This window comes from Serinus canaria, chromosome 1 (genome assembly GCF_022539315.1).
Source record: "Serinus canaria isolate serCan28SL12 chromosome 1, serCan2020, whole genome shotgun sequence".
Lineage (NCBI taxonomy): Eukaryota > Metazoa > Chordata > Aves > Passeriformes > Fringillidae > Serinus > Serinus canaria.
This window is the reverse complement of record NC_066313.1, coordinates 109,597,912-109,654,384: the sequence shown is the minus strand read 5'-3', so window position 1 is coordinate 109,654,384 and position 56,473 is coordinate 109,597,912. Positions and strand designations below refer to the sequence as shown.

At 43.6% G+C, this 56,473-nt stretch overlaps 2 protein-coding genes across 2 annotated transcripts; one reads left to right on the top strand and one right to left on the bottom strand.

Moving 5' to 3' along the window:
- Window positions 1-12,788: 12,788 nt before the first annotated feature.
- On the bottom strand, window positions 12,789-32,976 carry WDR4 (WD repeat domain 4). The gene is made up of 11 exons (XM_050971270.1): window positions 32,840-32,976; window positions 31,215-31,277; window positions 30,332-30,478; window positions 27,987-28,143; window positions 27,335-27,447; window positions 25,004-25,064; window positions 23,845-23,943; window positions 18,777-18,841; window positions 17,906-18,089; window positions 16,932-17,001; window positions 12,789-13,941 (listed from the first exon to the last, which is right to left on the bottom strand). Exons 1-11 carry the CDS (start codon window positions 32,959-32,961, stop codon window positions 13,760-13,762), a joined length of 1,263 nt encoding a protein of 420 aa, XP_050827227.1. The 5' UTR covers window positions 32,962-32,976; the 3' UTR covers window positions 12,789-13,759.
- On the top strand, window positions 32,977-41,378 carry NDUFV3 (NADH:ubiquinone oxidoreductase subunit V3). The gene is made up of 4 exons (XM_018913432.3): window positions 32,977-33,114; window positions 33,213-33,285; window positions 36,519-37,466; window positions 41,091-41,378. The coding sequence occupies exons 1-4, from the start codon at window positions 33,064-33,066 to the stop codon at window positions 41,246-41,248; spliced, it is 1,230 nt and encodes a 409-aa protein (XP_018768977.2). The 5' UTR covers window positions 32,977-33,063; the 3' UTR covers window positions 41,249-41,378.
- The last annotated feature ends 15,095 nt before the right edge of the window (window positions 41,379-56,473 follow it).

Sequence of the window (56,473 nt, the reverse complement as noted above, 5' to 3'; positions counted from 1 at the left end):
CATTTTTCTCGCCCTCACCCAAGACTTTGATCCTCCTGCTCCTCCTGCCTGCTGTGTGTGTTGCAGGGCAGATCTCCAGGGCAGTGGCTCTTCCCAGCTCCTTTGCCTGCCGAGGACACATCACCCATTTGAGGGCTGTTGAGCCAAGGCTGTGTCATCCAGAGCCAGGGAAATCCTGGCTTGTAATGGACAAAAAGTACAGGAATGTCCCCTTTATTTACAGTCTCTCATTTTATCCTCCCAGCTGTGTCATGTCTCTACCCTGCAGGGTGATTCACTCCTTGACCTGTGATTCTGGTTGCCTTTCCCACCCATGCAGGAAGCATCAGGTGCTGCCTGATGGCTGCACCTTCATAAAACACTGAGATAGGACAGGTCATTCAGCTTCATCCACTGGCAACTGCTTGCAAAAGGCAGAAAAAAATGGCATTTCTAAGCCTACATTTTTATTTATGCATTTATCTAACTGTTTCTACTGAGGAGAAAATTGTGAGCACTCAGCAGCTCCCACGGCTTTGAACTGCACTGAATTATAGACATTCACATGGCTTCACGTAGGTGTTCTACAAATCCAGGCATCCTTTGCATGAAAATACCTAAAATTAAACTGAAAAGGTTGCAAGCTGATTAATATTAAAAGCTTGCAGCAATTAGTATGGTACAGCTCTTTCTTTCAAACATGAACTATGCAGGCTAACTCAGAGTGTTCACTACTTTCCATGCTGAGATGAAGTCCATTATTTCCAGTGCAACAACCTTGTGACACCTCTGAATTTATCTCCAGGACAAAGGTCTTTTCTCATCCCAGTCGTTAACATTTAACCAGGGAGACAATCATCACTCTGCAAGACACATTGTACATGGACAGGGGTTCCATGGCGTGACTTGCAGGAGGAACTCAGAGTTTGCAGAGTGAGAATGGTGTTTGCAGACTGTAAAAGTGAATAACAACCTTTATTCACATTGACATTCTTTCAAAAAAAGAACTGACTCCTGTGCTTTGCTTCATGGATGGATTTATTACTCCATAGCGTGGGGTCAAAATCAAAGCCTGTTTGCCAGATGGGGTTTGCCTGAGGTTTTTAAATTTTATTTTCCAGCCCTGTCTTTTTCAGAGCTCAGCAAAAAGTTCATTTCACCACCCAGAGTCATATCAAAATGTGCTCTCTGAATGTGCATTTACCCAGGGCAGTCTTCCTGAAGCTCCAAGAAGTGCCTGGAAAACGAGCTTGTCTGTGGCCACAGCAGGGCAGATGGAAGTGCCTGGATCAGCTCTGGGTGTGGCACATGCTGCCCTGGCTGCTGGGACACAGCCATGGATGCTCTGTGCTCTGGGGCTCCCTCTGCCTTCCTCCCTTGCCCAGAGGAGGAGGAGGAATCACTGCAGGCATTGAGGGAGATCTGCAGCCAAATCCTTTTGCCATTTCTCTTGGTGCACAGCAGGAGGATTTTGATCTGCAGGACAGGGAGCTCATGCTGCAATCTGCACTCCAGCAAGGACAGGCCCTTAAAGAGTGACAGGACAAGGGGAAGTGGCTTCAAACCAGAAGAGAGTAGGGTTAGATTAGAAATTAGGAATAAATTCTTCCCTGGCAGAGTGGGCAGGCCCTGGCACAGGGTGCCCAGAGCAGTTGTGGCTGCCCCTGGATCCCTGGCAGTGCCCAAGGCCAGGTTGGACACTGGGGCTGGGAGCAGCCTGGGACAGGGGGAGGTGTCCCTGCCATGCAGGGGAGTGGAACAAGATGACCTTGAAGGTCCCCTCCAACCCAGACCATCCTGGGATCCTGTTCCAGGCTGGGGAAGGGCACTGGGGTCCCTCCTGCTGCAGGGGCTCCATGCAAGGTGCAGCCCCCAGGGCAGGAGCCAGAGGACACAGGACACTGACCCCCTCAGCTGCACCTGTGTGTAAAGAATCAAACTGAGGGCTGGGCTGGCTTTAGCCAGGAGCAAAGTGCCAGGCACTGCTGCCAAGCACCAGGATGAGGTCACCTGGACACCAGCTAAATGTCCCCATGCTGCTGGGGTGTCTCTCAAGTTGCAGCACAACCTTTAACAAAGTAGGTTTGGCACTTCCATTTGCACTCTAATTTGCAGACCAGGCTCTTTAGACAAAATCCCAGTTAGAGATTCGTGGGTGCAAGAGCCTAACAGGTGGATCCCTGCCATGTGATGGCTGCAGGCAGGACATCAGGCATGATTTTACCTCCTCCTGCCCAAGTTCAGGTTCATCAGCTGGCATCAGCCCCAGCCATGTCCCACACTGCCCAAAGCTGAAACCTTTTATCCTCTCCACTGTCTCATTTTTTCAGCATTACAGTATTAGCTACTCCAGTCCATTAAAAGCCTCTTTTTAGCCCATCTAAATGTACTCTCATGTAAGGAAAAGCAGCATAATAACAAGGACATGTATAAGAGCCTGGCATTTCTTTTCATGCTGGTACATACTGTTCACAAAGTCCCAGAAGAATATTAATGTCTGTCTTCACCCAGGTGAAGGGGACTAATCATCTGAAAGGACTCCCCATCTTTGAGGGCTGTTTCATTACATTATCCCTTCACAAAACACATTGAAATCCTTCACATCACACCCACATCAGTCTCCCCACTCCCAGCTGCACAACCACAGCTCTAAAGAATTGCCAAGGGAGGATCAAAGAAGAAAATTACACAAAATTTTTAGATTATTTTTATCCTCAAGGAGTTAGCGGGGTGGAGAGGATAATAACCACTTTTCTCAGTGATTACATGGTGCTGGCAGTAAATTTTGCAACTATCAAGAGCTACTGATCACTTCCAACACCTCTGCCAGGAATATGAATCCATAAGAAATGTACATCAGCCACCCAGCCCCGAGTGGTTCCACAGGCAGAGCCACCAGAAAGACAAAAAATCCCCTAAAACCACAACAGCTGAACTGGAGCCACAGCTTACCCTCTCAACACTGAGTCCACCATGAAGTTCTTCCAGTACTTTCCTCCTCCACATCAAGCAGAGATTTACCAGCTGGCAATTTCACAATAATCACAGATGTGATCATTATTGATAGTGAGGGTCTCTGATGTGACTCATCCCAAATGGGTTTGGCTCAAGCTGCAACTTTGACCTCAAATCTGAGACTCAATCTCTCAAATCTAAACACTGCTTCTCCAGTCTGGCTCCAACAGCACTTCCACAGTGCTCATCCCCACGGCTCCATAAAACTGTCACGTTGCTCTGGGAGCCTCTCTGTTTAAAATGCATCCATCTTTCTCCAGGGACAGCCACATCCCAGCAGGGGTGTGCCAGGACAAGATGGGAATGGCTGTCTCCTTTTCCTAGGAGAAGTTGGAGCAGAGGACATTCATTTTCTTTCCACTTCCAATCCTGCAGGGTACTTTCTCTGCACAGTTCCTGCCTCAAGGAGCTGAGCACATAACCCAAAAAGGGACATTCCTGAATTCCAGGGGTGCACTGCATGCCTCAGGGCAGGGCAGCAGATGATGGTGGTGCTGGAGTTCTGCAGGGACACAAACTCCTCCTCCCACCTCAGTCCTTGTGCAGGTCCTGCTCTGAACCTCTGTGTGAGCACAGTGCTGATCATCTGAGAGTCAGCAGTCACCAGCAGGCAGAACCCAAGCAGTAAAACACTAATTACATTCCTCCAGAAAGAAGTTGCCAGTGCAAAGCCATTTGCACTTTATTTTTGTGGGGTTTTTTTGGTTTTTGTTGGTTTTTTTTTTTTTTGTTTGTTTGTTTGTTTGGATTTTTTAGGTTTTTTTTGTTGTTGGTTTTGTTGTTGTTGTTGTTGTTGTTTGGTTTTGGTTTGGTTTGGTTTGGTTTTGGGGGGGCTTTTTTGGTTTTTTTTTTTTTTTGGTGTTGGTTGGTTGGTTTGGTTTTTTTTTTGGCTGAAGTTTCTTGCCTGGCTTGTGGCAGGGGCAGTGATGGCCACAGCTTGTTTCTCCTGCTGTTCCTCAGGAATGATTTGCTGATTGCACAACTCCTCCCCATGGCAGGGTGTGCAGGGACTGATGCAGCTCCTCTACAGACAGACAGACAGACAGACAGACAGACAGACAGACAGAATCCTGCTTGGAATCTCTGCAGAGGGCTCTGCCCGCTTCCCAGAGGCTGAAACCTCAGCTCCAGGAAGAGTTTCCCTTCCTGCCCTAGATCCCTGTGTTCCCCTGAGCACTCAGCTCCTCTGATGAATTTAAACCATGAATCAGTCATTTTGTTGTAAGTGGATGAGCTGAGCTGGGAACACCGTGCTCAGCCCAGCTGAGAGCCAAGAGCCCATTGAACTCACAAAGCAAAGAACACTGGGGGGAGACCAGGCAGCCTCTGCCATCCCAGGAAAGGCTTTTCCTCTATGTGGGGTGTACTTTACTCACCACACGTGATTCCTCTGGAAATCAGTGCCCAGTGCTGCCTGGGGAGCAGGGCAGAATGTCAGCACAGGTCACTCTCACTCCCAGGTGAGCAAGGGCTGGGTAATTCAGGGCTGACCACAGGGCTGGTGCAGCCCTGACTGCTCCAAGAGCAGCTGGCTTTCCTCTGTCTAGGCTGAAAACGAGCACTCGGGGCTCCCAAGGCTGGATTCCCTTTGTTTGGAGGTTTAGAAGGGCTGGCTCAGGCAGGGCAGAGCGGGCTGGGTGTGTGGGATGTGCTGCAGGTGGACAGGAGCTCTCTCTGGGCAGGGGCTGGCAGCTGAGTGCTGCAAACTGGGAGTTCCCCCAGCTCTGGAGCAAAGCCTGAGGGCAGCTTGGCTTCCCTGGCATCTGCTTCTGCAAATGTCCTCCATGGCTTAGAGCTGGCCAGGGTGGGATCAGCTCCCAGTGACACCCCCTGTCCCCCTGCCATCTGCCCAGGGGCAGGGAAACACCACGGAATCACAGAAAAGTTTGAGAGGAACAGTGGATTTTTCGTTTTTCCAAACAAGCTGGGGGTCTGCTGGTAGATAAAACCAGCACTGGGAGATAAAAGAAACAATGGGAAGGATTTCACTGATTGAGGAATGGAAAAAGAGATTTGCTTTTACAAATAAACCTGAGGTTTGTTGATAAATGAAATGAGACATTGAAAGATTAAAGAAACAGTGGGGAAGAAAAACCCCTAAATTCCATAAGAATTAAAAAAGAAAAGGGAGGGTTATACCTTAGAGGGGAATCTCTGGTATCAGGCATTCTGGGCAGTCTGTACCTCTCAAGTACCTCAGCAAATGGGGAAAGAGAGAAGGGAAATGCAGCTGGGAAATTGAGATAAAAAGGAGGCTGCATCCTCCAAAAATTGGAGAGATCCCAGGGAATGCCCCATGGCCTCTCCCTTTATTCCAATAAAGTCACAGGACTCCTCTGTCTCCTTTTTGGACATAAACCTCTGGTGTTTGTGGATTAATTTTCCTAACAAATTTGAGCTGGAAAGGATCTTAAAACTCATTTTAAGAATCTCTGCCAAGAACAGGGACACTTTCCACTCCCCCATGTTGCTCAGAGCCCCATCCAACCTGGCTTTGAACACTTCCAGGATGGGGCAACCACAGCTTCTCTTGGCAACCTGTGCCAGGGCCTCACCACCTCACAGGAAAGAATTTCTTTTAAAACCTAATCTAACCCCTCCTTCTTTCACTTTTAAACCCATTATCCATTGCCCTGTCACTATATTCCCTTTTAAAAAGTCCTGTAAAAATATGGCTACAGTGAGCAGGGACCCAGCCACAGTTCCCCCAGCGTGTGTCCTCAGGCACAGGCAGCTCCCAGCCTGCCAGCTCTCCTGTCTCCCTGGCCTTGTCCTAGCCAGGCTCCCTCCTGGCTGTTTCTCCTACTCCTGCTGCTTCCAAGAGAAGCTGATCAGTGGGCACTGGGGAGGGAGCTCTGTCACTGCTCCCAGGGCAGCAGAAAGGACTGGGTGTCCAAGAGGTGAAACACCTGCTCATCCCTGAGATCCCCCAGGCAGGAATAAAGGCAGCCACTCTGCCAGGGCTCTTTGCTTACCAGGCAGTGCCATTTCCTGACCCTTTCTTCATCTCTTGCCACTTTGATGTGATCTGTGTTAAAAAAAGAATCTCAGTTGGTTTGGTTGGAAGGGACCTTTAATGTCAGCTCTTCCCAACCCCCTGCCACAAGCAGGGACACCTTCCACTATCCCAGGTAGCTCCAAGCCCTATCCAGACTGGCTTTAAACACTTCCAGGGTTGAGGCATCCATAACTTTTCTGGGAAACTTGTTCCAGTGCCTCAGCACCTCACAGGGAGGAATTTCCTCCCTCCTCTATCTCCCCATGCACAGGGCACATGGACCTGCCCATGCTTGCAGAACAAGGAGGTGGCATCTCTCAGGGAGTGATGAGGGATGAGTGTGGGAAAGAGGAGGCAGCTGGAGAGCCCTGTCAGGAGAGCAGCTTCTCTGTTCCCCATCGCTGGAGCATTTGGTGCAGCCATGCCAGTGACACCTGAAAGAGGGGACAGCCTCCACTTGTCACTTGTGTCAGTGTGACACGAGGTGTCACAAGCCAGGCTGAGGCACGTGTCAGAGCACAGGTGGTGTGGAAGCCCAGGGCACTGGGAATATTTCTCTGTCTGCTCTGGAGTGCCCTGGCCCCCAGGGCAGCACTGACTTTGACCCTCATCCATGGAGAAAGTTTCCCAGACTTCAAGATAGACTGGAATCCACAGAAGTGTGAAATAGATTATAGAGAGCAGTGAAGGTGTGTCACTGGGTGAGAAATTGAGGTTTTGGGGGTTTTAGTGTTTTGTGGATGGAAGCAAGATGGAGGGCACAGGGTGTGGTCCTGGATTTCTTCCTCATGCTTCTTCTTCCTCCTTCTCCATGGGTTTGGGTGGCATTTTGTAATTGGGCAGGAAAGTCCCCATGGCAGCTCTTTGGTTCAGTTATTGGAGTAAAAGGGAAAATAATCCAGGTGTCAGTTCCTAATTGGATAGTTTAGTCTTAAAACACCTTGGAACAAGAGACTGTTGGCCATTTTTGCTGTGCTTTTCCAGCGCTGAGCCTGGTGTGGGCAGCGTGCAAAACTTTAGATAACAATAAACAAGAACCTGAAGACTGAAAAGATCCAGTGTGTCTCTCTTTCCTGACACAAGACCACTCCAGGAGGTGTGGAGGAGCCCCATGAGAGGGCCCAGCCTGAGACCCAGAAGTTGAGGAATCAGTGACAGGATGGCAAGGTGGGATGCAGTGAGGGGAGCAGAGAGGACACATCAGAGCAGAGATAAGAGCTGGGTGAAAGTTCTGATGGCTCACACATCCCTCAGCAGGCTCTGCAGCCTCCTCTCCACACCCAGCCAGTGCAGGGAGCAGCTCTTGCCATGCCTTGTCTCCCCAAAAAGGGGAGCAGCACAAACCCCAGGTATGGAGAGCATCCCTCAACCTCTGTGGGACAATCCAGATGTCAGGGCAGGGTGGCACAGGGCAGGCAAGGAGTGAGACAGGGCATTGCCTCTGTGGTGCCAGAAAAGCCACAGGGCAAGAAGTGTCCTGGGAGCCTCCTAAGAACCCCAGCAGCTGTGTGTAGCCACATTTCTCTTCACAGAGAAAAGCAAGGCACAATTCTTCCTGAGATTCACATTCTCTGAACCTCAGAGAAAGGAAAAACAATGCTTATCTCATTTGCTGTGTTTGTACCAAACTAGAATGCAATATGGAGATTGTTTCCCAGAGTGATGGTGGTTTGTTCCCTTGGCCTGTCAGGGCCAGGTGTGTGTTTGTGTGTTGGGACTGTTGGGTGACAGACAGGATTCTGGGCAGTGGAGTGCAGTTGAGTGCTTGGCAGATTCAGTTTAGATGTAATGTAATATAGTGTAATATAATATAGAATAATATAGTATGATAAAGTAATTAATTAGCCTTCTGATAAGATGGAGTCAGATGAATCATTCCTCCTTCATCAGGGATGAAAATATCCACTGTAGCTGTGATTAAATCACAAATGGATTTATTTCCCTTCTGCTACTTCCACAACGCTGCTGGATTTCCCAGCAAGCACAACAAAATCTGAAAGTGAAAAAAACCTCTTCCTTTTTGATTTAATCAACTTGTTTCCAGTGCCTTCTTGAATATACCCACTGCTTATTTTCAGGAAATGAAAATGCAGCAGCAGCTTTTCTGTGCTGGTGCCTGACACATCCCAACAGAGCTGCTACACCTGAGTGCTCTGAGTGGTCAGGGGTCTCTGCAGATGCTAAGGTGAAACAGGAGGATTTCCCTCTTTTTATTTTTTTCTTTTTATTGTAGATTGTACCTGTGCTGAAACTTCCTCCTGGCTGCACCATGGAGAGGAGAGAAGGGACAGAGCTTGATATGATGTGACTACTTTTGACCAAAAATTTGGAATCTTATTTAGGTGGCTTTACCCTGAGCAAAGGGATCAGAGGGATCACTGGGGTCTTTTGTTCTAATTTTCCATGGGTTGTTTTTGTTTGTCACTTTAGGGTTTTGGACATCTTTTTTGGCTTTTAATGAAGGTGGTGCCAAGAGAGGGAAAAGGCTTAAATCCAATTTTAAGGCTTAAATTCAATTTTATGATGTAATGACCAAAGTCTCCATGCCTCTCTATTAAAACAAATAAAAGCTGCTCTTCTCCCTAAAGAAACTCTCACAGATTCCAGGAAAGCTGAGAAGTACCAGCTGATTCATATTGCTCTTACTAGAAGTTGCATGACACAGAACAATTCTGCCTTGTTTACAAAACAGAATTTCCCAGTAAGGCATTCCAGAAATGCAGTACATGCAAATCTTAGAGACAGTGACTAAATACTACAATCATTATTTCCTTGAAGATAAGAAGCTTTCACTTTCAAATTGCTGAATTATTTCCTGAATACTGTTGGCTTTAGAGGCAATGATGAGTTATTACTTCAGGTAAAATAAAATGCAGGTAGATAATAATATGAATTCTTCCACAGGCCAGTGAGCAGGGGAAAAAAATCAGAGTAATATTGCTTTTAATTTGATATAGCTGGTGTGTCACATTCTGCCCTTCTTGAGCTTTGAAATATTAGAAAGCAAAGGAAGCACTGCTATGTGAAATATTGCAGTGATAAAGGGGAAATGTCAACGGGGACAACCAAAACATCCAGCACTGCAAAAAGCTAACCAGAATAATATATGGGATGCTGCCATCTTGACAAGATGCTGATGAGAAAATACAGTGACACAGCTCTTATTTAAAAGCACAAAACGCTGGTGGGTTGCAGCACAGCTGTAAAGGCAGTGCATCAAGCTGCAAGTCTGAAAACCTGCACAGATGGAATGCCAAAAATGGATGCTTTAATTGTGTTTTCACGTTGAATATTGTGTTTCATTACTGCCTCCCTCCTGCAATCACTTCAGAAAGGATTAACAGCACAGCTCCTTGTTTATGCTGTGGTTTTTTTAACACAAGGCATGGAAAACTCTCAGGTGCCAACCTGTGCTGCTCCCTGGGCACTTCACAGGGCTGAGGTTGTCTCTTTCTCCCAGGCAGGGTGAGGAAGTGAGGGCCACGTGCAGCAGGCAGTGTAATTCCTTTCCCAAGTACAAATGAAGCTTAAGCCAAAGGGTGATGTAACAGCAAGATACAGCACATGGTGAGGTGCTAGAAAGATGTTTGGGTCCATGAATAGTTGGGGTTTTTTGTTTGGTGGGGGGTTTCTTATATATATATATATATATATATATATATATATATATATATATATATATATATATACACACACATATACATATATATATACACATATACATATATATATTTATATTTATTTTTATTTTTATTTTATATTTATATTCATATGTATCCATATAGATATGCATATTTATCCATATATATTTTATATATATGGATAAAATATGTATATGTAAATATATACATATATTTTTTAAAAAATTAAATATATGTACATATTTCTATCTGTATGTATATATGTATATATGTATACATATACATACATGTATTTTATATTTTTATATATTTATATGTATGTATCTTTTTTATATATATACACATATATATGTGTGTATATTATATATATACACATATATATGTTAAAAAATTTTATATATATATTATATATATATATATATTATATATTTATATATATATTATATATATATATATATATATATATATATATATATATATAAAAGTAGGTCTGTCAGTCCAAAATCAGAATTTCCATGCCAGATAAGACTATTAAATTCTTATTATCCCTATGGCAACATGTAGAAACTACATCCTGCCTGCAGGTGTAAATGTGATAAATCTCAGACAGGGGAGTAACTGTTCAAAGCTTTCCATGGAGAGCTGGAGCCTGGCAGAAGCAGGGGAGGCTCCATGGCTGAGTTCAGTTTGCTTCTACCTGTGTTTGCTTCATGCTGATTGTCAGGAGTTACTGCCCCCACCCAACTATAAAGAGTTGTTTGAACTCAATGTTGAATTAAGCAACAGCACCCAACTCCCATTTCCAATGTAGTGACTCCAATAAATTTTCCAGAAGATGTTCACAGGCAGGGCTGTAAGTGCTGCTTAGGAAATGAGGGGCAGCCACTCCTCTGGATGTTCAGGTCATGCCCATGGGCACATCTACCTGTGCAAACACACCCATTACCTCTATTAATAGAAAAGGAGAGGGGGAAATAGAGTATTGAAAGAACTCTTGTGTGCAGTAGTGGGGGATAACCTGTGCAAATGCATTTAAAATCAGTATTTAATTCTCTTTCCAGCCTCTGCACCCACAGCCATTGACAAATGACATTGTCCTTTCCCTCACCACACTCCAAGACACCCTGGTCTGCTTTCACACCACATCACCAGGACTGATGGCAGCAGGGACAGCCAGTAAGAGTTAAACCCACAAGGTGTTTCCTCCTCAGATCAAAGCACTCCACATAAAATAGTTCAGCAAAGAAAGCTGAAGCAGATTTTGGAGTGCACTGAAATTGGCAGCAACTTTTTATTAGCCTGGAGATCAAGCAACTGCATTGTTTTGGGGTTTTTCTTTTTAAAGAAAGGAACATCTTTGTTTACAGTCATTTTTGTTTATAGAACAAACTTGTTTTCAGAGTTTTCTTAAAAATGTAAGGACTGTTCCAAAGCATAGTTCTGGGCTGCATTTGATTAGAGTTCCTTCCTGCTGTGACAGATAAAGGGTCACTCTGCTCAACTATGTGCTGCTGAAGGGGGTTTTGGTGAAATCCCAGCAACAGGAGTGGGAAGGATGTGTTTTGGTTTGAAATACTGAGGGAAAGAAACACCTTTTCCCCATCTGCATTTTTAAAAGCTCCTTGGAATGTCAGCGCTCTGGAGAGAGGCAGGGCAGTTGCACAATCACCACAAAAAGCTCCAGTGCAGCATGGGGTGAACTTCTGTGGCCTACAAATATTCTTGGAATGGGTTGAGGGTTTCCAGTCCTGCTATAAAACTACACCCTCATTGACCCACTCCCTTTTGCCAGGCACACAGACAGGCCTTGGTTCAAGTTCAGAAAATAAACACAAGCAAGTGACACCAGGTTTAACCACTAGAAATAAACAGTTCAAATTCCAGGGAAAGGAGTGTTGTCTTCCTCTCTGCAGCAGTGGTATCCACTCCCTTTTAATGATTTGTGGCAGATTGAAAAACATCTGAAAGGATTTAGACCTTCCAGCAAAGCTTCTTTTCTCTGATCACTTTGCACAGAGCCCTTCAAAGCAATGCCCAGGCACACATGGTCTCACAACTGAAGCTCAGGAGCTGCTGTGTGCAGAAAAGGAAACATGAAATGAAATAGGAAAGGAGAACTTGCAGGAAGAAGAACAAAAAGGCTTGAGCCATCTGCCAGATATCACATCTCATGTCACTCCCACACATCAAAATCTGTCATGAGTTCAAGTGTTGGAAAAAAATTTGGGTTTCTTCCAGGAGAGCAGCAGGGTGAGGATCACAGGAGTGCCTGCAGCCAGTGGAGATCATTGTCAAGGTCTATCCTGTGCTGGGGAAAAATATCCCTCAGGAATTGCCATGGCAGCCTCTGATCCTTCAGAAGTTTAATACTGACATATAGGATCTGAAACCAACCACTGAAGGCAGTTACCTGTGTCCTCCTCAGATTTTTCTCCATGAGAAAATGGATTGGAAGTGACCCAATACAGGCTCCTGCTGCAGATTCAAATTTGTTAAGAAATGTTAGAGTTTGCATGGTGTCTGCAAGCTTCATCATGGGATCATTTCTTTTTCACAGCCAGCAAAAGGTCTAGTCAGAACCTTTTCCTCCTGTCCTGTCTGGTTCACAGACTGTGTGAATACAAGCCTGTTTCTGGTGGTGTTTTACAGAATCTGCACACCAGCAAACTCTACTCCTAAATAAAAGCTACACTCTGAGCCTGAGCTTCCTTAAATGCTTCCCCAACTTCTTTCCCTAGAGCCTCTCTTCAATGAAATGAACATAAGAACCACCAAGTTTCAAAAGCCAAGCCACCACTCCTACCCAATATAAAGCACTTCAGATGGCAGCTTCTCACCCTTTCCTGAGAGCCAAGAAAAATCCTCATCACCAGTGCTGTACCACTGCACTGGCTGGTCAGGTACAGCCCAGCAGGTTTTCACACCACACCTTCCTTCAGAAGACTGAAAGGGTTTTTATCCCAGCATGGCATTTCTGTGAACTACCAAGAAATCTACCTACTTGTGGCTGAGCTCTATTATTGACGTTCAGCATCTTCCACAGGAGAAAGGGAGAAGCTGTCAGCAAACCAAGCAGCTGGGCCCCTCATCTACATTTGAGTGCAAAAATTCTACATGTCCACACACTGCAGAGAGAACCACTCATAGTGCACAGGTTGATTCTGAGTACTTTTAATGGACTGTACAGATTTCCACACCTGGTTTTGTGAAGGACATTATATTCCACATGAACATGATACCATCTGGCAGATGAACACATCTTCTGACCCCCTGATGAAGCAACAAGTGGCTCCTTAAGGCTCTCACTGATAACCTCTCAAGAAGATGTATCTCTTGGATAATTAAAATGGAAAAGTTCTCGATGAAAAAAGCAGGATGCACTCCAAATTTTGCTCCCAGGCCTCTGGAATGATTTTCACAGACACCAGTAGGATCATATTGCAATGGAAAGAGCTTCCAATAACACAATGTTGACTGACACGTTTTACTTTTACTTTACAGCATACAAAATTAACTTTTGCACTTCTTCCTACAGAGATATTCCACAAGTAGGAAGTAATGGATTAGAAGCTAGGCAAAATCCCAACCATATGAACCAAAGTTAAAGGATAAAAACAGAGAAGGCAAAGTCTCAGCTAAAACCTCTCATACCCAGCAAGAATTTTTTCTATGCTCCCTTTCCCATACCCAGGCACACTAAATTAGTTACATTAACTAACAGACTTTTTTAAAAAAAGTTTAAAAAAAAAAACCCAAAACAACCCAAATCAAAAGTAATAAAAACAAAGTTGCATCCACTTTAATCAGCATGTTTCCACTTAAAAAAGAAAGCCTGAACACAGTAGGCAAAAAGAACATCCTGTTTTAAGGAAAAGACCATCTCCAATATTCATATAACATGCATCAGAGATTCACAGGACTGAGCCACTAACACTGTATTCTGCTAGAAAGTTTAGGTATGTTGTAAATGCATTACTTGCTGCAAACAGGATATTGCCCTATCAGCCTGCTTGAAAACCTGAATAAAATTTTAAACCAGTCCTTTTGCATAATTCACTTTTCATATAAAAAGTCCACAGTTGGATCACTTCCTTTCCTCCAGGCAAAGACCACAAGCTCACAGCAGTCATAGTGATGGCTCTTCAGTCTTCATCTTTTTTTTGGCCTGTCCACCTGAACCATGCTGCAGATCCTGCTTTTTCTTCTTCTGCTGCTGTAACCTTTTCTCCTTCCTCTGCAGGTACTCATCCATGTTATCAAAGGAAGCCTTGTACAGGTGACTGTAGTAGCTCCCTGCACCAACAAAACCTGGAGTTGGGCAAAGCAAAGTGTTTAATTAACACAGGTGTTAATTCCCTCAGCAGTCTCATAGATGACCTCCTGGACTGTAATTTTAGATAGTGGCATTCCAATTAATTTACTGTGGTCCTATCCACTGCATCAGCCTTCCAATACCTCAAGGGGCTCCAGGAGAGCTGGAGAAGGATTTTCACAAAGGCATGTAGTGACAGGACAAGGAGGAATGGCCTTAAACTGAAGGTGAGCAGATTTAGAGTAAATATTGGGAAGAAATTCTTGACTGTGAGGGTGGTGAGGTCCTGGTACAGGGGGCCCAAAGAAGCTGTGGCTGTTCCTGAATCCCTGGAAGTGTCTAAGGCCAGGCTGAACAGGGCTTGGAGCAACCTGGGATAGTGGAAGGTATCCCTGCCCATGGCAGGGGGATGGAATGAGATCATCTTTAATGTCCCTTCCAACCCAAACCACTCTGTGATTAAATATCAACATTTACACTGTGTAAGCCTGATTTGTGTTGGCAAGCACCTGCTCAGCACTCACCAGCCAGGCACAGCCTCCACTTTTAGGCTAAAAAATTCATACAGACTCAAGCAGCTCACAGTGAAACAAAGAGAGGGCACAGCTCTCCTCACACACTGGACACTAGCAAACTTCAGAGCTTGTTTTTAAACTGCTGAAGTTGTTTCCTGAGACCCAAATACTACAAAGGGAGTTGCTTTTCTCAAAGAAGGACAAAGGAGCAGACTTCAAATAGTCATGTTCTATAGCACATCAATTCCCAAACATTTGTTCCCATGTTACACCTTCTGTGGATTCAGGGTAATATTCCTCACAGCATCCCCAAGACTGTGGGTTTAGATGAGTTTAGCAGGGAACTAACTGCTATCCAAAAATGCCTCATCAGATTGTTTCTGTAGAGAACACAGAATGAGACCAGCTGGCTGGGTCCATATTTCTAAAAAAATTGTTGGAATGGCACTTGACAAAGCCAGTTATCTCCAGTTCTCATCTTTTCCCACTCACCAAAATTCACAGTCTTTAAAGAACAAATGAAGAGAAATCCAGTACCTGCTAAGATCTGGTCCTGAAGCTAAGTGTGCTACCCCACAGAAACCCATATACAGCATCCCCCTGTTTCCTGGTAGACAACCAAAGCAAGTTTCCCTCTGTGGTACTCAGCAATGCTCAAGCTCTCACTTTTAGGGGTGTTGCACTCACACAGGCTTTACTGGCCTTTGGCCCTGGGAGAAATTGCATGCTGCCAGTTTGAACAGCCATGTTGCTCTCCACTTGATCAGTCTGTACTAAATCCTTTTCTGGGATCAGTTACAGCACAGTGTCACACTGGTTAATGTGTACAAGGGAGAATGGCTTCAAACTGAGAGTGGGTTTAGATTCAACATTAGGAAGAAATTCTCCCCTGTGAGGGTGGTGAGGCACTTTGAACAAGTTGCCCAGAGAAGCTGTGGATGCCCCATCTCTGGAAGTGTTGGAGGCTAGGCTGGATGAGGCTCTGCCCAACCTGGACTAGTGGAAGGTGTCCCTGTCCACAGCAGGGAGTTGTATTGGGCTGTCTTTAAGGTTCCTTTCAACCCAAACCATCCTGGGATTCTGTGATACTTCCAGATTGACCATTGCATCCTAAATCCTACAGAAACCTCAGGTGAGAAAAGTTTATAAAAGGACAATATGCAGGGATTGGGACTGAATACAAATAATGTAATGATCACTTGTTTCAGAAGACATAACTCCCTTTAAAGCACTAATTATGCACTGGAATAAGTGCTCATCAAGTGAGCCTCCCCTTACTAATTAACACTAATGAACCCTGTCATGTGAGCCATGCTCCTTTCTCAGCTGCAGATGAGCTGGTGACTGAGTTTCCACATGCTAATTATGCCCAGAACCTCTCCTCCTACCTGCTTTCTCTACTCCTCTGTGCTCATTTCCACTCAGCCCTCATCCTCCTAATTATCTGCCTGGCTGTAACTATCAAGTCTGCAACATCTCCATGCAAACATCTCTCTTCCAAAGGAACACCTGACTTACAAAGACTGCACCACCTTAATTACAATTTAATGACCAACTTAATGACAGCTACATGCTAAACCATCCAGTACCAGATATTAAGGAGACTTTACACCAGACTAAACATTTCTGCAGCTCTTCCATCTTTACACATGGCCACCATGAACAGACCATAAGACTGGTGGGAACTGTACCATGTTTTTTAAGGAAGACTTCAGTCTCCCAGCAAAGTAGAGGACAGAAATTTCTATAGGAATGAAGTTTCAATACATAATTGAGATTTTAGCACGTGCCACAGCCCCTCTCTACCCTGCAGCCACAACCACTGCTAAAATTTCAGCTGGGTGTTTTTTATAATTCAAAAAATCCTGGAAACATAGGGTGAGTCTGAATGAGGAAACCAGGCACTCTTTTTCTTACTGAGACTGGGAGTGGGGCAGGAAGCAAGAACAAAATGAGCCAGCAAGACATTTAGCAATGTCATCTGTTGTCCCATCCAGGGTCACACCTTCCAGTCACATCAGGCTCCACATCCTGCCCTGCCAAGGTGAACCCAACAGCCCATCTTTACAGCAGAGCTGTTCCATTCCTGACTGTCTCCACTGTACCTGTGATAAAGTCTCACACCCAGGCAGGAGACAAGACAACAAACACCGGTTTTTGATACCACAGCAGTAAGTCAGACTCCAGCAGCTCTGCCAGAGGCTATTTGATGCATCCCTGTGATAAGGTGTCTATGGAAAAGTTATAAGGTTGCAATTCAGCTCTAAATACTTCCATGGTTCTGTGATAACACAGCCCTCAACACACTTCATTACCTGCACTGACTTCCACACCAGACAGAGTGATGAAACTGAGAAAAGACTGAGTGACTTCAAGAGCCAGCTGCACTGATCTGAACTCCAATCTTGCTCTAAATCTTATGTTCACCTGTAAAAACTGCATTCCCTAAAGCTTAAGACCAAATTTCTCACCTTCAAACACTGTCCAGTTGTCTTGAATGTATTTTGACATCTTCTGTAATCCCTTGTCATCAGTTACAGCCTGGGAAAAGAAGGAAGGCTGCATGTTATTTTGGGATTAATAGACAATTTTGTGTTCCACAGCATGCTGAAAATGCACCAGCTCACAGAAGTGTGTAGAGAAACAGAGCAGGTGTAAAACCTCCATGATCTCTTCCAGGCTCCTTTTTTCTAGGACTCTTATTGAAACCTGGCCTGAGATCTCAAGCTCTGCTAGGAAAGCTTTGCCATTTGAACAAATAAATTGATTCCCACTTACTAATCTGTGAGAAGAAATACCCCAAGGAACACATTAGGGTCAAAGAACACACTCAGAAGTTTCATTTCAACCTCTTCATAACCAGACCATAATTAGCTGGGGACTTACAAGGATAACAAATGTGTTTCCAGTTTTTTAATAGGCAATAAAAGAGAACTTGATAGCACATAACCCAAATCTGATTCCCTGTTCTCATTGAAAATCAAAGTAATTCCCTTAGTGCTCCCAGGATGCCTTGTCCTGCAAAGGATCCCTCAGAGGCAGGCACAAGGAAAGCTGTGTGGGAAGAATTCCTGAGCAAATCCAAGGGATTTTGCCGGTTTGTGGTTTTGTTGTTGTTTGTTTTTTTTTTTTTAAATCATCAAGTGTAGCCCACAGAAAGCTCAGGCAATGGTTTAAAGCAGTGAGTGCTGACAAGCACTCTGATCCTGCTGTGGCAGATGGCACCTTTAGCTGAGAACAGACACGCTGGTGTTCACAACAAGCTCCTGACGCCTTTGCATCACACACAGGTGTGAAGAAGAATGAGATGTGTATCTATGGCTTTTACTCCATCTCAAGACAGAGAGAAAGGTGCCTTTTTAACTTCCATGGACAGCAAACTCCACTTCTGTTGTGGCGTCAAGACATCATCAAACCCTCAGGATTTTCAGCATTAAAAAAGTACCTTCCACTGTCCATCACATGCTCTGTACAAAAGAAGAGGAGCTTCCTTGTCTTCCTGCAAAATCCACAGGTCTCCAATTTCCTCAAATGCAATGTCCCAGCTTTTGTGTTTCAGAGAGATTTGCTGTTTGTAAAGCAGCTGCTGGGCAGTGGCATCGAGTTGAAAGATGTAGACTGTGGGAATACTTTTGAGAGGAAAAATTTAATTACCATTATTACCAAATCCACCACAGCCATCACTTGTACAGCAAACTACAGACACCCACTCCAATTCCAAACAGAGCCAAAGCCAAGTGGTTAGAATGAGCACTTCAAATGCTGTTTGCTTACATGATCTGAGTCAGAAGCTGTAAATACCCAAAGTGTCAAACAGCTTTTCAAGTGTTATGTTAAAGAAAAAGCAGCCAGTGCTGTCTCTCCTGTTTAAAAGAAAGGGTAGTAAAGGGAATTTCAGAAGGATTACTAAGGACTTTTATGAGTGTGTTGCACTGTGACACACTGGCCTACATGGCTGCACTTGAAGGTAAATATACAGCTGAGCACCAGCCAAAATAAAACATCCCCCAGCTCTTGTACATCTCATCCTTGTGTATCCTCCACTGAGGGAAAGGCATCACAAACTCTGAATCATTTGTTTGAATCATGTTTGAATCACAAAAATTAACTGAGCCAGGTAACCCTTGCACTACCCACAGCACTCAGAACAAGTCCAGGAGACAAAGTCTCCCTGGGAGGCCATAGGCATTCCTGGACATCTGGAGATCCACAGTACCAAGAACTCCAGGCTCAGGGAGTGCCAGGGCAGCAGAGAAAGCTGCTCATGTCTTTGCAGTAGCTGGGATGATTTTAGGCATTATTCCATGTGTTCTTACCTGTCACAGAGAATGGCAACATAACCACCTTGACAGCAGTAGGTTATCCTTGACACAGTGTATTTCTATTAGGAATACGAAAAAAAAAAAAAATAAGCACCTTATAAATTGAGACCATTTATGGGCAGAAAATTCACATTCCATTTCACTATGAGCTTTTAGAATTTAGCAGATGTCTTAATTTACAGCAAGTTAAGCAACTTAATTACCTTCTAACTGCAGTCAAGGTTACTTTTGTATCAGTGTTTGCTGCTTTATAAAGTTTTCCACACTTCTCCCTTCCACACTGTCATGAGATCAATTGTAAAGGTTTGAGTGAACTACTCTTAGCAGACAAACCAAGAGATGAAGGAAAATACACCACCTCCAAACATTCTCTCCCGCAATGCTAATGACAAACACATTGGCATTAAGCCTGCTCAGACAGAATATCACTCCAGCAGCTCAGACATTACAAACACAAGCTATTAGCTGCTGTTCTGTTTGTTAAAAAACGGAGATAGTGATGCATAGCTAATATCCCCAATATCCCTGCTGTGCTGCCTCTGTTCCAACCTGGGTCTGGCTGAAGCCATCCTGCTCCACAGAAAATGTGTTCTGAACAAGGAAAGCCTGCCTGAGGCCATTTTCCTCATTAAAAAAAATCCCCAACAAAACCAAGACAGCAACAAAAAAACCCCCACATCACACTCCTGTTTTATCTGGGAGAGAAGCAGCACCTTTGCTGCACAAACCATTCTACTGGAAATATAAAACAACTGATTTGAGGCTCCTGGAGTGGGAAGAACTTGGGAGGAGTAGAAAAACTGCAAAGTGATGTCCTGGGGTGCTTTTTCAAAAGCATCTATTATATAATGTGAACAGCAAAACTGCAACAGCAAAAGGCTGGGGTTCTCAAGTGTATTTTATAAGCAGTGACAACACCAACACTGCTGCTGACTAAAACCTTCCAAGTAGAGAAGCAGAGAGTTATTTCCTTTAGGGCAGGGAAAATACATCTTTTTTACACTCTGCTGGCAGAATTCTGATGTATCCTCAAATATTCATTTTCTTAACCTCCACCTTCTTCCCAGACACACCACTGGTGACTGGACAGAACCTCTGGTTCACTAAGTTAGGGTAAATTTGGGAGTTACCACAGGATTTTATCCTTGCAGCTACCAGCTGATGCATAGGCATTGTCAGGGTGCTTGTTTCACAGTTTTGCAATCCATGTAGGAAAGCAAAACAAGCTGCACAGCTTCCAAAAATTCAAGTCAGCAAGTTTAACACCAGAAGCTAACCATTTTGTCAACAGCACATGATGCAACCACTAAGAGATAAACCAACTGTGGGAAAGAAAATTAATTCATGGTATAACAGAGCTGAAAACAATTTTTTTTCCTCCAGCACATGAGAAAACTTGTGTGACACAATTTCATAGGGGGAAGCAAGAACAGCATGCACACACTTTTCACTCATCTCAACCACCTGCTTGGAAGAAGAGGAGCACTTAATAAAAAATATTATCAGAAGGACTGATATGGTTCAGAGCTCCTGGGAACAGATGGGACTGATCTCCTGCTACTCTGCAGAAATATGAAATTATTAGTCCATGTTTAGCACTGGAACCCAGGACCCCTGTTGCACAGACAAAAAACAAGTACCAGGTAGGATGAGTGGGCTGAACCAGAAAGGTTCTGTGTAGCTAATGTGGCTAAATGCTGTTTCTGCAGGATGGAGCCACTTACACCACAGCTTTGGAGTAGAACTGACAGCTCCTATTTACTGTAAGCCATGAGTGGGTTCTTCAGACACTTGAAGTAACAGGCCAAAATAGATATATAGATATATATAGGTATATAAAAGCTGAAACCTGTGTTATTTATTTCTAATAACAAAGCTCTGCCTCTCTGCCTGTTGTCTGACAAACATGAAGGGAAGTGCCCACCTACACAGCCAAGAGCTTTGTTAGAGAGACAAAGGGCTCTGTGAACTTGAATTAGGCAGCAGCTCTCTCCCAAACCCACTGGAGGAGGGAGGAGGAGGCTGTTTTGATTTAAACCAGGTTTTATTCGCAGCTGGAAAGAGACAAGAAAATGCATCTTCTTTCCAAGTTCTTTCCATGTGGGTAAGTTAAAAAAATCAGCAAAATAAATGCAAGACCCACAGCAGTATCGTGGTCAAGGACAAGGCTATGAAATCAGTTAAGGAAGGGCTACAAGAACATTCTGTGACAAACAGATGTTCACTTGATACTCTCTGAACTCAAGACAGTATTTATATGGCACTGTTATCAGCCTGCCAACACCTTAAAATTAACTTTTGATGTCATCTGTGAGAAGAGGTGACCCTATAAAAAATTAATGTACTGGTGCATTGGGGTAGAGTTGTGCAATTCATGTTCTGGACTTTAAACAAGCTTCTGCTGTCAAGAGGATCAGATGAGGTGAAAGCTCTGAAGCAAGAAAATATTTATATAGCACTAAGGAATTAAGAGAATTACTCCCATTCTAGTGGGAAAATGAACTGAGGATCTGTAAGCCATCAGCTGAAACCAATGGTACACTGCTCAAAGCACTCCTACATTCCCCAAACAGACACAAATTCATCATCTGCCAAACAAAATAAGCCCACATTTTTGTGCTCACATGACCCACCATTACTGATGATTCCATCCTCATTGAGCTTCAAGCTGTGTTTAAAGCTCCAGTGCATTCACACTGGCTATCAATGGTAAAAATGAAATGTAACAATACAAAGAAAAAAAAAGAGAAAAAGCACTTATATCCCCATCTGATCTCTGGCTGCAGAGTCCTTTACAGACACTGTGCTTGTTACAAGCTGCAAAGTGCTGGCTCAAGAGATTGTGTCCTTAAATTCAGACCATGAATGTCATTCTAGGTTATGGAGATAACCTGTGACATAGCTGGATGCTCAGCATGACTAAACACTGTCACCAGATGTCACCTTTGGCATTTCTAGCACTATGATGCCAGCAAAACACAAGTTTTTTTCACTGCAGAACACCTGTGAGAGTGAGCAGTATCCAGGATTTCACAGAGACCAGTCACAGGCCACCATGTGGCTTCCAACAGCACCACTACACGTGGCAGTGGATGGAAAAACTGCAAAGCACTGCAGGAATAATGTTTATTACTTAATTACTGGGTTCTATTTATTAACCCACAGTTTATGGGCTTTCCCTTTCTGTCTTTGCTTACTCACACTGGGGTTAAGAAGCTAAATGGAGACTCCTCAAGCAAAGGGCACCTCCAATTTCTCCTGAGGTTATATCAGCATGTAGAGTATCTTATGGAGGGGATTTTATGGAAAGGAGACAAGGCAAATATTGCTAAACTACATTTAAAAACATTCTAAGAGAGTTGGAGAGGTTTTCTTAGATTGGCTCCCACCTGCAGCAAAAAGTTTTTTGACATTTGTTTATCCAATGCTACATTCAAGGTTTATTATATAATTCAATATTATTTTTTGATTAACTTTGGAATCAGTGGAATTAGGGCTCAGTGTGAGATCAAGCACTGCTAATTTACTTACAAGCCATCTTAATAATGCTAAGCCAGTCTATGCAACAAATAGCAATTTTAATATTAATCACAGAATTCCCCACTTCAGTTAGTTGCTTACTTGTCCACAGTGATCTTACAACTGTTTTAAAATAAACCCATTATTCCTTCTAAAACAAATGCTCAAATCCTGCTGCACCCAGAGTATCAGTGCATACCAGTCAGATGGGCTTGTGACCCAACCTTGTACATTTTTCACTTGCCAAAAACCCCAAGAAGAGGTTTTTCAAAGATTTCAAGTCCTGGCATCAAGCTGAAATGAGGCAGAGACCTCGTGAATGTGTGTGAGAGGTGTGTGCCTCAGGTGTGTTTTCAAGAAGACTCCAGGGTCCAAGGAACAGGTTAAATTGTCCATATGGATATCACCCTGAATTTCTGCTAACAGGAACCCAGGAGCCCAACCCTTGGCCAAACCCAAGATTTCCAGTATGTAAATGGGACAGCTGTGATGAAAGTGGCTCCCCAGCTGCTGGGAGGAGAAGCACAACACACTTCCACCACCAAAACCACAACACAAAGGAGAGAAGGCAGAATTTTCAATTCAGTTTCTGCCTGGATATGGATTCCACAGTGGATTTGCCCCTAGAGCCCTGCATGGCTTCCCAGCTACCTGACAACTGGGAGGCAGCTGTGGTCTGCAGGGAAAGAAGTGTTTTTTAGAGATTCACATGAAAAATCACACACAGCAGGATGGGTGGTGAGGAGAACTCAAATAACCCAGCAGATGAGTGGGTGGTTTAATTCCATGCATGCAGCAGGGACAAGGACAGTGCTATTTCATTGCTAATTGATCTTATGCCACATTAAATGACATGAAAAAAACAAAACTACATTTCAAGCACTACCAAAACAATTGCTCACATCAGGTGAGCATCTCAAATCACAGCAGCACCCCAAACTTGTGTGTGTGAGACTGCTGATGTACAGGCTGGAAGCTCAGGAGAGCTCCTGGGATGCTCAGTTTTCCTGTAGGACTCACACATTTAAATTCTGGACACTGTCCAGAACCTGCTGCAAGAGAACCTAAAATAACAAGCCCAGCATTTTAACTCCACAGGGCACTATTGCAGGTCACTGGTTAAAAATATTACAAAGCCTCTTTTTGCTCAGAAAAATTGCAACTTAATCACTTGAAATTCTAAGCATTTCAAAAATGGGCCAATGTTTAGATCTTTCCAGTGTCACAGGATGTTTTCTGCCTAGGAAACCATAACACCTGTGGTTTTGGAAAAAAAAAAAATCAAGTGAAGGCTTTATCCACTGTGCAGAACTTAAATTTGGGAAGAATTAGAAGCAGCTTCTTTTGGTCGCTGCTTGGCAGAGTTTAGAAACTCACACAAAACACAGGAATGGATTTCAGGGACTGTCTTCCCAAAATCCCAGACTGTTGTAACAGCTTTTTTAAGTTCTAAACCCAATGACAGAAGGGAAAATGCAACCAACACGTTTGGCAGTGCCAAGGATCAGGAGCACAGCAAAAGCACTGGAACTCATGGACATACCTGGTCTGGTTTGGTTGCCTGAGGCCCACAGATGGTACTCAGCTGACAGCAGTGCACTTCTTCTCCACTTTTATACTCCCAAAGTCTCAGAGTGGAGTCCTGGACAGATGGAAGTGGACACAAGTCTGTTACTATCAGCACTCAGGCAAAGAGAGGCCTGACAGTAACTCCTGGCCTTCAGCTAAGCTAAACCCTGTTTCCCTGAAGAGCTCCCCAGAAGCTGCTAACAGAAGTTGCTAAATAGTCACTTAGTTAAGACCTCAAATTGCAGATAAAGCATTATAATTAACATAATTTCCCCCAGCATTCTAAATTATTTAATCATGATAATTTTAATTCTCCTTTTGAAGTGGAAATTGGGTAGCTGGAGGAGGGCATTTCAAGCCTGTCTCAAACAGCAGAGTCATGCATGTGCTCAGCATTTTAATGGCAGTTCTTCCAGGCTGCCCTTCTCTGCCCCATGCTCTTGTTATCAACCAAATTGTCATTTGATTTAGCAACCTCCTGAAGAGAGATTAAACACCTCTCTGAAACAACAAAGCCAAGAGCATTTGCTAAGAGTGAAATACAGCCATGTGCAGCACTAGCACTAGAGCTGCTTCAATAATTAGGAGGGACAAGAGCCTTAGGGAAGCAAGAACAGCAGCTGAAACCAAATGCCAGGAGTTACTGTGATCTTCATATCTTCACAGGAAACATTATTTGTTTCCTGTGCAGTTTTGGTAGTCTAGGGAACAAAGAATATTGCTTCCCTTCTTTTAGGCCAGCTCCATCTCTGTACAGATGTGGCATGGCAGCAGGATGCCATCAGTTCAGGAAAATAGCTGGAGAGGGAAGGGAGGAAATGTTCATTTCTACAGTTCTCACCCAAGAAGACAATGTCTGTGCTCCAGAGCAAGAGTTAATGGTAATTTCACCATCCCAAAGATGCCTTTTACTATAAGCACAATAAAAGGTTCTTATGTGATCCAGCAACAGAATGGACACTGAACAGAACCAACAAAAAAGGGGCAGGAGGAGGAGGGAGCCCATGCTGCAAACCATGAGAGATTATTCCAAGTATCCCAATGAATTTGTCCAAAACACAAGTATAAACAATAATTTAAAAATCTAAACATGCAGAAAAACAACATTTTTTGGAAGAAATTGCAATACATACCCCAGAAGCTGACAACAGCAGGTCAGGACAGTTGGGTATTACAAGTATTTTACTTACAAACCTAAAGGAAAAGCAGTCAAAAGTTGAACTCTCTTGCTTGACACCCTTGTCTTTAAACACACACAGTAAGAGAAAACAGCAGTTTTAAAGAGAACCTTACAATAAACAAACAGATTTTCCACATCAAGATAATTAGGAGGAAGAAGAAAATGTCACCAGTACTTAGTAAACATGCACTACACAAACTACTGAATTCCTACTTAATAAAGAATTAAATTTCCCCATTTGCACTCAGGGAATTCTACTGACTTCCTCCTAGCTGAGAACATTGTCATTTAGATCAAAAAGTGCCAATGGAGACAGATTTACTCAGGTAGTAAATTCCCCTTTCTCAGATCATGATGCACATTAAAAACATGAATCAACAGATCATTTAAAATACATCAGTGATGGCTCAGCCTCCAGAGTGCCACATCTCCCCAGACACAGCTGGGAGATGATTTAAAAGCAATCTTTAGAGAATTTTAATGTGGCATTTTACCAGCGCCTACATTCAGCCAGAAGTTCTGTTTTCCAGAAGTTGGTGATCCTGTTTTGTCTTTGGTGAGCAGTGGTGACCTGAACTTCTGGGGATCATATTATCTCAGAGCTTACCAGTCTCAAACACACTGACCTGAGCAGAACATGACCTGAATGGGACAGTCTTGCCTTTGAAAACAAGCATAGCTTTAAAGCCATAGAGTGAAAAAAAAAAGAAGGAAGAGATTTGGTCACTCTAATACAACTTCCAGGACAAAACAGATCCAGCAAGAATTACCATGAGCCCCACTGAGAGAAGAAAATCCAGGACTGTGAAATGAGACAATTATTGCTTTATATAACCCTTTTAAATTAATTTCTAATTTAAATACTGAATTTTTAAATACATTTCAATAATTTACACTGCTTTTCACTCTGCAACCACTAATGAACATCTTGGACACTTCGAGGGGTGGGGCATCCACAACTTCCCTGGGCAACCTGTGCCTCACCATCCTCACAGTAAAGAATTTTTCCTAATATCTAATCTAAACCTACTCTCTGTCAGTTCAAAGCCACTCCCCCTTGTCCTGTCACTCCAAGCTCTTATAGAGTCTCTTCATCTTCCTTGAGTTTATTTCCCACTGCAGTCTGGTGTCCAGACAGGCATGTTCTAGCCACCCTGGTGGCACAGCCAGGTTTTCTTGTACTACCACAGAACCTAACAAGCCTGAGTTCTGCATTGAGATGACATTAATTTAATTAGCATATGTTCAAACCTCAAAAGACAGTTCCTAAGACAAAGACAGACTCCATCCTGAGCTAACCACTTTTGGAGCCTCTTGTGACCAGCATGTGGAGGGAGATGATTCTGCTCCTCTGCTCTGCTGAGGCCCCAGAGGTTGTGTCCTGCTCTGGAGTCCTGGCTACTAGAAGGACATGGACCTGTTGGAGCAGGTCCAGAGGAGGCCACAAAACCAAGCAGAGGGCAGGGAAAGAAGTGTTTTTAGAGATTCATATGAAAAATCACACACAGCAGGATGGGTGGTGAGGTGAACTCAAATAACCCAGCAGATGAGTAGGTAGTTTAATTCCATGCATGCAGCAGGGACAAGGACAGTGCTATTTCATTGCTAATTGGTCTTATGCCACATTAAATGACAAGAAAAAAACAAAACTACATTTCAAGCACTACCAAAACAATTGCTCACAATTGATCAGGTGAGCATCTCAAATCACAGCAGCACGCCAAACCTGTGTGTGAGAGACTGGTGATGTACAGGCTGGAAGCTCAGGAGAGCTCCTGGGGTGGATCTCTGCTGTGAGGAAAGGCTGAGAGAACTGGGGGCTGTTCAGCCTGGAGAAGAGAAGGCTCGGGGCAGACCTTACTGCAGCCTTCCTAAAGGGGTCTTTTAAAGAGATGGGGCAGACATTTAGAAGGACCTGCTGCAATAGGAGAAGGGAGAACAGGTTTAAACTCACTGTAGACTCAGACTAAATATAAGGAAGAAATTTTTTACAACGAGGCTGGTGAAATATAGGTTGTCCAGAGAGGTGGTAGAACCCAGTCCCTGCAAACATTCAAGGCCAGCTTGGACAGGACTCTGAGCAACCTGATTGCTGAATATGTCCCTGCTCATGGCAGGGGTTAGACTGGATGACTTCTAAAGGTCTCTTTGTACCCAGGCCATTCCATGACTCTACCACAGACCAAGCTGTTGTTTAATGTGATTTGAGGAGATTTCACCCACTGAGAGTGGATGGAGGTGGCTGTGCAGGGAATGGCTGCACACAGGCACACAAGGCACTCACTCTCTGTGACCCATGCAGTAGGACACAATACTGTAGGGAGCCTTTGTCAAGCTGACTCTGATCTTCTCATCTCTGTCTGCAGTCAGGATATACTGGTCATCAGCACTCAGAGCCTGTTGGCAAAGGGAGAGCTTTAGTACCCAGCAGTTCAAGGCTTGAAATTCTCCTTAACTAAGAAAAAAAATTATCTCCTCACCCCAAAAGGCAGGTACAAACACAAAGCCGCTTTTTTCCACCCACAATGGAAGCCTAAATCTTTGTGACAGTAATGTTCTCACTCACTAAGACAAGCAACACTGACTTCCAGGTCCAGTGAAAGCCACTAAGCCCCAACAGCAGAGCTGCAAGACCCCTTCCATTTTAAAAAGAAACTCATCACATCAAAGAGCTCAGCTGACACAGCAGTGGATGAACTCCCATAGGCACTCTGTCACCAAAACTTCTGTGACTGTAATGTGAAGACTTTTTCAACACTCATAAGCTTTTTTCCTTACCAAACTCTGCCAACAAAAACCCAGTAGGAAGAAATCTGGATCCCATTGCATTTATATAATTAAAAAAAAATTAAAAGCAAACCAGGAATCTGGGACAAGAGCAACAATGAGAGACCAAGCACAAGCAGGAATGCAGGTTTGTAAATGCACACACTTACCACATCCATCAGCAGAGAGACATGACCCAGCTCAAGTTTTCCATCTGCTTTAGGTTCTGTTATTGAGTAAGAATAGACATCACCAGACTTATCTGCAACAAAAATCTTATCCTCTGCAGCTGTGATAACCAGGGATGTGCATCTCCTGTTTACAAACCTGAAAGACAAATGGCACAGCTTGAACAGCTCTGGATGGCAGCTTCAGCAAGCCTGAAGTTAAAGAGACCAAGAGGCTGGGCAAAAAGCTCTCAGATGCAACATTACTGAAATGGCAGCAATGAGAGTAACACCAAGAGGCTGAAATGGCACTTTTGAGTCTAGTAAATGAATGACTTATGTAATAGCAAACACCTGGGGTGGGGGAGAGGAACAGGAGACCATTAAAAGCTGCATGACTGCATTTTGCTTTGGTATTTTCTCATCTGAGCACCTCACCCAGGCAGCATGCCAGGATTCTAATGAGGAGTGGTAGACTTCCTTGCATTCTACATCATAAAAACATGAGTTAAACGCGTAGAAAAGACAAAGTAGGATTTGTCCTATTGGGAGTCCTTTGCAGCAACACTTTTAAAAACTGTGTAGGAACCACTCCAGTTATCACTCTGTACTGTAAAGGGAAGCCCCTGAATGGAGAGCATTGGAACTCTTTTCTCCTCATATCCCAAGTCACAGAGCCACAGGGTCCATGTTCCTTGTCCAGACAAAGCTCTGAACTTGAACTCAAGAGTTTCCCTCATCACCTGCCACCATCTCATACTTCCAGCTGCCAGTGTAGCAGGTATCAGCTTTCTTACATCTACTCAGATAAATATAAGGACCACAGATGCCAGAAAACACATCCTGTGTGCTAGCACCAAGGATTATAGGAAATGGATTTTTATATTCACCTACTCTGAAATTCTGTGGCCACGTAGAGGCAAGAGGACAATACACTATGCTTCAGGTAGGAAGAGAGAAATTCCCAGACTTTTCAGTGGCTGTTTAAAGGAACACCACAACAACAAGATCACAGGCAACACAGTTCCAAAAAAGGTTACTCTGCCAACCTGTGATCTTGAGCACAAAGATTCAAAAGTTCCCCTTTGTCTGACACAAGCTGACTACAAAGGCCAGCACTGTGTGAGACCTTTATACAGCTTGCTACAAAACACCAATACAAGTCACATAGCTCAAACTTTGGCATTATTATCCATGCAGAAAGCCTTCAGCCTGTATTCCCATTTTCCCAATAGGAGGTAATGACATTCCAAAAAAATCTGTGGTCCTAGTTAAACTTTCAGCAGAAAATAAATACCAAACTATTATACAGTGGCATGTTACAAGCAAGACACACAAGGCAGGGCAGCAGGGAAGGCAGGACACAGAATGAACAGAATTGGGCATTTCTGGTTTTATCACAGAACATCCTGAGTTGGAAGGGACACATAAAGATCATCGAGTCCAACCCCTGGCCCTGCAAAGGACACCCCAACAATCCCACCATGTGCCTGAGAGCACTGTCCAAACCCTTCCAGAGCTGTGACCACTCCCCTGGGGAGCTGTTCCAGTGCTCAACCACTCTGGATGAAAAACCTTTTCCTAATATCCAACCAAAATGTCCCCTGGTACAGCTTCATGTCAAGACCACTTCCTCACTATAACACTGTTTAGCCCCAAGGGTCCATCCTGTATCCTACACACAGAGCCAAGCTACAGAGACTTGAATTTTTTTTTTGCAACCAGGATCTTACATTTGTCAGAGATCAACAGGAACAGAGATGTCACATGCTCAGGTACTTTCTCAGGAAGCCCTTCACAATCCTGGTTTTTCTACAGAGAATTGTCACAAGCAGCAGCAGCAGAAAACTTGGAACCAGAGGACCTCTGGTGGACAGCTACAGGCTGTTTCCTCAAGAGGAAGGTACTGAAGAAAAGCAGCTGCAGCATCTCTAAAGATGGGCTTTTTGAAAAGATAAAGTTCACAAACTCCCCAAAAGTCCTCAAAATCAGAAGGAGCAGAGAATGCACTCACTGAACTGCTGGGCATCAGTATTACAGGCCCAACCCCAGTGTACCAAGAGTGGGTAGAGTTTTAGTTCTTAAAGATAAAAAATATTGTGTTTGTGATAAGGAAAGAGATTATCCTTCCTTGGACAGTGATATTAAACATCTGCACTCCCATTCTTGGTGAGGGGAAGACCACACATCAATCCTTGACAAATACTCCAAATTCCCATAAACATTAAATTTGTTTGAGTGAGGGAATGAAAAAAAAATAAAGGAAGCTAAGTAATAACAAATATCAACATCCCAAATACTCCCATTTTAGAACTCTAAATCCATCAGCCACAACTCCAGTTCCTTACCTGACACTAACACATTCCCAGGACGGCTTCGTACGGAACAGAATCAGGCGTTTGTTGTCATCTGTCAAGGCAAAATAACCTCCTGATGGGGAGAAGGCAAAAGCCAGGATGTCATCACTTCCTTTATCTGTCCCTTTTCCATCCTGCCTAATAGAGAGAAGGGAACCAACAGTTCACAACCTGATAGCTACTAAATTCCTTCAGGGGGTTGTTCCCAAACCTCCAGGAGCATGAGGAACAAAGTAAAACTTTAAATGCTTTTATTTCTGCTTAGAATGTTGAGCCAACATGGACATTAATGCAAAGAAATAAACCAAGACAAAGGAAACTGACAGGTCAAAGCCTGGATCAAAGCCTGTTTAGAAAACAAAAGTTTTAGAAAACTTTTCTAAAAACAAGATGCTGGCACATCTTGATATGAATTATGAGGAAACCAGTAAAATGTTTCTTGTTTGGCTACAAGTAAAACAATGTCCAGTAGTTGATTCCAAACTAAGAAAAATACTTTTTTGTGTGTGTGTGTTTTGAATTCTCGTGACTCACAGAACAGATCTGGAGGAGAATTTATGTAAGTGCTTTGTGGGTTTTTTTGTCCTAGATGTCTAACACAATTTCCACAAATGTCTTGACTGACAAGAGACAGAATTATTGATTTTGATTTTGCCACTGTTGGTTTTTTTTAGAAAAAAAAGAGAAAAAAGGTGCACAGTGGAATGAAACTCTGGATGAAACAGAAACAAAATATAGATCTATACATATCCATCAGGGTTAGCAAAACCAACCCTTCACCTGCTCAAGGAGTTATCCTGTGGCTTCCTTTTGCTGCCTTGACAGCCACACAAGCTCAGGGATGCACCCTCCAGAAAAGAGCAGATTTTCTCACCCTTTTTCTCCTAAGGGCTGCTTCTCTGCACTGCTGCAATCATACACGAAGAGACTCTCATCACTGCAAGGGAAAACACACCTAAAATTACTGGCACTAGAACAACCATGTTTAATTATGGAAAGTGGCAACTCTTTTGTAAAACTCTCTCCTTTTAGTTACTGGGCACAACTACCCCCCATCTTGAGAACCACCTCTGCCCAAGTGGGCTCCCAGAGTATTACAGATGTGGCAGAAGCTTAAAATTTTGGACTCTGTGCACGTGTCAAAAAGGAAATCCTCCCATAATGGTGAAGTAAGGCTGCATTTTGCATGAATTTTATTTCTGTCAGACTCAGCACATCTGCCAGCAGCATTTACCCAGTCACAGAATTACAGGTGGGTCAGGCTGGAAGGGACCACAGTGAGTCAGCTGGTCCAACCTCCCTGCTCCAGCAGGGCCATCCCAGAGCACACAGCACAGGATTGTGTCCAGATGGTTCTGGAACACCTCTAGAGAGAGACACTCCACCCTCTCTGGACAATCTGATCCAGTGTTTGGTCACTTAAGAATAAAAAAGTTCATCCTCATGTTCAGGTGGAACTTCCTGGGCATCAAGTTCTGTCCCTTGCCTCTTGTCCCATTGCTGGGGACCACAGAGCAGAGCCTGGCCCACCCTCTGACACTACACAGATACCTCATACCTTGATACCTGTAAGTATTTGGGTTGGAAAGGACCTCTGGAGATCACCCAGTCCAATCCCCTGCCCAGGCAAGGTCACCCAGAGCAGGTGACACAGGAATGTGTCCAGATAGCTCTGGAATGTCACCAGAAAGGGAGACTCCACACCCTCCCTGGGCAGTTGTTCCACAGCTCTGCCACCGCCATGGAAAGAACTTCTTCCTTGGGCTGAGGAGGAACTTCTTGTGTTTTATTTTATGGCCACTGCTCCTCACCCTGTCACTGGGCAACAGATGGAAAGAGTTTGGCACCATCCTTTTGGTACCCACCTTGGAGATATTTACATGCACCTTCCTCATGGACACAAAATAGACCATTATTACACATGGATACATATGTGTGTATATACATATCTACAAAATAATATTGTATACATTCTAGGCATTTATAATTTAACATATAATGTATGTTTTACGTATAATAATATAGTTTTGTGTATAATAATGCGGTTTTATGATAATGATATAATTTTATGTATAACAATGTAGTTGTATGTATAATAATATATGCTTCCTGTAAGTTATGTAGACATATATACAATATTATATACCTATAACATATATGTATATATATGTATGTGTGTGTCTCTCTCTCTCTCTATATATATATAGGGTGTGTGTATATCTATATATTCTATATACTATAGTTTAACTGGGGGGGCAAACCGTGACAGAAAACCGCCAAGGCTAGGAAGTTAAAAGTGAAGTTTCTGTACCACAAAACGCTGACGAGGAGCTCGGAAAGGCACGAACCGCAGCAGGGCCAGCGGCTCCCCACTGCCCCAGCACCTCCCCTCAGCCCACACGGGCCCCTGCGAGCCCCCTCAGGGGGCACCGGGCAGCCTCCACCGCTCGGACCCGCTCGGACCCCCCGCGCCCCGCAGTGCCCCGGCCCCGCACTGACCCGCCGTGCCCGGGCCGCGCCGCCAGCAGCCGCCCCCCGCCGCTCGCCACCGCCAGGGCCCCGCGCAGCGCCAGCGCCGGGCGGGCCCCGGGGCTGCGCCCGCCGCCATCGCCGCCCGCCATGCGCCCGCGCCGCCACGTGCGCGATAGCGTCACCGCGCCCCGCCATGACGTCACCCCGCGCCGGCCCCGCCTACCCGGAGGCCGCGAAGGGCTCCGGGCAAGATGGCGGCGGCCGCGGCGCTGAGGGGCGGCGGGAGGGCGGTGACCCGCGAGGTAAAGGGGCTCCTCCGGGAGATTTCCTGCACCATCACCCCCTCAGCTGTCGCGATTTCCTCCCGCTCTGTTAACTCTTGTTGTGTTGTGCCGTGCAGGTGTTGCAGCTGGAGGCGCGGGGGCTTTGCACGAAGCCGGTGGGCACTGGGACGGCGCCGCCGCCGCCAAAGAGTAAGAGGGTGGTTTGGGTGTGAGAGGTGTCGGGGTGTCAGTAAAAGGAAAGGGTGAGGAGAGCTGGGGAAGGGTCACGCCTCGGAAGAGGCGCTGCATAAGCTGGGAAGAACAAGGACTGAAAGGTCATCGCCATGTAAATGAGGGTGTCTGATAAAATGTACCTTGTAGCAATAAAAGTAAAAGTAAAGGTCTGGCTGTGTGGCATATATTTATAAGCTATATATGTACATATATACGTATATAGTTTTATATTTATGAGCTTGTCACTTCTTTCCTGTTTACCTTTACCTTAATAATATTCAAGGCCAGGCTGGATAAGGCAGTGTCAGACTCTTCAATGTGTATGAGGGCAATTGGCTTCAAACTGAAAGAAATTAGGGTTAGATCAGATATCAGGAAAAAATTGTTTACTGAGAGTAAAATGAGGCCTAGCACAGGTTGCCCAGAGAAGCTGTGGATGCCCTATCCCTGGAATCGTTTTTAATGAGGTGTAAAATCTAGTTTTTAACTTAAGGTGTTTGTCCTTGTCCTTTGAAATGTTTGTGTTACCAGGGTTAAAAAATAGAAGGATTTAGAGAAGGACTAACAAAATCCAAATATCCCAAATAGCAGCTCCAGGCAGCAGTGTAAGAAGCTGCCATGGCCCTGTGTGTTAAATTTGGTTATAATGCTTTTTGCCCCATAGATTTGCAAGCCTGAACCTTGCTTTGGATGCTGCCCTGCATCGAGGAGTATTTGAGCCCCTTTTATCCCTGACCAAGGTCAAAACAAATTTCAGAGACTGAGGTTTTGTTTGTATAAATGGAGGCTCAGTGGTTCAGTGAGGTTTCCTGTCCCAAATTAGAGATCCAGGTGCTGAAACAGGAAAGCTCCATGGAACCATATGTAGGAGTGATCAGACTTGTTGACTGCTGTTGAAAAGATCACTGAAAGAGCAGTTGAAGGCAGACTTCTGCCACCTTCTTAAATGCCAAAGCAAATAAAAGCCTGGCAGTTCCATTAAGAAAGCCTTCACTGCATAGATTGATTGATTGAACAGCAAATTACTTTTTATGATGATTTATTTTTTTGCATTAAGTGTGTTTGAGATGCACTTTGGTATCAGTTTCTGGATTCACTGTCCTGCAGCTCTGATTTGTGTCAGGAGCCCTCTTAGGCCAGCTGCTTCCCCTGCCAGCACTCCAGGTTAATTAGGATGTATAGGATGCAGCTGCCTTTGCCAGATTCTGGCTGGAACAGGATGTGCAAATTTTCCTTGCTTTGATAAAATGGTTGTGTTTACATACAGAATCAATGATGGGAAATAGACCTGTAATTTCTGCCTGTCACCTCTCAGAGTGTGATCAGCCTTTAAATACATGCTGGGAATGATGCAGGAGGAACACATCTGGGAATGCTGTTTTTGTGACTGATTTGGGGGTGTTGTTCTTTTGGCAAAGTGATGCAGGTACAGGTTAGCTGGTGCAAAGTTTGAAATACCCTAATTAAAGTGGATTAGTTGTGTTGGATGTTTCAGCTTTTAATCATAAAATCTATCTTTTTCACTTATCCAAACTTAACTCTTTAAAGTATTATTCCAGTAACTAATGGTCAAGTTGAATTTTCCCTGCCTTCTTGGTTTCTTAGGATGTTTTAACATTAATACTTCTTCAGGTTTTGCTCAGCTTTCCCTTTTCTGTCCTCCCTTTGCCATCCTTGTGTTAGTTTAACCTCTTCTGTGCCTCTCTGAGGAACTCTTCCATCCTAAATGATGCTTCCTCACGTGTTAGTTTCTCCAGGCTGCTGTTTGGCTGGGTCAGTCTGTGCAGGGAGTCAGACCTCTTCCAAAGGTGGCTGCCCATCCTCCTGCCTCCCCCTACCCTTCCTTCCCATCCTGCACCTTCCATCTGGCAGAGAGAAGTATGTGCTTGAAATATTCAAAATACAACCTGTAAGCTTGATACCTTCTTTTATTGTATTTTGTTATGATAAATCTTTGCATTTCTTTCTTAAATACTTTGGTTTTATTTTCATGTGCTTGTCTCTTCTGTGATGTTTTCATTTAGACATTGCTAAAGACTTGCTTCTGTTCAGAGCTAATGGTAATAACTCCTTGAATCATACAAAGTATTACCATACAATACCAGTGAGGGGAAAGCTGTGTCTAGTTTATGGGCATATAAAGTAGATTTGGATTTCCAAACTCTGCAGAAAAATCTGCATAATGGGCAGGAAATCTGTTGAATTTTGCTTCTGGTTGGAAGTGGTGCAACTTGTAATGGAGTTGGCTTTGCTATAGCCAATTTCAGCCGTGGTGAATCTTCTTAGTGTGCTCCCAGCCCTCCTTGACCTCCTGTTTTCTGTAACCACTACAGTATTTGCTGTTGCTCAGCCTCTTGAGGATGATAATAAGCATCCGAGGGATATTATGGATTCCCTGACAGGACCTGAAAATTGCTGCCTTCTCCTTCAAGTGTTGGTTCCTTGTCTGGAGAGTTTAGCTTAATACAGGTATCCACGAGGGAGAAGAAGCTGAGACAGAAACAACTATGAAGCATCAGGAGATCTTCTATTGACCTCTTTAACAAAGAGGTCTCAAAGCAGAAATAGAAGTGAAGCCTGGAGTAGATGAGGTCTTGGGGAAATAGTGTTGAGCTGTGGGGGCACATCTCAGCTGAGCTCACAGGGCAGTGAACAAGTAACACTTTCGTGGATGGCCTCAGGTATCTCTTACTCTGCTGCTTTTCCTTTTGGGAGTCATCCCTGCCCTCTGCTCCCAGGATAACTCTTGCAAGCAGCTGTGGCTGTTTCTCTTTACTGTGTCTCTGCTTCGCTGGCTTGTTCACAGACCAGTGTTGTCTCTGCAGCATTGCTTGAAGAGCTTGGCTGACAAGCCATCCTAGTGCTCACCTGGGATAGGGCAGTGTCTGCAGACCTTTTCCAGTGCTGCAGAGTTGAAGCACAGGGAAAACCAGCTCTTGGAGGGATCTGGCAAAGTGAGGAGCACAAGGGTTTATCTCTTGAGTTTCGGCATCGCAGCAGCAAAAACTGTTACGTGCTAGTAGAACTCCAGTTCCTTTAACTTAAAAAGTCTAAAAGCTTTCTGCTTTGCAATGCCTCTATTTAGCATTATAATTACATTCAGTTTATTTTTGTAGCAGATTATCTCTGAAAGTTAAAACTGTGTGATTAAGATCAGTGATAGTGATGTTAGATACAATGATGATAATCCTCTTTATGCCGTTTCCTAGATGTAGTGGCACCACAGGGGAGCACCAAGCTGCTTGCCATGAAGGCACCAGTTGAATTTCGTAAAATGTTGTCTTCTAGCTCTCTCCTGCTGTCTGCAGACAAGGGTGAGAGCATTTCTAGTACCACCCTCAAGGAAGCTGCAAAACCTGCTGAAGACAAGAGGATGCCACAAAAAACTGAGGTCGCGTTTCCTCAGCAAGGAGCTGTTTCCTCCCGTGAGGAGGAAAACCTCACCACACCTGCAACAGGAGGAGGCCTGAGGAAAAAGTTAGCTGAGGAACAGTCTTCATCTTCATCCAGCTCAGAGTCAGATTCTAGCTCAGATTCCGAGGATGAGAGTGTTGATGATTCAGAAGTTGCCGTTAAAACTAAAGTTGAGTTTCCAAGACGAGATCCCATCTTTTCTGAGAGTATAGCAGCAGTGGCATCAATGCTGGCAAAAGAGAAATTGTCCCAGAAATCTCTCAAAGAATATGGAATTAAGAAGCTGCCACGGAAACCAGAAATTGATGTGTCTCCTGTAAAGCAGGTCAAATTTTCTAAAACATCAGTCAGCCAGGAAACATCAAAGTCCAAAGCAAGAGACCCCAAAGTAAAATCCCCTCCAAAAGAACAGAAGCCGGTCTTAGAACCACACGTGGTGAAAAGTCTGGACCTGACCGATGCCACTGCTAAATCTGATCATGTGCAGGAAAAGTCCATTGAACCCCAGGTAGCAACTATTCAGGTGAAAACCTCAGCAGTGACTCAGGAAGACAAAAAGCAAGATCTGCTATCCAGAGGAAAGAAGGAAAAGATGAAGGAGGCGCAGGAGTTGGAAGCAAAAGTTACTGCTCCTAAAGTGGAGGAGACTTCTGGAAGCACAACCTTGGTGATGGGCACCACAGCAAAGGAGGAGACCACGCAGGAAGCAGGAGTCCAGGCTGGAGAAAGCAGCACAACAGAGGGTACAGCTTTAAATTGTTTGAACTGTATTGATTCATCTGGGCTAGGCTTTGACTTTTTTAAAGGGTTTCCACATCTTCTCTGATCTTTGTACTGAAGCTGGCAGAGTGGCAGTGACTTTCTGGAAGATAAATTGTTCACTGCTAATTATTATAAGCTGTCAGTAATACTCAGTCTCCAGCTATGCTGGGAAAGGAAGTGGTTTCATTTCTCTGTATTTATAGTTTCATAAAACAGTTACTTATAAAATGGAAACAAGATTGTTTCCACTGTGAGCAAATTCATGGGTTTTATATGACAACACTTGTTTTCATTCTTCTCTTTACTTGGAAGGATTTGGTAGCTGCCATTCTCATGAGTCCAATTTGGTGCCATCTCATTGTTGCTTAAACCCTGCCATCTTTCTGGTTTTGTTTTGGGCTTTTTTGGGTTTTGTTTTGATGGGTTTTTTTAAAGCTGTCAGTGTTTCAGATTTCAGAGGACTTGGAGAAATCATAGTGTAATGCCAGAAACAGGCATTGCTGATTCTGAGACTGGAAGGTTGCAAGCAACTCGTGTGGAAGTAGTGAGTCAGTGTTGTAGAGAGCTGGGGAGGAGACAGTGGTGTGTTTTCAGGAAAGACCATCATGTAATCATCTCCTCAGCTGTGCTTCCCTATCTGACCTGCCCTTCTTATTTACTGCCATCCTGTTAATTGATGGTCCTGCTGATCTCATTTTGTGTATCTCAGTAGCAGATGTCTCTCTGTCCTGATCTGTTGAAATTCTGCTTTTCATCTTAGGCAGTATAAATCTGCCATTCTTGAGTCCCCTCTTCTCATTGCTACTTTGAATTAAAGAATTTGCCTGTTTGGAAGCAAAAGCAGCATTAATTTAAGGTTGCTTGGGTGTCATTCTTCAGGAAAGACCCTGGGGGCCAAGGGAACAGCAAACTGAACATGGGCCAGGAACATGCCCTTGCAGCAAAGGCCACCAAGGGTGACCTGGGAGGAGCAGGCTGAGGGAGCTGCAGCTCCCCCCCAGCTGAGGTGCACTGGGGGTGCAGTGCTTAGTTTGGGGCTCCCCAGTGCAAGGGAGATGTGGGGCTGCTGGACAGAGACCAGCAAAGTGCCACTGAAATGATGGAGGGACTGGAGTATCTCTCCTGTGGAGAAAGTCTGAGAGAGCTGGGACTGTCCTGCCCAGAAAAGAGAAGGTTTAGACAGAACATCATCCATGTGTGGAAATAACGGAAGGAGAGTGCAAAGAAGACAGAAGTAAGGCTTTTCAGTGGTGCACAGTGATGGGACAAGAAGCAGTGGGTACAAACTGAAACACAGGGTTTTGCCTGAACATCAGTAAACACTTTTTTTACTGTGAGTGATGGATCACTGCACAAGTTGCACAGAGAGGTGGTGGGGTCTCCATCCTTTGAGACACTCAGAAACTGTCTGGATGGGGCCCTGGGCCTCCTGCTTAGCTGATCCTGTCTGAGCATTTGGGGTTGGACCAGCTGACCTACAGATGTGTCCTCCAACCTCAGCCATTCTGTGCCTGACCAGGTTAAGAGACAAAGTAATTGCATTTCTATGTCAGCTTCCTGGAGATGGTGCTGAGTAAAATACCTGCCTTCTCTTTGAGGGGTTAGTTGGCTCATAATTTCATGTTTCCTTACCTTCTTCTTTGATGGCAGCTCAAATGACTGGAAGTGGCACTCTGTGCTGGACTCGATCTTGGAGATCTTTTCCAATCTAAATAATTCTGCAGTTTAAAAACCAAAATGCAGCACTGTTGGCAAATGATATTTTGATTTGCTTGTTCCTTTTTACAGTCAACAGCATAAGCTTTCTTGTCAAAATAACAAAAATTTGGGAAGGGCTCTTTGTTTTTATCTACAGATAATGTTTTTCTCACCATTCATCCACAGTGGAGTTCTAGATGCTCAAACATTTTTCTTTTCTGGTGTCTCCAGATGTATCCTGCTCTCTCTTCTTTCTTTGAGAGCAGCCACTGCTTTTCCTTGTTCAACATTCACAGTTGACTGTACCACATGTAACTCCTACTTCTGTCCTGCCCCTGTGTCCTTATGTCTTTAAGCTCTGCAGCAGCCACACAAAAGATGTTAAAATTTTTCTCAGTGCAAACCTGGATGTTCAGGTGATGTCATCCCTTTGTAGAGCAGTCAGCAAAAACTGCTGCCTTGAACTGCTGAGTGAGGAGCAAAGTTGTAGCTGGGAACTCAGAAATAGGTCTGTGATTCATTTCAGAAGAGCAGCCCAAGTGCTTGCTCTTTAGGAGACAAAGCAGAGATGAAGGATGAAGTGTGGGGAGGATGAACTCAGGAATAAATTTTTCCTTCAAGAAGCCAAGTGCAATGTATTTGGGCAGGAAGAATGAGGCTCCATCTGCTTCCCTTCCTGCACATCTGTCTCTGAATTTGGAGCAACTGGCTCTTGCAGGTTGAGCTACTCTTGCCTCTCCTTGCCTGTTCCTGGGGCTCTTTGCAGCAAAGAGCATCATCTGCCTTTTCTCCCTGGATCTCATCTCCTGTGAGCTGTGTCAGGAGAACTGAGCAGGGATATTTCCTGTCATGTTTTGCTGAAACCATGACTTACTACCTTGACTTTTATAAGCAAGCCTTGCTAAATGCTCTGGGTGTTTCTCTTAATCTGATAGTGTCACACTGCAGTAATTATGTCATAAGTAAAGGAAAATCCTGGTGTTCAAGTTCTTGTGTTTTTATTGTAGATGGATTTGTTAAAATAAGGGCTTATTACAATCTAACCTGAGCCACCACATACAAATTTATACAGAAAAGCTTTTCACTACACTGGGTATACAAGAATAAATTAATACTGGGAGTAAAGTTTTATTTCTTGCAATTTGCTTGGTTGTAAAATCAGCCTGTGTAAGAACTTTTAATGTAAATTATGCTGCCCAGATTTGCATAATATTCTGAAAGCATGAGAATTAATGTTGGCTTTAACAGGAAGTAAGGAGTTCTAAATAACTTTATTGGGTTATTCTTTTTTGAAGGAGAGTTGATACAAAGGTTAGAAGATTATATTTACAAGAAAACATATTTACATCAAAGGCTCTTGATAGATTACTGTTTGGTATAACCACATTAGAAATTAAATGGTGGAGATCTTGCTAATTCCATTCCTTCTCCCCATGGCAAAAATTCAATCTGTAAAGCAGCTCTGAGAGCTGTATCTCGTGGTCTGACAGGATGATACATCATTTGTACTGCTCCTTTGCCCCTCCTGGTTTGCTAAGAATGTCACCTACTGTTCTGGCTGGAATGAAAACCAAGGCAAATATGAGAAAGCCAGGAAATGCAGACATATGTCTTCCAGAGATAAATGGAATGTTCTGCCCTGTCCACCCCCAGCATTAGGTGGTGGTTTGGGTTTAAAACCTGTACAAGATGCCTTGTGCTGATCCCTGTTCCCCACTGCATGGGCTGCTTTAGGCACCCGCTGGACTTAGTAAACTTCTCCTTTTGTTCAAGTTGCTGACTTTTATTTCTTTCAAATGTTGCCTGGATGAGGGATCTGACAATTTATGAAGGCTGACTCAGTGCTTAAAAACATTGTCCTCTGGTGTGGCATCCTCATAGTCACCAGTTGCTGTTTGTTTTCACAGAGCCAGCTCAGCCTCCTGCAGAGGAGTTCGATAATTCCACCTACAGGAACCTGCAGCACCACGACTACACCACGTTCACCTTCCATGATTATGTTGCTATCCTTGCAAAGTACAGGCAGCCTCAGCCATCCTCTGGGAGACCATCACCAAGGCACTGAGAGAGCCACACTCACAACAAACACCCAGGCAGGATGGTGAATTGTTCTGTTTAGCACTGTTGCTTCATCTGTATAATTGCAATCAGATAATAAATAATAAAGGCATAATAACTTGGGCTTTTGAACAGTTCTTCCTGGCTGTTGGAGTCCCTCACTTCTTGACTTTTATGAGTGAACTGCAAATGAATCATCACTGAATAAAAGTATCTTTTCTACCTCTCCATATATATTATTTGATGATAGTGTAAAAAAGTCCTGACTTTTCAGTGTCTCCAAACTCTGGATACTGGCCATTCTTACAGGACCACATCAAAGATTCCCGTGGGGTTTAACTCCTGTGGAGTATCTGCCATGTTTAATTTGGTGTCACTGTACTGCAGTGGGCTGTGCTCCTTGCACACAAACGTGTTCCCAGCCCTGAAGAGGTAATGTTTACTCTGGGTTTGGGAGTTAAAATCATTGGCTGGGAGCAGCACAAGAAGTGTTTGTCTCCTGTGGCAAGAGTGAATGTTTTGTGTTAGTGGAGGAATGCGAGTTTATGTAATGTGATTGAAACATCTCAAAACCTCTGCTCTTGTAAAGGGAGAACAGAACATACAACTTTATTTAATCATCTGTTGGGGGCTCCAGCAGTAATTGAAATAATTTTAAATGTAAGAGAATCTCAGTGGGCAGTTCCTAATAGACTTTTACTGTGTTGATTAAACTTGGAGAAAAAAAAAACTATTTCTATGGATAGAAAGACTTGAACTATTATTTTTAAATGTGATGAAAATACCATAAGGGTAAAAACAGCTCCTGGTACTAATTGTTGGGAGTATGTTTAATTTCCCACTTCTTTTTTTCCCCACACTAAAAGTTAAAATTGCTGTCCAGCTTCAGTCTTGCTCTGCAGAAAATGTGAGCCATGAGGCACTTCTCAATACACATTATCAGCAGTTACAGTTGGTCTCAGTAAATTTTGTATTTCCATCCTATTAGTAACAGTCTTCTGCCTTCTGGGAAAATCGCCTTGATGGCCGCCAGCTGTTGTGGGTTTAGTTCCATTTTGGCTTCTTGTTCATTTTGGGCTTTTTTGGAGTTAATTGGCCTTTAAGCAGTTCTTGCAATAACTCCAGCATTTTCCATCACCTGTCTGTATTCTTTCAAGCAACAGACCAGGCAAGATCAAAAGGAAAACAGAGTCAGCTTTAGGAGTCTATCTGGGTATTGGATGTGAATCCCTGGGTGCAATTAGTAGATCAGATATTTTATACTGTAACTTCGCAAAAATGTGGTAAGAAGGATCAAGAGGCCTACATCAATTTGCTGTGTAGAATTTTAAGTCAGAAACCCCTGGCAAGCAATTTTATTGTCCTGTAAAAAATAAAGAGCATGTTAGTGACTCCAACTGAAATTTAGAAATCTGTTAATGTATAAATCCACGTGCTGAGGAATAAAGAACAGAAAGTCACTTGGAGACACCAGTGGTCCCATGTACTCTGTACTTGTAAAAGGGAGAGAAATTTGCTGCTGGCATTAAAAACATGAAAGAATTGGAGTCTTCCTTTGTGAAGGGCCCACAGGAGGCCCCAGTAATGCTGCTGTGATTTGTTATTACCTGAGACCCCACGAGGTAACCTGAGCCCCAGAACTCAGAGCTGCACTGGTGCTGAACTGTGCTCTGAGCTGCTCTGGAATTGCAGGAGGCTGCAAATTGTCAGACGCTGTGCAGTAAAAGTGAAATGTGTCTTAACTCAGCCTGCCCACAGTTGCTGTCATGGGTGGCTGTTGGGAGTCAGACTTGCTCACCTTGTGCCCTTCTTATTTCTCAGGAGGGTTGGTGTTCTAAACAGGGACTGGACTAGCCCAGGAGGAGTGAGTTGAGGTAGAAATGTATCTTGCTTTCAGTCAACTCCCACCCTCTGCTCAGCTCCATTTCTAAGGAGATTATAATCTGGTTTTGGGACGGGCATTTTGCTACCCTTGTTTAAAGATCACAGCAAAAATTAATGATGGGTGCCTTTTCTACTCATGTAACCCTGCCTTGGTGTCTTCTAGTGATCTTTCTGCACCTCTAAAATGAAGCTGGAAGTCAAATAACCTCATAACTCTTGTGATGCATGTCTTAGGTTTGCCCTGCTCAGTGAACCAGTCTGCCCTGGGAAGGCAGATTATGCAAGGAAGGCACCAAGAATTTTTTCCCACTGTTGTGTTTTCCTGGATTTCAATGAAAAAGGCTTAATGGTTTTGTCCTTGACTATTATCAGATGTTGCTGTGCTTGAGTCATATGCTAACATTTGAATTTCAAGCAGGATGTGACAAAATGTGCTCAAATTCTGTAACATTAGTAACTTTGTCTTGCTGTGCTAGGCATTTGTCAGATAAATCAGGGATTTGTATGGAAGAATGTATAATCCAGGATACTAACATAATTCCTGGAAAACCTCTAATGTGAAAGAAATTAAGTCTCAGCTTAGTTTCTGTGAAAACCAGCTGTTCAGGCCCAGCACAGACTTCAGAAGCAGGGTCTTCAATGTAAATTGCACTACTGGGGGAGTAACAGAAAATCTGGAAAGTAGAATTCACTTTCCTCTCGTTGAAAAGATGAAGCAAACACTTTCCTTGTCAAAGAGGATGGTTTTTAAACTTTTTTTTTAAGTGCAGTTTTGCACAAAATTGCTTTTCATAATTTTCTCACAGTTAGATCTTTCAAAGTAGCTTGGAACCCACCAGGTTCTGGACAGCCACTGGAAATCCCTAATCCAAGGTCCAGAAGTGGTACTGGAAACACAACCTGTGGTATTAACAGCTTCAGGTATTACAAGTTCAAGACTTTTCTGCTCCTTCTGGGGCTTCCTGTGTCCTCCAGTCATGATGAGAACTGAAATCTATAAGGATCTCTTCAAGTTCTCTTTCAAATTGGGAAATGAGACTTTTCACTGAGTGCACTGTACATCCCCAGTGTCTGTCTAGCATTTGGACACTCTTGTAATTTAAAAGAAAAACAAAAAACCTTTACCTGTTGTATAATTAGAATTTTTTTTTGTCTCCTGTTGCTGATCCTCACTCCCCATTTCTGACAAGCCTGGCTTTGTCCTTTCTGCACCCTCCAAGGAGGTGATTAAAGGTAGAATTCCCCCTTATTGTCCCCTTCAGGTTACTTCTGTAACACCCAAGTGATTGACTCCATAACCAGAGATTCTCTCAACTCTGAGTAACATTAATTAAACTCTTAGGATTTTAAACAAAATATCCCACCAAGTTTCCAGATCATCCTTCTCCTGTCATGTGGCTCTTTTTAATGGAATTTTAAATAATTTTTTTAATGTTTCTATGATTTCAATGCTTAGATATTATCCTCAGTGTTCAGTTCAGGATCCCTCCTAACACAATCTACAAATATTTTTGAGCTCCCCTTTTTTTATTTTTGCCTACACACATTCAATTACACTTGGAAATTCATACCCACCTCTGGAAGTCATGGATATGTGGCAGTTTTGGGGTGGAATGTATCAATGCATAGTTAGAAACATAAGTTTAAGTACATGTATTTATAATGAAATATCCCAAAAACTTTGGCTGAGTGTGTGGAGTCAGTCCCAAAATTTGTTTTGGTCTCTCCTGACCTCTTTACAAACTTTTAACTGCAAAATAGATTGACAGGAACATGTCAATCTGTCAAATCTGTATCACAGAATACAGCCTATATGCATTTTAATTTCTAACACTCACAGAGCCCATGCCACGTGTCTTTGTTAAAATCAACACCTAAAATTCTTCATGGGCTTGGTTTTGTTCCTCCAGTCTGAAATGTGGTTCCAGTGGCAGTGCCCCTTCCCAAACAGACACTTACTAAAGCAGTAATGTAAAAAAAAATAGGTAATGTAGATTATTTATGCTTGCTTTTTTTGGTTGTTTTTGGTTGTGATTTTGCTTCATTTTCTGTTTCTGGGTCTGTCCATGATAGTGAGGTGCTCTTGCTATTCCATTTGGCCATGGGGATACAACTGGTTTCTAAAATGTGTGACAGCCTCTCTCTGGCAGGGGAGAGGGAACATGCAAGCCATGGCACACCTTGTGCTACACAAACACTCATGTTGTGTCTCAAAGAATGGAGCAAGAGTTACCCTTCCCTGGAGGCTTGGAAAGGGACTTGAGATCACCACCCCTCCACGCTTCCATTGCTCATTTCCAGGTGCTCCTTTTCCAAAAGGCATCTCCCATGCTTTTTTTTTAATTTAGATTAAAATCATGCCAGACAAGGCCGTTAGGAACTGCATGGATGTTTCCCAAAGCCTCCTGGGGTATTCCTAAAAGTGAGCTGCATCCTATAGTTTGAGGACTGAGAGAAATGTGAGGGGAGCTGGAAAGAAACTCAGAATACAGAAAGAAAATGCAGGAACTGAGAGCAAGGATGGTCCTTATGACTCCTTATGACTCAGGTGTTGGACTGGATCATTTGTGAGCCCTCTGGCTGCCTGGCAAGTTGCATAATTCCTTAGGTTCTCATCCTTACTTTATAGATGAGGAGTTAGTGGTCCCAACTTTCTCTTTGTACATCACATCTACTTAGCAAGCAACCCAGAATAAAAATGAGCAAAACATGGGAAACATTTTTTCCTTACAACTTCTGTCTTGGGGGCACACATTGTTTAAGAGCTCTGAGCTAGCTGAGGTTCTCCCAGGAGATGCAGTGCTTATTAACAGCGTGACAAAAATACACTTCAGATAGGCTGGGCAGAAATGCCAGAGATTTTGAAACTGCATTCAGGCAATGGCGAGGCCGTTGAGATACAAAAAAAGCTTTACAACTGTTCCAAATACTCACTAGTGGAAGACTGTTAACAGACAGGAAAAAATGGGTAGGTGTCCAAAACCAGCAATCCACCCTGGTGAGAAATCCAGCTGCTGGGAAGTGGAATGGTGCTGGAATTCATACCAGGTTGTTGTCTCTGGACACCAGTCAATGGACTCCATCTTTTAAATCACCCTCCCGTTAGCCATAAGAAATCGGTGTTTTTCAACTCCTTTTCTCTTGGCAGCTGGATGTGGAGAAGGAGCTTTTTCTCTCAAGTCCTTGCTGAAGAACCATTTCAAAGCTGTTGAATTTTGGAGTTCAGGGAAGGAACTTCACTACTCTGCCCCACTCCTGCCTCTTGAAGGTCACCATTGGACTGAGAAAAATCGACCAGTCTACCCTTCCTGCAGCTGCTCAGCTCCTGCTGTTTGGGTTTTACTGCTGGGCCCAGAGCTGCTTATCTTCAGTCTTCCTCCCCTCTGAATAACTTCAGTATTTATCTCTAGAATCAATGGCTGCTTTCTTCTGCACAGTCTTGGAAAACCAGCATCTTTAAGATCTCCAAAAGGACACCCCATTCCTCCCCCCTCTGCTTCCATCGCTGCAAATTTGAGATGACTATAAAAAAAGAGAACCAAAGAAAGAAATAATTGGGGGTTCTTTTCCTTGGTGTTGGCTGCACTTTTACGATTGTGTTTTTTGAGCTCTTCCACATAGCCCCAAGGAATGGGGAAGCTGTTTATTCGGACCTTAGGATTCCAGGTAACAGCTACAAGATTCCAGCTGCTGCTCGGGCCTCAGGCTCCGTGATCCTCTCCGATTTATGTGCGCTGATGTTTAGAGATTTGGCAGCACTTCAAGGGAGCGGGTGAAAACAACGTGTTTATTCTAAGCTTTGCTCTTGCCCTTTGACTTGACAGCGGCTGTGCAAGTGGCCTGGCTGCTCCAGCCCCGCTCCTCCAGAGCATGGGAAAAGCAGGAGCAGCAGCAGGGAGACAGCTGGCTGGCTGCTGACTTAGAAAGGCATCATTGCGTCACGTCACACTGGGTAAGTTATCTTTGCCATCAGAAGGGCCAGGATTTTCCCTTTTTTTTCCCTTTTTAAAAAAAAATTGTTCCTTTTTTAAGAAAATTTTAAGGTGCTCCACAAATTGATGGTGGGGATTTGGTCATGTTTGTAAAGTGTCCCATCTGTCAGAAGAAAAGTGGGTTTTTTTTCCTTGAAATGTAATGCTTTTCTGACTCTTAAAAAAAAAAAAAAGAACTTCGCTGGACTCCCTTTGAATCCATTTTAAATGAATGGTTTGTAAACTTATTAGGATTTTAGGATATTAGGGCCTTTCTCATATTTAATGTGTGCATTGTCTGAATGAAAACATTAAAGCCAACACAAGCAATAAAGATGGATTGCCAGTAAAATAAACAGTTTGGCCTCTGACTGCACAGAGGAAGCAGATCAAGTCAAGAAAACATTTCCTAAAAGTCGCTTTTCTAACTGTTAGGCAATTCTAATGGCTGATTCTTACCTAAACCTACACTGTTCTCCAGTTTATTAATCCACACATTTAACTTGGTGTGAAAGTGGAAGTTAATTGACATTCTGCTTCCAAAGCAATACTGGTGTTATGATAAGCACCGAACTGCCACTTGAAATACAGAGTAGAAGTGAATGGGAAGCAGTAGGGGTGCATTTCTGAGATTCAAAGAGTTTGCAAACGATACAAATGAACAAACATGAAATCATATTGACGTGCACATGGATTGCTAGGAAAATTCTGGCTCTGGATGAACCTCATGGAGAATTTATGGTAACTTCTGTCATGCCAGACTTTCGCCTTGTCTCTTTAAAACTCTTATGGTGAAACTCAGGGAGAGGTATGCCTTGCCCAGTTTGCATTTGGTGTTGTAAAGTGTACATATGTAGAGGACTCAGAGGTAGGGAATCACATATGGGGCTCCACTGCTGAAGTCACCCAGCCGGTGAGTGTATTTTACACCTCTTTATGTGGAGCGGGCTCAGCAGGTTGCATGAGGAATGCAATGTCCTGGAGGGCTGACTTCATAATTTGTGGCTGTGGATATATTTCCTTCATGAAACCACATTTATGTTTCTTTATTGTCGTTATTATTTTAAAGGATTTTAACTACTCACAACTCCAGTTTCTTTTTCCATAAGCCTTGCTCCTCTGTCTTTGGTATTCTGATTTTTTAGATTTCAAATGGTTTGGCTGTGGTGTTGAGGATCAGGTTGCTGGCTGGAGACATCTGAATGGCTCTGAGATCTGTGCATATCATAATCAGATCTCTTCACTATACATTTTGAGTCCATGCTCTCATTCTTCCTCTGCATTTCTCATTGTTTTGTATCCTCTCCATTTGTATGCAGTCTCATGCAATTATATAAAAATTGTTTCCTTATGCATGGTATGAGTTTTTATAGCTTTGCATTCACTTTCTTTCTTTCTTTCCATCATTTCATGGTTAAATAGGTAGAAAAGTTAGGTAATATGTACACAGGGACTGCTCCACCAGACTGGAGCTCTGAGTATCTCTGTTACCATGTGCTGCAGCCAAAGAAGTTTACAGCATGCAGAGGGAAAAGGTTATTGTTAGTGTAACTGAATAAGTATTAGGGTTAATATATAATGTATAGGTCTATGTAATGGATAGTTTTTATTCATCATAAAATGTTCAAATGACTTGCAGATGTCTGACTGCTGCAGCTGTTGCAGACCTTGTAATGGCATTAGGCTCTGACTCAGAGAGCAGCTCCTTTGCCAAGAGATTCTGGCAGTGGCTGCAGCTGTGATATTCCCATTGAAAAAAGGACTGTCAGCAGTGGAGGTGGTGATACAAAATGGAACAGGAGGATGAGAAAGGGGCAAGGCTGGCTCTAGGTATGACAGGAAAATGGAGGCTCTGAAAACTTACATTTTTCCATGTTTAACTGCCTTGGTAGTGTCCTACCACTGCACTGACCAGGGAGCAGCTGGAATTTATAGTCAACACAGATTCTGGCTACATGCAGCTTGTGTTACAGCAACTGGGAGGAAAAAACACAAAACACCAAACCTTTGATAATGTAAAACTTTGTTCCCAAGTTTTCAAAAAGAAAGAATGTCCCTAAAAGCAGACAGGATTGAATCTCACTGTGCAAAGGCAGTCTGTTGCACAAAGTGGTGCATGGGAGCTTCGCTGCTTGCTGCTTGTGGAGACTGTGAAGTCAGGGAATATCTTCCTTGGCAGCCAAAGGAATGCCAGCATCCTGAAAAAGCACCAAGGGAAAAAAAAATCCACTATGTGTCTCATGATTGTTTTCCTGTATCTGCAAAGAAAATAATGAAGACTGACATGCAAATTAGGCACACGTTTTATATGTGGGATGTTGTATTGAGACAAACATGCTGGGTTTGAAACAGCTTTTTGATTCCTGTGTGACTGGAAAAGCAAAAGCATGACCATTTTTAGAACAGAATTGGAGAAGGCAGTGCAAAACAAAAGCACAATTTTGACTGGGTTTAGTGATAGCTGTCAGAAAGCAGAACTGAGGGAAGCAAACCCTGGAGGCAGCTGAACTGTAAATCCCTGAAATGCGGAGGGGGCAGACCAAGAGTCACCTCTCAATGAAGGGTGGATTTCATTGCTGCCTTTCCTGTTAATTTAAACTACTAATGGAGAGCAGGGTTTATTCATGAAATGGTCTGCAGTGCTGGCCCTGCTCTGTGAACCTGCAAAGCCAGAAGCAGTATTGTTTCTGGAACCTTTTGAAGGGTCTCTGCTGATTCCAGTGTAGTCTCTCTGCCATGATCAATGCTGTATGTATGACAGTAAAGTTATCAAAATATGCTGGGTGACCTAATTGTGTCTTTCCAATACCTGAAGAGACCGTACAAGAGAGCTGGAGAGGGACTTTTTACAAGGGTCTGGAGGGACAGGACAAGGGGGAATGGCTTCAAACTGACAGAGAGTAGGTTTAGACTGGATATTGGGAAGAAATTCTCCCCTGTGAGGGTGCTGAAGCTCTGGCACAGGTTGCCCAGAGAAGCTGTGGTTGCCCCATCTCTGGAAGTATTCAAGACCAGATTCAATGGAGCTCTGAGAAACCTGGTCTAGGGGAAGGTGTCCCTCTCCATGGCAGGGGAATGACCTTTGAGGTCCCTTCCAACCCACACCATTCTGGTATTCTTTGTTTCTTTGAAAATATACAGACTATTAGAAAAGAGATGCAGTCTACATGAACTTCACTTACTAGATTTAAAAAAGAAAAATCTTACTGATGTGACTTATTCCTTACATGAGTAAAAGGAAATGAGTTGGTAACAGCTCTCCTCTCCAGGGCTGCATTGGCTGTGGCTTGGAGCTGTGAACGGGAACCCCAAGAATCCCACCATGTCCCTGAGAGCATTGTCCAAAGGCTTCTTGAACTCTGTCAGGCTTGGGGATGTGACCACTGCCCAGAGGAGCCTGTTCCAATGCTCAACCACTCTCTGGGTGAAAAGCTTTTTCCTGATATCCAACCTAAATATCCCCCTACAGAGCATTGTTCCATTGTTTTCTGTGCTGGTCAATGAATAAATGTTGTGTGTGATGAGGAAGAATCCCAGTGCTGGAAGGGCACAGCCCCTGTCCCAGGAGGCCCTACAGCCATGCTATGGGCTGTGGGGTCTGTGGGTTTCATGCACCCCTTCTATTGGAGGAGGCTTAAATCTCTGCACCTGCTCTGGGAAATGAACAGGATGCTGCAAACTGGAAAGGGCTGAAAAGTCACTGCCCAGTTTGGTGGTCCATGGGGGAGCTGGGTCTGTAGCTGCAGGCACTGCAGAGCTTTGGGAGAATGCCATGCACAAAGCATCTCTGTGCTGCCCATCCCCAGCCCAGGGCTGAATGGGCCAGTCTTCCTCAGAGGAAGAAGCAGAGCTTGGCAGGGAATCAAGCCTGGATCCCAGAAGCAGCGCTGCCTTGCTGGCAGAGCATTCAGTCTCAAGCCAATTTGCCTCCCAGGCCACCAGCTAACCCAGCCACAGGCTGAGGTTGGTATTTCTTCTGCTGCTTCCAGATCCAAAGCTATTTCATGCAGAGCCAGTATGGGGATCTCTATGCCTTACTGCTCTGCAAGGTGTTGACACAGCCTTTCTTTCCTAGAATGTTTTCTTATCAGGAAATCTTAGAAAAACTGTCTGGAAATTCTCTTGTATCTCCTTTTTCTTATGAGGAAAGGCTGACTTGGGTAATCCGACTCCAGGAGAGACTTAATTGGCAGGCAAAAGGACATTATAGAATTGCAATCTGTTTAAAAATGGGAATAAAGGAATTAATGGAGATGAAGTCTGCCACTGGCCATTGAATATGATGGTCTGATTGCAACTTCTGATTCAGAAAGATACAAGCTTTGCCAGGGGAGGTTCAGGCTGGACATCAGGAAAAATTTCTTCATAGAAAGGGCTGCCAAGCATTGCAAGGGGCTGCCAGGTAGGTGTTGGAGTCCCCATCCCTGGAGGTGTTCAAGAAATATCTGGATGTGGCACTCAGTGCTTTGCTCTGGCTGACAAGAGGGAGATCAAAAAAGGTGGAACTTGATGATCTTGGAGGTCTTTCCCAACCTAAATGCATGTGTTGTTCTTGTACCCAGATGACAGCAGCCCCTTGTGTTGAGGAAGAGCCTGAAAGCATTAATGGGAATGCTGCCCCAAACATAACCCATCAGCTGATCCAGAGCCTGGCCAGAGGCCTGGCTGCTCCAAAGATCTGGGCTTCAGCCAGATGTGGTGGTAGGAATGTGTGTCGGCTCTGGGATGTCAGTGTGGATGTGGGCCTGGAAGAGATGTGCAAGAGCTGCAGTGTGGACCATCAGAGATGGGCTTGGCTACCTTCACCCCAGGGGAGGGGGTGTGTGGTAGTTTCCACAAATCCTACCTTGGCAGAGAGGAGAAGGGGAATATTTGTGGAAGACTTCTGCCCTTGGCATTTCCTATTTGCTTTCAGCTCCATGCAGACGTCTGTGTGGGGCTCAGCTTTGCTTCTGCTTTGTGCTGGGAGCTCAGGTGCCTGGCTAGACAGTTGCATTAGGCAGCAAAGCACCTAATCCTCACTGAAGGCCACCTAATCCTCTCAGCTTAATGGCCTTCTGCTCCTTCAGATGGTCCCTTCTTTATTCCTTTTCCTCTTCCATCTCCAAAAGAGCCAGTTCTGCTGGCCGGCCATTCTCATTCCTGGCTACCAACACCTCTCAGCCCTTCAGAGCTTCAAAATGCAGAAACCCATAAAAGCGGCTGGAAGTAAATGAGTAATGGAGAGGGAAGTCACGTCCCCATGGACTGAAGAAAGTGTTCTGTAGAGCAGTGTTTGAGAACCTTTCATTAGTGCTTCCTGGTCATTTTTTTCTGCATTTCACTTTGCTGAATCCAAATCCTGCACAAGCCGGTGGGAATTGTTCCACCGACTTCTGCAAGAGTTGGATCAAACCCCTGGTCTGAAAAGTAAAACTAGTCTCACTGGTTTTCTTTTATTTCAGTTGGTTTCACTTTCTGCTTCTCAACTCCCAGAATAAGATGAATGCATTCATAGTCCTCCATGGTGACATTCATAAAAAATATTCTCTTTTTATGTTTTTCGTAAAAATAAAATGCGTATCAGCAATTCCACCTCTGTTCTTCTGACTCTGTTTTTCAACCCTGTTTTTTGGCCCCTTCCACCCTCCTGCCCTTCTACACAGAGGTAAATAATTTTATTTTATTTTTTTTACATATACCACATTTTGGAAGAAACTTTGAACAATAAAATACCCTCAGCTTTTGGCATCATTAAAACCAGACAGTTTGCCCTCAGAAAATAACCTGTTTGTAGTATCTCAAGTGGAAAAAAGATATGCTGGGTTGTGAAAGATGTTTGTTCCATCACCATGAAACTCCTTGCACAGTTCCCAGGGCAAGACATGGCACACAAGGTGACAGTGGATTTGTACATCACAGCTCAATCTTCAGCTTTTTAAGTGGAAGTGCTTTTATTGCTAAAATAGCCATTTGTTCCAATTAACATTTTTCTGGTAGCAGAAAGGGAGCATTGAGTAGAGTATGGTGCTACAGTGCCCAGAGAAGGGAACATTATCTTACAGAGCTCTGGGGGGTTGTCCTCCAGATCGCCCAAAATTCTTTCCAAGTAACGTGTTAAAATATTGGTAATGCAGTGACTCAACCATATAAACAGATGGAGTGAGTAGTGTGCAGCCAGTGATTCAGCTAGTGTACAGCTCTGGAAAATTCAAATTCGATTTAACATGAGGAGAAATATTGAATAAGACATTTCTAATTTTTCATTTTGTTTAAGGAGGCTTCAAGTAAGTTGTTTTTTCTACTGAACAGAGTAGAAAAACATAAGCCCATAACAGCTGATTCAAAGGATGGCATCCCTGGTCCCTGCACAGAAACTCCTTGCAGCCGTGCTGCACTGCAGTGCCAGCTCTTGGTCTGAGCCCAAGTCCTGCTGTGGGACACGAGCTCCTAATTTCTCCAGAGGGAGTGTTCCCAGCCGAGTTACACAGATCTCCATGATCTAGTTCAAGCAATAGCATTTATTTAGACTGAGTTAACTCATTAATTTCGGCTTTAAGATCTTAAAAGCTGTATCCACCATAAAGTAAATCACACCTTTTTTCCAGGCTCCTCCTATACCGTGTAAAGTTGTGGCTGCAGATGTGAATGTGCTGTGCCTGCAAACAGGGCACACCAAGGCTGCTTGGGAATGCTCTCCAAACAGCCAGAGGACATCTAAGCTGTTGTCATGTCTTACTACATCCTTTTATTCTCTTGGAGTGACGAAAGGAGAAACTGGTTTTCTGCAGAGGCCTCCCATTGTCAGGAGATCAACACTTAAAAACTCACCTGATTTTTATGGAAATCTGGGGGGAAACTCTGTTCTCTTTAGATTATTCCAGTCTTATCACTGCAATTACAGGCTTTATTCCACAAGTTATGAGTACAGATTACTGCCACCTGCATGGAAACCCATCCCTTCACCTTTATGTAAATGTTGCCTTTGAAAGCTTAATTATGAAAGAGTTGCCAGTGCACAGTCGAGAGGCATGAGAAGTGATCTGAACAGGTTAAATGCAGGTGAATGTTATGTTTTGCACTCAGTTGTAATATTCATAACTTGGTAATTGCTGAAGGATGTCAGAGTAAGCCTAATTCCTCTAGCAGTTGTATGTAGGGTAGAGTTTTGCCCCCCCAATACACTTACACAATCCTACTGTGCCTAAATAGATACTGAAAGTGTATTTAAGAGAAGAGATTTGGGAAAGTGCTTGATGAGGTAGGACCTCAATAGCTCAGTGTGTGCAATTATTTGTGCCAGCTGCGAGGAGTGCTCTTATATATTGGGGAATGTTCTGAGTAGTCAGGTAAGGTCCTGACCCCACAAACCTATCTGGGCATGCTTTAAATAATGAGCTATACTTAATAATTTCATTTAATATGTATCATGTGAAGAAGGTAACAGAAGTTAGAGAACCTGAGTGTTATTTGCTTGAATATTGTCAAACTCCATTTTTGTGTATTTGTAATTTGCTATTACAAAGTATTAAAATGACATTTCATTCACCCTGGCATTTTGATTTTTTAGAAAGAAAAGCAGCCCTCTCACCACTGCATTGAAGTGAGTGCACCCATACCAATGGGAGCTCCAAACACAAAACCTCCTCAGCTGTGTAATAGTTCTTATAAGATTTGTAGTATGGAGAATTTTCTCAGGAGTGCTGTCTTCCATCCCCTGGATTGGATCCTTGTTCTTTTGCAGAACTGATAAGGGACAACACTGTTTGGACAATCAGAAATGGAAAGAAAAGGCACCTGTATTTTCTCTTTCTGTTTCATTTTGTTGGGATTTTTTGTTGTTTGCTTTTGGATCATTCATCTCAGTTACTTCTTCATTCTTTTTCTCCTGCTGCTCCTGTTTTCCAAGTTATCGGCTCCTCTCAAGGGTCCTGTAATTTTTAGAGCTTTTCTTAAATCTTTATCTCCTGGAGCCATTTCAGCTGTGATATTTTAAAAATTAAGCTTAACCTTTCAAAATTAGGCCTGCAGAAGCTGTATCAGAGGTGACTGAAGACAAATTGAAAAGCAGGGACCTCTTGACAGTGAGTGGGATCAGAGCTTTCAGTGAGCTGGAAGTCACAAGTTTGATCAGGAATGACTTTTAGGTTATTTTCTTGTGGGAATGAGGTTTATATGGTCATGTCATGTAGGCAGAGATATATCTGAGGGTGTATCCATGATATTTAATAATGTTTGAATCTACTGGCTTACTCCAGACAGAATTAAATCTGACAGAATAATTTAGTTCCTGTGACTTTCATGAAAATAAGTTGCGGAGCAGGGAGGATGTATCATGTTCTCCCTGAATCATGGAAAATCTGCAGTGGGAACTTCTGGGCAACAGCACGGACTGGCTAAAGAGAAATCTTAAATAAATCAAAAATTTGGAAGAGATTTCAGTTAAAACTGGCACCTTACACCCTAAAGTTAACAAACCATGAGGCACAGACATGTGGGGAACCAGGCTTTCTTCATTCTGATAACAAGCTTTAATTTCGAGGGAGTTAAAACATCTACTGAAATAACAAAAAGAGTGAGAGGCTGAGGAAAGTAATGGATGGAGAAACTTTAACTACAAAGGCAACCAAAATATGGGATTACTTGGGTGACGGGGAAGCAGCAGATGAGGAATTTCTACACCTGTTGTGAATGAGGGGGGAGCTCAGGAATAGAAAGTGGCAGCCAGGAAGGGAAGGAAAAGCAAAGGGAAGCAGGAGGAGAAAAGAAATTCAAGTTGGGAAAAGCATCAAGAAAGGCTTTGAAGATCACTGGGAGGAGAGATTAAACAGAAACTAAATTAGTTTTAATTTAATCTGTTCACTCTCAGAAGAAATCAGTAAACTCCCATCCAAAGAAGTGCAGGCGAGGCAGAAGGAGAACAAAGGGGTTGCAGGGAGAATCAAATTTGAAGAAGAGGCAGGTCTGGACATGGGAAGCAGTTAATTTTAAGCACTGTTTAGTGAATGTGTCACTAATGAATGTGTCAGGGATAATGAGAGCTGAAACTTGTGGAAGAAGCAGCCAACCTGGCCAAAGGAACTGCATGAGAGGTGCTGTTACACAGCACAGGAGCGGAAACAGAGATTCTCCTGTGAATGAGACAAACCAAGAGTTGGTTGGGGTTTTTTTTTTGTTTTTGTTTTTTTTTTTTTCCTAATCTTGTTTAAATAAATCATTCCCATTAACACTGTGCTATGATTTACCCATCTGAGCACTCTGGATTAGCACAGCTCAATTCCACCCTCTCTGCTTGGTGTAGAAGTTCTCTCTCTGCTCACAAGCCCGATGTCCACGTGGCTCTGACTGTGCAGAGGAAAATGGCAATGGAAAAGGAACTCCTGAGAAGGCTCCAGGCA

What these genes read in the sequence shown, in the direction of transcription:
- WDR4 (XM_050971270.1), bottom strand. Translation starts at nt 32,961, where the DNA reads ATGGCGGGCGGCGATGGCGGCGGGCGCAGCCCCGGGGCCCGCCCGGCG. An exon ending in GTTGCCATTCTCTGTGACAG is followed by an intron (nt 18,090 to 18,776) that starts GTAAGAACACAT and finishes TCCTCTCAAAAG; the next exon opens with TATTCCCACAGTCTACATCT. An exon ending in CAACTGGACAGTGTTTGAAG is followed by an intron (nt 13,942 to 16,931) that starts GTGAGAAATTTG and finishes GCCCAACTCCAG; the next exon opens with GTTTTGTTGGTGCAGGGAGC.
- NDUFV3 (XM_018913432.3), top strand. Translation starts at nt 33,064, where the DNA reads ATGGCGGCGGCCGCGGCGCTGAGGGGCGGCGGGAGGGCGGTGACCCGC. An exon ending in GGAGGGCGGTGACCCGCGAG is followed by an intron (nt 33,115 to 33,212) that starts GTAAAGGGGCTC and finishes TGTGCCGTGCAG; the next exon opens with GTGTTGCAGCTGGAGGCGCG. An exon ending in GGCGCCGCCGCCGCCAAAGA is followed by an intron (nt 33,286 to 36,518) that starts GTAAGAGGGTGG and finishes GCCGTTTCCTAG; the next exon opens with ATGTAGTGGCACCACAGGGG.